The 72,089-nt window shown below is 48.1% G+C and overlaps 1 protein-coding gene across 1 annotated transcript; it reads left to right on the forward strand.

Moving 5' to 3' along the window:
- Positions 1–31,450: 31,450 nt before the first annotated feature.
- Positions 31,451–48,963, forward strand: LOC144163064 (uncharacterized). Its single transcript, XM_077693863.1, has 5 exons — positions 31,451–31,691; positions 34,046–34,107; positions 36,899–36,991; positions 43,481–43,507; positions 48,382–48,963. The coding sequence occupies exons 1-5, from the start codon at positions 31,613–31,615 to the stop codon at positions 48,511–48,513; spliced, it is 393 nt and encodes a 130-aa protein (XP_077549989.1). The 5' UTR covers positions 31,451–31,612; the 3' UTR covers positions 48,514–48,963.
- Positions 48,964–72,089: the final 23,126 nt, after the last annotated feature.

Raw genomic sequence — 72,089 nt, forward strand, 5'->3', positions numbered from 1 at the left:
ACTCGTTCAAGATACTGGTGGTTGGACTGCCAGGTTCAATTCCAAACGACAGATGAGTATTCTAATTGGGGAAGGCAAACTGATGAGTAAAGCTTTAAAAAATGAACAGGAGAAGGGAAGTCTTTTGTAAACCTGCACAGCGCACCCAGAGAGCGGAGGGCCCGCCCGACTATCTGTCGTATATGGGGAGTGAAACTGAGGGAACTGTCGAACAGCACTCCAAGGTCTCTAACCTCGGAAACTTTTGACAGACGAGCATGATTAAGCGTTGTAAGAGAATTGGAAGGGATGTGTTGTCAGACTGTAAGGGATAACTTTGATTTTATTAGAGTTAAGAATTAATCCCCGCTCAGCCCACCAGCGCGCGAAAGATGAGATGTCATGTTGAAGGGCGAGGCAGTCCTCTGTGGAATTAATTATTTTGTAAACCTTTATATCGTCAGCATACAAATTGAAAAACGAGCTGTTAATAGAGGTAGATACGTCGTTAATGAAAACAGAGAAGAGAAGAGGGCCCAACACGGACCCCTGAGGTACGCCGCTGGTAGGAATGTAGTCGACAAATCTTTGGCCAATTATACTGACATAACAGCGTCTGTTAAGAAGATAGCTGCCCAGTAAGCCAACTAAAGGAGTATTGACGCCACAGAGCAACAGTTTTTTGAGCAACAGTGGATGAGCAACAAGATCAAAAGCCTTACTAAGATCACAGTAGACTGCGTCAATCTGGCCTCGGCCTGTGACTGCTTTGGATGCATGCGTCATAAAGCAGGTAAGATTCGTTGTCGTTGACCGCCCAGTTATCAAGCGATGCTGATCGGGTAACAACGCATTTTTTACGCACGAAGACAAAACTGTCTGTAACGAGGACTCAAAAAGTTTGGACGTGGCACAGAGGATTGGCAGAGGCTGGTAGTTCGTTGGATCTGTGCGGTTGCCTGCCTTAAAGATAGGATATATTCTAGAAAGTTTCCATGTACTGGAAATATCTTTAAAAGCTTTAAGTATGGCCGCAGGAATGCCATCATGGCCAGGCGACAAATAAGGTTTCATGAGCTTGAGGCTTTCAAATACAAGCTTCTGATCAAGAAGAACTGAACTTGCTCCACGCACGCTGTTGATAAATCGAGGTGTCTCATTGTCTCTGGGAGATGCGAAAGTGCTACCAAAAAGACTCGTGAAGGAATTGGCTACATCAGTTACCTCAGCCCCGGAAGAATCAACTAAACGATTGCGATCATCCGCGTTATTTGAATGGGAACGAATGAACTGCCAGAATTTTGAAGGGTCACGCGTTGCACTAATCTCCACGAACTCAAGGGAGGAACTATAGTCTTTTTTATAGAGCTTTTTACACGTTGAACGGTGAATTCGAAACTCTTCCTTCCACTTATCGAGGCCAGAGTCACGTGCCTTTCTATGTGCGCGATCTTTCAGCTTAAGGGGAGCTCGGAGTTCATTCTGTGCGAGTTTTTGCTCTTTGGGATAAACTGGTCCATACCATTATTTACAATTTCAGTGAAGCAGTCGACTTGCGCGTCAACATCGGAGTGGATCAAGACAGTGGACCAATCGGCAGAGGAAAGATATTGCTTGCTTTAAACCTACATAGTCACCCCGCCTAAAACAATAACGGCGAGGGGTAGAGTATGAGGATGGAGCTATGTCAGGCTGTAGGGATAGAGATGCGGAAATGAGAAGTGGAGGGTGAAATTTATCATGACGGACAACGCCAGTGTCCGAATGAAAAACTTGCGCATGTGAGATGTCAGTAAAACAAAGGTCTAAAATGCTACCACTTCAGTTCTTAGTACGATTTAACTTCTGCAAAGAAGTAAATGCGGAGAAATCAAGAATCATGCTTCACTTTCGTTCATTGTTGTAATTGTAGTGAGAAAAGGGGTGGTTATCCCATTCAACGCCTGGTGTGTTGAAGTCGTCCAAGACAAGCAGCTTGTGATTGCTGTTAAGTGTAGATGCTTGCAATATAGAAGAAAAAATACTATTGAACACCAAAGGGGTGGTATCAGGGAGAACATAGAACGCCCCAATAAGGAGCTTCTTGCCTTCGAGGAGGCGCACATCAAGCCAGACAAATTCCCCTTGTGTTTCAAGCTACGCACGTCGAACGCATAGCAGCGATCTCTCTACCGCTACAAGAACACCTCCGCTTTTTTTCTTAGAACCTGCCGAATTTCTGTCAGCACGATAAACTTGATAGTTAGAAGGAAAATACGGAGCGGAGGAAATGTCGTTTGAAAGCCAAGTTTCTGTGATAACAATGATTGGGTATGTAGAGGACAGAACATTCACGAAAAACTCAGATTTATAATGAAGCCCGCGGGCATTTTGACACAATATTTCGAAGCTAGCGTTACTTTTTGTCATCGAGTGGAACGGAGTTGGAGTTGGTGGAAAGAATCATGTCCGAATGAAGTCTACCTCGAAAGGGCTTGAAAAAACAGTCCGAGGGCCAGGTACAGGGGTCACATAAACGCTGAAAGTACATGTCATCGGCACCGACACAGAACGATGCATACGTTTCATACTTGGTCCTAAGACGGTTGCAGAATAGCGGTTCAACATTCACTTAAAGGGACACTGAAGTGAATTTTTCAAGCTCCCGTTTTTGCTTGCACTGCGTAGACTGGCTCAAATTAGCACACTTTTCATCGTTTATCCGGTTGACTAATCGATAATTATTTTACAAAACGCGAAAGAAGAAAAACTACCATGCGCGGTTTGCGGCGGCCGCACCAACTAAGCTGTGACGTTGGGAGGAGGGGGCACCGTGATTGGACGATGCCCAAGGTTAGCAATCAAACAAGTTTCGGTTTCGGTTTCGGTTCTGTAAAACAACATGTTTGACATCCGATGGCATCGTTGGATGGGCATTCTCAATATCACAGTAATCGTAGTACCGCGCTTCTGCCATGTTGTCGACTGTAAAATGCATAAGAGAAGCCTCCCAGGACGGCTTGGAATCGTAGCATTCATTGGCTGAGCCCTACGCAGTGCATGAACGCCCTCCGCGTCCCCGCAGACGCTCAAATGCATGCGCTTTTCCCCCATATTTGGAGCTTGCCTCACTCATGCCTGTATCGTAAAAAGCGTGTTCGCACCAGTCCAAGGGTCTGTTGATTCTGGCCTGGGCCCACTGCCTGCATGCAGTCGGTGCATATGGCAACAGCACGCCAACGAGAACTCGCTAGCGCGCCAGTTCCAGCCTGCGCGAGTTCTGTGGACTAGTTCGTGGAGCAATGAACGTTGCGGCCCCAAAAAAGGTGAGCCCAGTATAGAAAACATCGGCGAAAAACGAAAAAGTGAACTTATAAAAAAAAAGCATCTACACGCGGGGATTCGAACTTGTGACTGGAAGAACAACAGGGGTGACATACCTATCGCTCCAGACCAATAGACTACGGGAGGGGCGATGCCGATGATGGAAATATAAGCTGTATAATGTATAACCAGTTTACACTTCTATTTATTTTTAGTATTTGAAGCAGCTTAGGGGACTATTTGTTGTATTGCGCTCGTGCAGTAAGCGTCCCCCGAGTTTCCATAATAGCTCACGTCTAGCAATTGCATTTCGTAGACGGAAAAGCGTTCGCAGATGCGTAGTCGTGCTGCTGACCGCTGTGCTTGTTCGCCCAGAGCAAAAAAAGTGCTTCCCGCACCCTAGTTTTACGCTGTACGATAAAAATATCAGTTGATTTTATTTCCTTAGTACCTATATTGACTTCGCTGACTCTTGACCCCCTTCAAGAGGCCTTATATTTTCCTACTGGCGTACCAGTCAGCGAAGCGTCGCATGTGCGCTTGTGCAGCGCTTGTGTGAAGCGACCTTGATTTGGAGGTAGATACAGTGTACAAACTAACGAAGTAAAGAAAAGCACATTCCTCCATTCCCAAACGTGTTGTGGCGTAGTTTCAACTGATCGAGTGAATTGCGACGACCCGTCGGCGTCCGACGGACTAAACGCTGGGCCGACTGACTCGGTCGCGGAAGGTCGGTGAGCCGTGCAGTAGCGCAGCCAATTGCCAGCTCCTCTCCCGCTGACGTCACACGAAAACTCCACAGAAAATGGGCGAGCGTAAAGAGAGACGGACAGCATTTTCGAATTGATTTTTCTACTAAATAAATTCGCGTAAACGCGCTCAGAGTGGTCAAAACAGGGGCTATGGGACTCCGGACTACAATTTACGCTCGTAATCCCGCATTGTTTACAAATCACTTCAGTGTCCCTTTAAGAAAGGTGAGCTTGGAGCTGCGCCGCCGTCGTACTTGGACTTAGTTTCGACACGAAAACAAGCTTGGGGCGCTTCGGTGGATTTACAACAACCAAGGCAGTCGAGTCGGACGATCCAAGTAAGGTTGGTTCCTTTCTCTAATAATAATCAATCAACCAATCAATCAATCAATCAATCATTTATTTAACGTGCCCAGGAACAACCGAGAGGTCTTAATGCTGGCGCACAAAAAAAAAGAAACAAAAAAAACTAAGAATAACACAATAAAACAAGATGACTGTTCAGAAGAAAACTATCAGAGACACAATGCGCACAGAAATATTAGGACGATAGGACAAAAGCTTTGTATCCTCTTGAGGGTTGAGTGCTGAGAGAGGCGGGTAGTTACAAGAAACGGCCTGCTCTCTCTTGTTTGCTTCCGCGGAATCCGAAAATTAATACTATTGAGCAGTATAGGACAGGATATAGTACCTTGAACGAGCTTGAAAAGAAAGAAGAGATCGGTGCGATTTCGCCGGCAGTGAAGTGAAGGCAGTGACAATAGTTCAACGGTGTTAGAACACGAGCCAGAGTCATTTTTAACGAAGCGATGGTTGTAAACGCTTATAAATTTTTTCTGTAATAATCAATCAATCAATCAATCAATCAATCAATCAATCAATTAATCAATCAATCAATCAATCAATCAATCAATCATGTTTATAATATAAAAATAATAATATTATTTAATAATCACCAAAGAAAAGCTACAGCGAAACGGACCCATCTAAGCCAATAGCGGCTTGTGTGATGTGGCCTTTCATCGTAAGGAAGACATGCGGTCTCTTTGTAAATGTATAATATTCAACATTGAAACAGAAAAGTAATTAGTACAAATTGAATATATTTACAGGGAAACGGAGTAAAGTAGCAGCACACTCCATACGGAGCAGTAAAACTTCAGAATACAAAAAATACGAGAATTACTTATTTACATGCGACTCTAGAAGTAGAAATAATAAACACTTCAACTTTGGAAGAGAAAAGTGACGAGAAAAAAATTTACACCATCTTCCCGCGAGGGGAACCATGGGGTAGATGTGACGCATCGGGGGTTGCCGTTGCGTTTCTGTTGTTTTAGCGACGTCAGCGTGTGGATTGCTGTTGTTGTGTATCCTATTTACGCAGCATGTTCACCCCCGATGCGTCGCATCTACCCCATGGTTCCCCTCGCGGGAAGATGGTGTACATTTTTAACCGAGCGCAAGCTGCGCGCTAACGCACAGCTGACACGGCGACGGGAGCGAGCGCAGCCGAGCGCAAGCTGCGCGCTGACGGTGCTGACGCACAGGTGGCGCTGCGGTGAGAGCGGCGGAGCGCGCAGCTGCCGCGGCGAGGAGAATGGGGGAGGGATGCGGACTACGCCGCGACAACGACGCAGGACAAGGTGAGCTAAAGAGATGCGTTGCATCTAATAGAACTTACATTCACAGTGAATCGAAGCAGAGCAATCGTATACTCTAAACAGTAGTGAAAGCAGACCACCATGCAATAAAACGAGAATATATACGTACATTTTACTCTTGGGACAGAAGCAATAAGAATTTCAATTCAGAAAGCGATTTCACAGAAAAAGTATCATCGTGCAAGTTGTTAAATATCTTTGTGATGTATACACATTGTCTCGCTGCTCCATATCTAGTTGAGAGGCGCGGAACAACAAAGCGTGTTTTTTTGCGCAGCTGACGCGGGGCGATATGAGGGACCTTAAATTCATCCGCCCAGTAATGGCGCAGTACTACAGTAGAAGTGGATAAAGATTTAAATGAATGAAAACCAAGTTCGGAAAAAAATGTCTTTGCCCAAAGATGCAGTTCGATTGTAAGCCACACTCTTTAATATATTTTTTAACAGGTTATCAATTCGGTCTTGCCAAACTTCGGAGCAGAAACCGAAAACCGTTATTCCATATCTTAAAACACTTTTTCGGTTGTCTTTATGACTGTGTGTTTTCTTTTGTCGCGATGCTGCTGTTGGGCAAAAAGGGGGCTGCGGCCTCGTCAAGCTGTCGATGACAGCTTTTTTCCGCGGTTCTTTTTTCTGTATATGTGTTTATGTACCTGTATCTGTGATTATGTAACAGAAATAAAGTTTCATTATTATTATTATTATGTTTTGGGGACATTTTTACAAGGCCTTTTCGATGAATGAACATACCATATTACATGCACAGTTAAGCACCCACACGTTCCAGTGCAAGGCGATTTCGGTACAAACAGGTGCATGATTCAGGAATCGATGATAGGAAAAAAACATAGTGAACAGTTGCAATCAATTACCGATTTTTTACGTTATTAATATTGTCTTTATCCCAGCATAATCATAGGTGCACTCAATTTCTTCGAAACGATTCCTCCACTAATTGTATATTAAAGACGGTTCCTCAAACACGTTGTATTGATTTGTGTTTGGGGAGTATCTCAAGAACATATTTTCCTTGAAACGGTGTCTGTTCTCTTATTGTAATATTTACGCGTAATTATGAATCCGGATATTTTTTAATGATTGAAATTGTAGTTATTTATTAAGTATCGTTCCTCAATCCTCTTTCATTTATTTACCTTTCTTGTAAATGTTCTTTGAATGGTAGCGCTAACGACTGAAACAAATTACTGAAACTGCGAATTTATGATGACTTAGTTATGCCCTCCGTTTATTTTTTTTAATTGCGAAATGTATGCATACACGGCTCAGACCTAATTGTAGCCTGTGCAAAATCAATACCACTTCAATGGTGAAAAATATTGCAGTCAATTCGTTGTTGCTTTCACACTTAGGCATTTAAAGAGCGCAAGTAGTTCATGAACCGATTATTCATGGATTCTAGTAACCAAAAGCAAACCGATAAACACAACGACCACCCAATCCCAAGAAATACAAGCACGCGCGGTTCCTCTCTTTGGATGTAATGGCTCATTGGATCTAGGGACTCGGATGGATCTCTTGACTCGTTGGATCTATTGGCGCGTTGGATCTAGTGACTCGGTTGTACCTCATGACTCGTTGGATTTTCTGACTCGCTCATCACGTGACCTAGTGGATCTCCCGACTCGTTGGATCTAGTGACCATAAGCGGTTGAGAGCCGGACGTCGATGAGTGAAGTCGTCCGGCGTTTGGGACGGAGAACCGGCACGTGGCCGGAAGCGTTGTAAGTGAGGTGTGCAACTTTTGCTGTGTGTTGTAGCCAAAGCCAGTGTGGTTTGAGAATAAACAGCGAAACAGCCTTCCATCCTGCAACGAGTCCCAGTGTCCCCTTAGGGGTTGTCAAGAACCCGAAGAAAAACGTGACTAGCTGTATCACAACAAGGATGAACCGGGTCATGTAACCGCTTCATTGAAGACACTGTGAATAAAAAGAAACCTGACCATGACTAATTTTATATCTCCCTCAAAACGCTCCCTCAAACAAAACACATGTCAGCCGCCTGGAAGCTCTCGGTCGCGGAGAGAAAGCTTTCACGTGTTCTCCCTTTGGTTCGCTTATCCCCACGAAGAAGAGGGCTTCACTCGGCCGGCAAAAAATGTTCGGTACAGGGCACTGTATACATAGAGCACAGGGCGCATCAGCCTACGCGGAGTTTCGGATCGGGTGTACACCCTCGGGCTTTGGAAGATGTGTCAAAATGCCAGGTGGTCCGACTTTTGAAGAAGTTATCTGCTTGCCACTGCGTACCACTTTCGGACGGCTAAACGCGCTGCGTTTTTTGTTCGCTTGTTTGAAGGCCGGCAGGCTATGCTAGAAGTTGGAGCAGCTGGTTGTCTCTCCGCACGGATTTCGTTTCTTTATACCTGCACACACACACCAACACACACAGACGAACACAAAAAAATGGGAGGAGGGGGGGGCAGAATGGAAGCTCGCTTTTTTCTTTTTTCCGCGCCGTCCCTTCTCATTACTTCGATACAGTCGCGACACACTCACTGGCTCTAATGGTGGAAGAAATCGAGTTGTCATAAGTCGACAGGTGCTGGCACAAACGTTACATTTGGTCGTTAATTAGGCGGGAAAATTTAATTAACCCAGGGTGAATGCCTTCAAGCTAACGGCGCTTGTTTGTTTGTTTCTGGTATCATCGGATGTCTTTTTCCAGGACCTTTCCGTGTACAACTTGTCGGTGCGAAGATATCAATGAGCGGCAGTCACTGGAAATTCGGTTTATGCTTTTGCTATCAGAGTCCTTCAATGCTTTACTGGTCACGAAACTGCTCCGTAACTCATTGGGAGAGCTTCATATGCTGCATTTGGCCGCCGCACGGTGGCGACACCATCTCACTGAGGTCACTCCTCGGGCGGCGTTGCGCTGGCTCGAACGGCGGAGACGCGGCGAGTTGTGTTTGCTTTGTGCGGAAAAAAAATCTAACCTGCATCTCGCGGTGTTGTGGTGCGACTTTAACACGTGTTGCGTCCCGGGATATCGTCCCTTGTACAAAGATACAACAGAAAATGTTTCCTTGTTCTGTTTACCGAGCGACGGGGAGCTGCGTGAGAAATGGAGGCGCGCCATTTCAAGGCAGGCAACGGGAGATTTCAGCTTCGAGTAAAAATGTGTGACAGTGTGTGGAAATGCACTGTATGTGAGAATGAATCCTTTTGAGAGCATCCTGGACCTAGAGTTGTACAAGACTAACTTAAAGCCAGATTTTTGTCAGATCAGTCAGGTAGTAGCGGTGCTTCATTACCCGTTTACAAACTTGTATTACCTTGCGCTCAGGCTCGCGTGTAAAAAAAGCTTTGCGATGTCCTGGTGGTTTTACTTTTCATATTTCCGCGAATTATCCCTTGGGGTTCGTTTTTTTTTTTTGTAACCACACGTGGCCGCTTCCGGTTTTTCTTATCTGGCAGCGCCCGTTTGCTCTTTTTGTCGTACGTTGCGTCAGGCAATATTGTTTGATATTGAAATGGTGTCACCTTGTCACTAACTTGATTTTTTGGTTCGATAATGTTCTCGATCCTGTTTCCATAGATCTGAATTTAATAACGTTCCGGGAATGATGCATGCATAGCAAACGCCACACAACTCACTTTATCGACGTTTATCTGTGCACGTCACGCTGCGGAGTGCTTCTTCGGCGTTTGTGTTTCATTCTAGTCTTTTGTAGAGCAGGAGGCCGCTTTAATAAACTTCATTGAGAAAATCTTTGCGTCGTTCTTGGCTACGTGGCAATATTGTGTTTCCTCCGGTGTGCTGCACATCTCAGCGCGAAAAAATAATTTTTTTTAACGCTGGACCACGCTCTTTCGTCTCCCTTCGTAATATTAAAATTTTTTTGTTTCGTGTGATAAAGTCAGTTTTATTGTTTTTTTTCGCGTCCTTTTTTGCAAGGATTGCCAAGCGTGGAAGCGGAAAGACACATGGTGCAACATATATCTTTTCGTGTTTTGATCCTTCGCGTTTCTGCAGCGTTTTTAGAGGTTCTCAAGTATGTACCCACTCATCGAAACGACAATACTATTGGGCTATCTTTTTTAGCGTTCTGTGCATTCCAGAGCAATCAAAGGATTCATTAAGCGTAGTCTGAACGACGCGTACTTGGTTTCTTTCAGTTTTTTTATTGTATTATCGATAGGCCCGCAGCAGTCCGTGACTACGGAGCTACCATATGTATGGTATTTACAGCTTTACAGCTTTTACAGCTTTACAGCTATTTACAGCTTTACAGGAAGCAATAGAGATTTAAAGATCCGTAAACACGACGGCGCAGCGCTTGTGCCAGAGGACGCAGAAGCCGTTGCCGTTCGCGGTAATTTACTTCGAAAAATAAAACACCATTGAAGGCAAGTGATATACACAATGGCGGGACTATTCATCGCTAACTACTACGAAAAGAAGCACACTTAATCATCGCGCAGACACCAAAAGCAGCGAGAGCTTGCACGCCAAGAGCTGGCCAATATGCCGCACGCGCTGCGGCTGGATGCCCTTCGTGCGGCGGTGGCGCCTGTAGTGGCGCCCGCGTTACCTATATGAAACGAGCGCCGATGTTTCGTGACCAGTAAAGCATTGAAGGACTCTGGTACTATGTATTCTTTGCCCCACCAACGGCAGGGCTTGCTACTTTAGATGGATATGAATATGGCGAGACGAAAAAGGAAAACAAAGGAGTAAAAAAAAAGAACGAAAACAGGCAATACTTTCGAAGCCTTGGTGATAAACTGCGGATAAATCTAGGAAACACCCACAGTAGCTATTGTATAAATGCGCGCGAAGATTGATTGACAATAATATTGACAATCGACCTTTTTCCTGTAGCGATCTGCGCATGCGCGCCATGCCGGTCCCGTCTTCTCAGCAGTCACCCCGGGCAATACAAACAAAAGAGCACTGGAAAGAGTCGACTGCTTTCTAGAACAACTAGGGCTGCACCTTTCTATCCCTGCTTTTAAGTGCGAATGCACTTTATAAGCGACCCCAAACCTTCCACCGGCGGCGGCGGCGGCGGCGGCGGCGGCGTCGGCGGCGGCGTCCGCAGTCCTCCTCTCTATATATAAAAAAAAACAGCACCCGGCGCCAGGTTGCGCTCCGAGGACTTTGCGGCCGCAGCGCGACGCTCTACCGACTAAGCCACGGACGCGACGCTGATATCAGTGTTAGTAACGCGCCTTATATCTTTAACGCAGTCCTCCTCTCTATATAAAAAAAAACAGCATCCGGCGCCAAGTTTCGATCCGAGGACTTTGCGGCCGCAGCGCGACGCTCTACCGACAAAGCCACGGACGCGACGCTGATATCAGTGTTAGTAACGCGCCTTATATCTTTAACGCATTCAAACTACGTCGTCAGCGGCGTGCGTTGGCGACTCAGCGGCGTTATAGCGGCTTGATAACTGCGTGGTGTACACGTGATACTACAAACCCGATGGAAGAGATGGAAGAGAAGGCGGCGAGGCGGTGGGCTGCGGGGGCCGAGCGCAAGCGCCGCAAGCGGGCCGACAACCGTGCATTCGCACTTTGACATTCTCCCCCTCGGGGAAATGCGGGGGAATTTTTTCGACAGCAGCAGATTAGTCTCGCGTGGGGGGATTAGTCTGGGGGAGGGGGGGGGGGGGGCACTTTTTCGGTCGCCTTCTTGTGAAAGGAACGGGCGAAGGGTGGGTTTGGGAGAACGAGCGAGTCGCGGCAGCGAAGTCACTGCAACCAAACCACCCCATTAACGCATCCACCCGTGTACTACAGCGAAGAAAATCGGTTTGCAATGGTTCAGGGACAGCCACAACCCCCCCCCCCCCCCCGGGCATCGGAGGTCAAAGAGAGGGCACCTAGCCTTTTTTTTTTTTTTCTCGCAAAACCCACCCCGGTCCCGGTCGCTTTCTCAGTCGTGGGTCAATGGCGTAGCCTGGTGGCAAAATTTGAACTACATTCAAGATGGCGGGTGTGGAACCGCCACCTTAATTTCGTGCGCGCCGGAGCGCAGGACCCTGTTCACTCAGACAAACGCCATGCAAATATCTGTACATAAAGTTTCTTTCTTCGACCTACTCGGCCCCAATGCTTGCCCCAACTCCGGTTAAACAACCGCCATCACCGGTCACGCTACCAGATCCGCAACAGAAGCGAGACACAATAAATGTAGCCATCAAAATGAAATGTAGCGACCATCAAAATGAAATGTAGCGACCATCAAAATAAAATGTTTCACGAATGGTATTGCGAGAAAAATGAAAAAAAAAAAGAGCAATGTATGGACAAAATTTATGCGAAGGGATAATACTGTACCCAAGCTAAACTGATGCTCATTGCTTAGTTGCGCCAAAAACGAAAAATTCAGTTAATACATGCATACATACATACATACATACATATGGTATGTAATTCTTATTGTTTCTACAGATTTTATACAGAAAAAAGTCAGCAGAAAAGCAAAAAAAAAAGAAGCACTACAAACAAGAAATAAGTGATTAGTGAGACAACAAGGAACCCACTTTTGGGTTCCTTGTTCCGGGTTCCGGGTAATTAATATAGAATCAGGGTGGTTTTTTGATGTGCATAGCCCTCAAAGTTTTGCGCAGCGATTGCATTGATTAATAATAATAATAATAATAATAATCAATCAATCAATCAATCAATCATGTTTATTTACGTGCCCAGGAACAGCCATAGGCCTGAGTGCTGGCGCACGGGTAGTTACATGAAAAACAAAATACAAGAAACATATAGCAAGAAACAAACAAGCGACAAGACACACACAAATTGAAGTAGTGAAAATGACAGAAATAAAGCACAGGCGGAGCCTGGGTACAGGTAAAAAAATAAAAAAAGAAGATGCCTATGTTGCTCTGCCCGTCGTAAAGGCCACACGACAGGCAGAGCAACAAAGTTTGACAGTAATACAACAAAAACAACGGCAAGAGTGTAGAGACAAATTAAGAAACGAACAAATGACAGTAAATAGTTTCAAACATAGGCAACTATCAGTTGGATAGACACAACCGCAGAGAAATCAAATTCCAGAAAAAAAAGAACGACAGACATATCATAGGTGTTTAACATACTGTATTCAACAGCGTTGTACGGTAAACTGTAAAGGATTTTTGAAAGATGTCAAGGCGTTCAAAGAAGCGGTTGTAACAATTCTGTATTCTGCGCACAGGAGAATGATTGGAGTTGCGCGCAGCGGTCAAGAACGGGCGATGCGACCTGGTGGGCCTTTGTGGTACACTAAACTCTAAACAGTTAAGCAGGTCTGCGCAAGAAAGGTCACCATGAACAATTTTGTGAAGAAATGTAAGGTCTGCACGCATACGTCTGCAGTTCAAGGAAGGGATGGAAGGGACTATGGATAAGTCAGAATCAGGATGAAAACTGTGATTGTGATGACGGTGCTTAAATATGGATAAAAACTTCTTCTGCACACGTTCTATTAATTCACTACTAGATTTGGAGATGCCGTTCCAGGCAACAGAAGCATATTCTAACTGTGGTATACATATTGCATTGTATAGCATTAGAAATGGATCTGGAGAAGAGAATTCCTTTGTAATCCGACACACATTTCCAAGGCTTCGGAGTGCTCGCCGGGTGATGAGCCTAATATGAGGAGAAAAAGAGAGGGTACTGTCGAAAAGCACCCCTAGGTCCCTAATCTCCTCAACCCTTTGCAGAGGAGCTCCCTCAATACTGTAGGAAAACAGCAGACGGTGGGTTTTCCGGCTGTAGGTGACAACCTTTGTTTTAGTGGGGTTTAAAATTAGGAAGTTTTTCCTGCACCAGACCGATAATTCCGACACATCCCTCTGCAAGGCACAGCAGTCCTGAACACCGCTAATGTGCCTAAATAGTTTGACATCATCAGCATAGAGAAGAAAAGAAGAGTTTGTTAACACTGTTGAAACATCATTGATAAAGACAGAAAACAATAATGGACCCAGCACGGAACCCTGGGGTACACCACTTGTTGCAGGGTAAACACTAGACTTTTTGTAGTTAACATCTACATAAAAGGCCCGGTCAAGGAGATAGTTGGACAACAAGGCAACAAGGCTTGCGTCTACACCGGACTTAGCAAGCTTGTTAATTAATAACTGATGGTTCACCACATCAAACGCCTTACTGAGGTCAAAATAAATAACGTCCAACTGGCCGTTTTCACAAACTGCAGCCGAAGCGTGTGTCATAAAGCTTGCAAGATTTGTGACCGTCGATCGACCCGAGAAAAAGCCGTGCTGATTTGGTAGCACAACGTTCTTGACGCAGGCAGCAAGACCTTTGTGCAGAGCTGACTCAAAGAGTTTTGAGGCGACACAAAGGAGTGAGATCGGGCGATAGTTAGAAACGGCTGACTTATCACCAGACTTAAATATTGGAAAAATTCGAGCGATCTTCCATGCACGAGGAAATTTACCTAAAAGTAAGCAGTTATTATAAATGGAAGTTAAGACAGGCACAAAAATGTTCCCGTAAGCCTTCATGAGGGCTGCTGGAATTCCATCTGCACCACAGGAAAATGATGGTTTCATCCGTTGAAGGCTGTCATTGACAATTTTTTCATCGAACCTAAGTGTGTTAAAATTAGAGTTATTAAACGATAGGCGTTCGTCGTTGCCATCTGGCAGTTGAAAGACAGAATGAAAGTACTGAGCAAAACTGGTGGCAACATCCTCGACCTCTTCACCATCGGAATTAAGCAGGCTAACATGTTCTTTAGACGCCTTAGAACGGCCGCGTACATACCTCCAGAATTCAGCCGGTTTCTGAGACGCAGCAGCCTCTAACGATTCTATATAGAGCTGGTGGTCACGCCGGTAGAGGATTTTACAAAGTGAGCGATACCGACTAAACTCCGCTTTCCACTTGTCAAGCCCAGAACGCTTGGCCTTTTTGTGGGCGCTATCCTTAAGTTTAAGCGAACTTCGAAGTTCTTTAGAAAACCAGTGGGGAAATTTGGAAGGAACAGGCTTATAACAAGGGATATACTTTTCCATGCCACTTCTGACTATTTCGGTAAAACGTCGAACCTGTTCGTCAACCTCATTGACATCCAAAACACTAGACCATTCAGCAGATGAATAAAAGTGATACAGCCCAGCATAATCTCCACGCTTGAAAGCATATCGCGGGACTGAACAATTGTCAACACCGCCAGAGCGATGCTGGGTCGCGACCGAGACAGAGACAATAAGAGGGGGGTGAAACTTGTCGGGGTGCACAAGGGATATTTGGGATGCACAGACTTGTACGTTTTGTAAGTTTGAGAAGCACACATCTAGAACATTACCACAAGAGTTTTCTATGCGGCAAAACTGCTGCATGGAGGTGAACGACTGAAAATCTAATAGCATGCTGCATTTCTGCGCTGCATAATGGTTTTTGTGCTCAAAGGAAAGACTGTTCCAGCGAATACCTGGGGTGTTGAAGTCTCCAAGTATGATGAGCTTATGGTTGGAGTGTGCATTTGAGACATTTTCTATGGATGTGAGTGTTCGATTAAATTCAGAAGGTAATACATCCGGGGATATATAGAATGCACCGATGAGTAGCTTCTCGCCCTTCGTGAGGCCTACCTCAAGCCAGACTGATTCGTCTAGGGTCTCGAGGTCAGCACGCCGCATGCACTGCACTGAATGATCAACGGCAACGAGAACCCCGCCACCTTTTTGTTTAGGTCCAGTTAATTTTCTGTCGCTTCTAAAGATTTGGTAGTTAGAAGGGAAATAGTCGGAAGACGAGATATCATCGGAAAGCCAGGTTTCAGTAATGACAACAGCAGAAAATTTAGAGCATACAATATTTCTAATAAATTCAGAGGACTTAGTTCGTAGACCTCTAGTGTTTTGATAGTATATGTCGAAACTCTCGTACTTACTGATCATTTTCAGTTATTTCAGAGCTGTAATAATAATAATAATAATAATAATAATAATAATAATAATAATAATAATAATAATAATAATAATAATAATAATAATAATAATAATAATAATAATAATAATAATAATAACAATAATAATAATCAATCAATCAATCAATCATTTATTTGCGTGCCCAGGAACAGCCGGGGGGGGGGGGGGGCTTTGTGCTGGCGCACGGAAACAGAAACACACGAAACATAATGTACACATCTCTCAAATACAAAATAAAATACAAAATACAAAAAAAAAGTTACGGAATGAAAGTAATTTAAGTGCATGAACTCAAAGATAAAAGACAAATGCAGAATAAGAGAAGTTGGCAGTTACGCCAATACAAACTCACAGACATGTTTGCGAAACAGAGTAGGGCAATCATTAAATATATCAAGGTAATCCGAGTACCGATTGTACGTGCATTGCAGTCGGAACACAGGGCACAAGACACGCAGACAATTGGGGTTGCAAAAGGTATCATGTTTCCTGGTCCACTTTTGCGGCACATAAAGACGAACATGTTGTAGCAGCTCACCACAAGACACTATGCCGTGCATAATTTTAAAGAGGAAGAGAATATCAGCCTTGTTCCGCCTGGAAGTTAAGCATGATAGCGTCAATGAAGAGGGCGATCCAGGGTTATAATTACTACTATCGCCAAAGCGATGGTTGAAGATAGATATGAACTTATTTTGGACCCTTTCTACTAGCTTACGGTTTGTTTTGCTCGTGCTGTTCCAGACAACAGATGCATATTCAAGCTGAGGACGACATATAGTTGTGTAGAGCTTGAGAAGAGAAATCGGCTCCTTGAACTCCTTGGACACGCGACAGACAACGCCAAGCGATCGAAGAGCTCTACGAGTAATTACCTGAATATGTGGAGAGAAGCTCAGTTTACTGTCGAAAGTGACGCCTAGGTCATTAACCTCTACCACACGTGGGAGTAATTCACCGTTGATGTTATAGGGAAACAAGATGTTGTCAGTCTTTCTTGTGTATGTCATTACCTTAGTTTTAGATGTAATAATGAGGAGTTTGTTGCATGAGCACCAATGCGAGAAGGACGAGATTGCTCTCTGGAGAGCGGAACAGCTGGCAGAGTTGGAAACAGATTTAAATATTTTTACATCATCGGCATATAAAAGAAAATTACAATCATTAAATATTGTCGCGACATCATTTATAAAGATTGAGAAGAGAAGTGGCCCGAGAACTGAGCCCTGAGGGACACCACTGTTGACCTCATAGGAAAGAGAAGACTGTCCATTTACATGCACGAAACATGACCTATCACATAGATAATTGCATATAAGAGATATCAGGGATGGTTGTATATCAAGCTCAGATAGTTTTTTGGCTAAGAGCTCGTGGCAGACGACATCAAAAGCCTTGCTTAAATCAAAGTAGACTACATCAAGTTGACCTCTCTCTTGCACAGCTTCCGAAGCATGCAGCATGAAGTTGACGAGATTGGTAGTGGTCGATCGGCCCGCGAAAAAACCATGCTGTTCAGGTATTAATGTAATTAAGGTAATTAAGGTAATTAAGGTAATAATAATAATAATAATGAAGTGACCCGCCGCGGTGGCTCAGCGGCTAAGGCGTTATGCTCCAGAGTCCGAGGTCGCGGGTTCGAATCCCGGCCGTGGCGGCCGCTTTTCTGATGGAGGCGAAAAGCAAAAACACCCGTGTGTATGTGGTTTCGGTGCACGTAAAGTCCCCAGGTGGTCAAAATTAATTCGGAGCCCTCCAATACGGCGCGCGCCTCATCGCCTGGGTTGCGTCGGCACGTTAAACACCACAATCCAATAATACTGACCCACATGGTTTGGGCCTGCCATCTCAAACCCCAGTCCGCCAACCCCGGATTCCACATCAGTAATTCCGAGCAGTGGGAGGCCGCGCTGCTCAGCTGCATTCCCGAAGTACAAGCTGCGGTCATCCAGCTGGCGGAAGACGCCGCCAGGGTCCATGGGCTGCTGGCCGCCGTCTGACGAAGCGCCCACCCGGAACCTCCCTCTCGGGTGGTTACGCTCAGCAAAGATGACAAATAAAGTTTTATCTCTCTCTCTCTCTCATTCACTCACTCACAAATACACGCGCACGCACGCACGCACGCGCGCACGCGCGCTATGTTAGATCGCGCACAACTGCTCTCGTGTCCTGCTTTAGCTTATAATCATGCGCGCACCAAATGCAGAGTGTATGCCTTGATACCGAAGCAACATAATGCATGTATTGGTGTATTAATAAGGCGGAATAATGCATGTATTGGTGTATTAATTGCATAAAACACGTGTGCTTTCATGTCGACCCTTGCCCTTAGTTTCATTTGTTAATCGGCTGCAAATAATTCTGATATCATCACAGTTGCCTTATATCTTTACAGATTCGCAAAATAATAAGCAACTGCTAATTTTTAGTTCATCCTACAGCGCCCGCACATGCTAAGCACTTTCCCCCTGGAAATACCAGACGTTTATGCGCGTCGACCAGATCGGCTGTGCCGGATTAATTCATGTGCCAATTTTTCAACAGATCCATCCACACAGATGCAGTAGGGCGGTTATTCGTTATGTGGACAAAACGAAAACGTTGCATTTCAGCAAGAAGTTTATTGCATTCGCCCAAGTGCTTGCATGATTTTATGCCAGTCTTACTAATGTGGTTTGCAAGGAGGCATATGTCAAGGCAAGCTGCAAATAAAAATGCGACAAAATAGACAAACCGTGGTTCTGACGCCGGGTGAAACTATATCGGCCTAGGTTGAGGGTCCTACTCTTAGTGACACGCGAGGATATTATTTTCTGGGGTTGGGGAGGCGATAGGGGGTTCAAAAGGGTGAATCCTACACTCTGTGAGGTTGTGTGGGGGTTGTTCCACGGCTGTTTGCAACTTGCTCATTCATCAACAACACGCTCGACATATGGACAGCGGCAACGTTAGCTTTTCTATCGACGCCAGAACACACCCCTCACAAAAATAATAGAAAGATTGAAACACACGAGACCATCAACTAAAGCCATTTTTACGTTTGTTTGGCCTGCTTGCACTATATAGTAGTCCCTTTAGTCGGACGGCAGAAGCCTAACGCATTACCGGTGACAGTGAACAGAATTTTTTTCTTTTCAAACGTGGTTATAATTAAAACTACCATAAGCTCCTGTTTCGAGTCAGTGCTCGTCCTTGTTGCGTTTTTTCTTAGCTCGTACATGGTCAACCACAGTTGGGGGGTGCGTTGAAACGTAGGAATGCTACTATTTATAGTTCTTTTTATGTAAATAATTCGCATACTTGCAAATGCTTTAACATATTCGTGTTTGGCTTGCAGAGCAAATTCCTTATAATGGAAATTCATAAATTGAAAAAAAAATTGAAAATTACCCAAATGTAGGGTCTTTTTTCTCGGAATCTGAACAAGCTAGCAAGTTGAAATTTTTTAGTGTTCTTCGTCTATCTTTGTTCAATCCTCTAGGAAATTCGAGTTTATGTGGTGAATGTGGTTCAAGTTGGCGAAAGCACCCTACTGCAGGTAACGCATTTTGTTATATTTTGAATGCCAATTAAACAACAGGCCGTCTTCAAAAATTTTCAAACTTTCGCAAGTTAAAGCCAAGAATTATCTCGATCACCCACAGCAAAGACGTTGCATTAGTTTTGTTGTTTTGCAGCTGGAAAGCGCCAGATATGGCCTTGTTAAAAGTACTGTGGAGACATTCCAGTGGTTTGGAACAAGCTTATGACCGCAGTGCAGGGCGAGAAATGGCCGTTACAAAGAGAAAACCATTGAATAAACATTTCGCTGAGCATGCTTCGTTGAAATTGGACGGGGATAGAGCACATTACACCTAAACCTCATGTGGAACCTCCGGCTTCCGAGCCCATGTTTGGCCGTGTGCAAAATTATCTCAAGCGCGCAATTCCAGACCGGGCCTTTATAAAACCACTGGGCTTTAAATGGTTGCCGTAATGTTTTGCATGTAACAAAACTAAGCCATGGAGTGAAACAAAAATGTCTTTAATGAACGAAGGTTGCAAATCATCCTTACGTTTGAACTACATGCATTTCAGTTGTCTGATCTGGTACTCACGCTCTCTTCAAACTTCAGGAATAGCACCCGTGTTCAATTGTCGGCTCACTGAAAATTTGAGTATACGTGAACAGGTTCCCGAAGATCTCTGTGGCAGCACATGCTACTGCCGAGCACTTAGCACCAAGGAGGCCGTACGGCTTCACTGTGGTTCGTTTGAGCATGAAGCAGGAGGGCAGTGAGGCTGATTCAAGTGGTCAATAGCGGATTAGCGGCAATCAAAGCGTTTTAGATGCCTAGAGTCTCAGGGTGGCAGCCGCCTGTCTAGTGACCTTACATAGAGGCCAGGGTGTACGTGCTCGTTTGTAGGCTGAACGGGATCTTTGTTCCAGTGTCCAGATCTTTAATTCACGCTGCGGAAGTTTTTGCTTAAGACCATGTTTTTATTCCCTCTTGAATAAGCGGCACCAAGTACGCGCTCCTCCCAACACTTAAGGCTATTGAGCCTCCTGGGGCTCGGTGGTATGTGTGAACCGCCGCAGGCGATGATCATGCAGAAACTGTTAGCGGAGCGGCTTTTTTAAAGGAGCCATGAAGAGAAAACACAAGTTTGGTTGATTCAAAAGATTGCCTCGTTAGAATCATACTGACACCAATTTTAACGTAAACTTCGCTCAAATAAGCTACATAATTAGGAAAAAAGGGAATGGCCATGCGACCCACTAGCTCATTTCCCGCAACATAACCTATGATATCATACCAGACAGCTCTGCGATTGGCGGAGGGCGGGAAAAGCAAACGCAAATTAGGCAGAGCTTGCAAGCCTGCCGAACGAGCTATTTGCGCTCAAATTTAGGGTACATTGTTTTTAAAGCCCTAAGAATGGTGGGTCAAACAGTGGAAGTTACGAAAGCACACGTAAACATAGAAGTACCGATGCGTACTGCTGTTGGTACTGCGCGCACTATGCTTGGTTTAGCTGCACAGGACTGCGGGGCTTTGGGGTTGTTTCAGACGACACTGGCCGATTGACGCAAGCGACGATGTCTTACGTGACGGTATTTGTCAAGCGAGCACCATGTTTCACGTTCTACTCCTCTCCGTCGAAACCGCGCGAGGTCGAGCGGCGATAGCGCTGGATTCAGTTGGTCCGACCGGCGAGGCAAGCAATCGGACTTCTCGTTGCAGCGAATCTTGACGTTGCGAACTTTTGCGCGGCTAAGCGCGGAGAACAATGAGTTTACGAATATTTATTAAATCCACAGCCCAGACTGCCCACCATGGCAGCCCACATTGAAATGCAGTGCGCTTTTGGAGGGTAAAGGGGTGACCGGTAAAGGTGTGACCGCAACGGGTAAACGGGTGTAACCGAACGGGTAAAGGGGTGACCGCATGCAGCGGCGAGCGACGTAAAAACCCTAACTCGTCGGGTACAGCTAGCAGATAGTGTGCGCGACAGCGACAGGCTAAAAAATTATACACGGGCCCCCGGGGTCGACGACAGCGGCAGGCGACGGGCCGTCGCTGTCGCTCGTTTTGTGCCGATCAGCAGCGGCCCACAAGCGAGCGGCAGTGACGAGCGATGACGACGGAGAGCATTGGCGGCAGTTTATTAACTTTTTTTCGTTTGTCACTTTCGCCCACGCTGTTTGTTGTACACATTGAGTTACGCACGTTTTTCATGTCGCTTGTCATCGTAGCTGTATGTAGTTACCTTTCAAAAACATGCACCGTCAGGCATACGTTCCATTCTTTTCCTCATCGGCGTACCACTGTGTAAAGCCTTATGATGCTTGATCGTCGGTGGAGCAATTCGAGAGGTCAGCCCTTAGTGCGCTGAACGAAGTCGTTGTGTTAGTAATCTGCACGCCCTTTTTAGTGTACCACTGCTGTGCGAAACCCCCTCCTCTTTTTTTTTTCCGGATCGCCCCGTCGTGACTACAAAGTGTGGTGAGTGGCCGAACGATGGCGCTACCTGCGCGGAAGAATCAAAACAGGCCACGACAGCTGCCTTAGTCACCGATCGCCTCAAAAAGCAGTTATTGCGAAAATAAAGCTCCACATGCGGGAAAGGGGATTATAATGCGGTAAAAAGTTGTGTTAGGGTTTGTCATTCGCAATTGTAGATAGCGGCGATCAAATATCCGCCACGATGCTATGCCTAAGCTTCCCAACACCCGAGACGACCGGAGCAACGCAGGCTGGTGCGGGTTGGTGGGGAAGCCCCTCTAAAACTCGCCGCGCGCAAGTCCGGTGCGTTTGGGTTTTTTGCATTTGAAGGAGCTTCTTTCTGTCTACTTGCAGAGGTGGGCAACACGAACTCGGAACTGCGCAAGCCCAGCGCAGCTCCACGTCGTACACGTAGCTTGCTGTACACAGCTCCTGCCCTTCATCCGCCAGACGTTCTCGTAGAAAGTCAAGGTCATGGTAACAATTCGCAGATCCATACCGCGAAACGACCGGCGGTATTCTCCCCTGGAAAAACACGACACAAAATATGTTAAAACAGCACATGCACAACCTGCGCGCAGGCCGATACACGTACGGACACGGGCGGATTGTCTGCTTCCGTACTACTAAAAGTTTCTGCGCCGCTCCCCTACGCTGCGCTCAGTGTACGATGTTCGGAGCGCCCCCTACCCAGCGCAGGTTCCGTAGTAAGTTCGTCACTCAAACTCCACGCGCACTCAAAACACAAAAGAAACGTCAAAACTGTGCGTACAGGCTCAGGCATAGAAGAGGTTGGTATACAGCGCCGACAACGGCGGATCGTCACAGGAAATGCGAGAAATAAGCTGCGAAGCTCACCAGCGACAGCCAATAGGCAACCATGGCCTCAATGATGTGAGGGGTGCATAGTGAGAAAAATTGAAGGGAGCGCAGTTGGTTTTTCCACGTCTTTCACAGCGATTTGCGCGCTCATCGCTTCACGTGTCCGTGTAGTGTAATATTTGGCTCAGGTATTCCTGGCAGTGTAATCTAAACGTCGCGCAGGTTTACTTGCACTGCTCAAAGAGTGTTTCAGGGTCCCTTTAGCTGTCTCACCCATTGCTGGACACCTGAGCTGCTCCCCCTTCCCATTGCGCCCCTCCCTCACAACACAGACTTAATCTGTACAGTTAGCCCCTCCGCACCAACTTTCATTTCATGTTTGACACTTTCATTTCGTTTTAATTCTTCGTCCCCGCTTTCTCAAGATTTAATCTTCCCAACATTTTGTTTTTCAAGTCCTTTTCACCTTGGTTTCCTTCTGAAAATATGACAAGCAGATCGGGGTACACGGCTCCGACGCGCCACCGCAAAGGCGCCAAAAAGGCTAAATATTCACCCTGAAGTAACAAAGAAAGCTGGGCTAGTTGGTAAGGGTTCATGGTGAAACGAAGCGTGGAGAAACAACGACAAACAGGAGGAACGAATACCAATACAGAGGAAGAAATCAGCGCTCCGTCCCGTTGTACAGGGTGGTGCGACGATAATTGGAACACTCAAAATGTTTCCTGAGCGAAACGCCGCTCTGTTCGCGCTCAAACTTCACATGAAGGCAGCATTTTGTGGTCTATTAGATGCGAACGCATCTCATTCACTCGCCTTGTCCCTGCATCCATCCAGGCGTTGTCGGCGTCCACCCATCCCCCATTCTCCTCGCCGCGTCAGCTGCGCTCTCCGCCGCTCACCCCCTCGCCTCTCCGATAGCGAACACTCTCGCGAGGGGCATTGGATTGGATTAGATTGAATTGGCTTGGCTTGGCTTAGATTGGATTGGCTTGGCTTGGTTTGGCTTGGGTTGGATTGGATTGGATTGGATTTGGATTGGATTGGATTAAAGTGGATTGTGTTGGATTGTGTTGCGTCATAGCCGCGGCAGACGCACTGGCGCCGGCGCGTCCGCTCACCGTTATGCGCGCTATAAAACGGGGTGCCTGCGCCGCTCCGCTCCATCGGTCCAGCGCCGTTCCTCCGCTGTCCAACGCTGCAACGTGAACCCCCTATGCATCGCATCTACACAGGGGCTCCCGCGAGGGGAGGTGGGAGATTTTTGGTATGACACCAGGAACAACGATGGTACTTACCTGTTTATTCTGAAAATAAATAAAAACAATTTTCGCCTATGGGAAAATTTCGGCTGATGTGGACGTGCGAGCCAGCGAAAGTTGATCTTGGAACGACGGCGCCACCTGGGGTATTCAGAGCGAAACGCTCATTTGGGATTCACGGTAGGAAGGAGCCAAATGGTGTAGCAGAGGATCAGAAAATGTAAAAGCGAGCTCATTTCACTCCTTCCTAGGTGCTCCTTCTTGGTGTTGTCGTTGTTTCTTCGCGCTTCGTTTCACCGTGTACCATGCGCCCGTACACATCATCTCATATGCGCGCAAAAAACAAAAAACAAAACAAAAAGAAAGCCACATGGAAAGTCGCCGAGGACACATGACCAGAGTTTCGTTGGCCGTGATGCCTCCCCCCGTACTCTTCTTGTATGCCGCCCTAACAGTGGTCCTGGACGTGATGAAGGGGCTCTGCTAGCCCCACTGTCGCCCCATTAAAAAACCAGCTCGCTCGCTACACCCCTTCTGGAATCGCAGTCATACTGACGGCACCCCCTCTGGAGGAGTCGTTCCTTGTTCGCGTCCGCTCGCATCCTCGACCACCGCGATATGGTCCCGCGACATTCCTGGATGCCGAAATTCTCCTCGCTTTCTTCCATTATACCGGGAAGCAAATCTGAATAGGCTGGTGGGGACGTGAATTGGACAGGCCAAAGCTGTGGTTTTGTTACCGTCGTGTTCCAGTTTTCGACGTCCGCATTACACATTAGAGGGGCACAAGTGGCACCCCCCTCCCTTTACCGAGGGGCTGGTACCCGGGGCCCAGGGCCCTCGCGACCCCCCCGCCACCCCCCCCCCCCCCCCCCCCTTAGCGACGCCACTGGTGCAGCGCTGCAGAAACAGCAGAGCTGGCGGAAGCCGGGCCACCCTTCGTGCAACAGCTTGGCCACCCTTCGTGCAACAGCCGGGCCACCCTTCGTCGGAGGCCCGGCTGTTGCACCTCAAATGAACTACCGAACTTGACGCTTGAACTTCTCTATGCCTGGCAGGCCAGGATCGTTTTGTCCGCAGGCTTTATCATATCTGCCCCAAAGTGGACCGCGCCTGCACGGACTAGAACAGGCGGCTTTGTGAGCTCGGCGTCTGTAGCGCGAGATGTTCTGTGCGTCACACTTCAGGCGCGAACGCACGTGAACTGGGGAGGAGAAGAGCACGTGAAAGATTATTCCACGAACGCTGGGCAGAATGTTCTCGAAGGTTGAGTGGTGCCGGCGCGCGCTAGGCGAGGCTTGGCTTCTCCTACTCGGCTACACGAAGGTCGCGCCTCTCACGCCGGAGTTTTTAAAGCGAAGCTTTAGTGTTCTCACTGAGGCTCTTGTACGCCAATACACCCTGCCCTGCAGAAAAGTCAACTTTCTATGACGATGATGATAATGATCGTAAGTGAAGTGAAAGAAAAACACGCTCCGCGTGGCTGGAACATGTTTCCCTCGCGTTATGAAGCCGGCACCTATCCGATTGCTCCATTTTGACATGGTCGAAGCAAGCGCCAAGCAGCAGGTTCCGATTCGTGCCGTACACCCCAAACCCAAACGTTAGGCCAGTGTTGTACGAAACTGCGAACCAAGGAAGGGCGTTCCTGGAACTAGTTTCTTTTGAGAGGAACGTAGGAACGCCACCGTTCGGTTAAGGTCGGTGGAACTGTAACGGTAACTCGTTAGGTTTACGAAGGAACGGAACGGGCAACGGCGGTCCTTCTGTAAACGTTCCATCGCTAGGATTCGCCTGTTTTGATGCACAGCCTTTAGGGCGCTGAAGCTAGTACAAAAACACATAGAGCGGTACTGTGTTTCTCTTTCTAAGCTGCCCAATTTGTCTGCCCCGTCCGCGGAACGTGCTTCCGCAAAGGTCAAAGGCACAAGAATAACCACGCAGAGGGCCGCAGCCTGTCACGAACAGGATGAGATGTTGCAGTACCTGCTGGCTGCTGTTGACTCCGATGTGGCAGATAAAGAAGGTCGAGGGATTGAATCAACTTTTCCTCATGTACAACACGGCAGTACCCTCAAGCGCTTCGGTGGAATAGCTCTTCGACATTTCCAACAAAGTGTTGAAAAAACGGGTTCTTCTGTCCGACTTCAATATCGCGATGCAACTCTTGCTTATAGTTCAAAGGAGGGACACTACTAAGTTGCAAATATGTATTCTGGACATTTGTTTCCCACTCATACTGTAATATTGAACCTGCATTCATTAAACGCATATGTATTCTTCCTTTCGTTGCAATTTCTTGCATGTTCAAGAAATTTAGTTATGTCCTTGCACGTGAGTAACTTTCTGTCTGCGCATGTGAAGACAGGTATCCTGACTGCACATTTGAAGACCGAAGCGGGAAGTGCCGTATGTGTTTCACTTGTGTCAAACAAGTCCGAAAGTTGCAGTTAGACAAGTCTGGAAATTTGTCTAGGAGTGTTTTTTATGCTTTTTTATTTCCAGACTATCTGCTGCAGGCGGTATTTATATTCGGATAATATACGCAGCTCGATGTGAGTTTTAAATTGCTCACTTTATTTCGCCTCAGGATTATCCGAAAGTATATCTTAATTTTAAAAAATCCAATGTAACGTTTATGTAACGACACGTTTCGTGTTCGAAGTGTAACTGTAACGCGTTCCTTTAAAGGAACTTGTAACGGGAGCTCCTTTTAAAATTGGGAATTAACGAGGAACGAGCTTTCGTTGCTGTTTTACAGGAACGTGTAGAACACTGTGTTAGGCCTACGGAGTGCACCCCCGAGAATTGCTGTGGGTATTCTTGAAAAGTGGTCGTACCTCCAGAGTAGCACATACTCCCAGTGTGGGATTGGCCAACCAAAGAATCCATCACGAGAAAGCTTCGCGTTCAACGATTGTTGTCGTTACACGGAAGGGTGAAAGATTTATTTCTTGGTATTTTTTTTTTGCGAACACCAACGGATCAAGCTCAAGCTTAAACAGCTCTGCTGTTAAATATTTAGCGCTGTCCGTCGTTCGATAATTGTGTAACTCGATGTACCGCGCACCGTCCTGCAACATCTGCAACTTAAAAAAAGACTGAGGACATCTGCGCTTGTGTGGCCTAAAGTGTCGGCGCAAAAGCATGCGTCATCAGGGTGTTGCTGAGTTTGAGTGAGAATGCGACAGTTTAAGGGTTTCGAAGTGTATATACGCTGAGCATCATAAGGTACCGGCGCCTGGCTGTGCGGCGACATCCCTCGTTTGGAAAACCGGTCTTGCGGTAGTGACCGAGCCTGGAAAGATTAAAAAAAAAAAAGAAAAAAAAGGCGCAGCTTGCACTAGTGATGGTTCAAGGCTGCAGAAACATCAGAGCTAGCGGCTCCTCTCCTTCATAGGAGACCCGGCTGTTGCGCCTCACATGAATTTCTGAACTTGCCGCTGAATGTTCTCCATGACTGGCAGGCCCGGACTGCTTTGTCTGCAAGCTTTCAGATCGCTCCCGAAAGTGTACCGCGTTAGCACGCGCTCAAACCAGCGGTAACCGGCTTCGCGATCTTTGCGTCTGTAGCGTGACCTTTTGGGTGCTGCCCACGTGAGACGCGAACGCACGTGAACTGGCGAGAAGAAGCGCATGTGAGATATCACTCCACGAACGCCTGGCAGAGTGCTCTCGAAGATCGAGCTGGGCGACACCGGGCCCTCTTCACGAGGCGCACGCTCACGTGCACTCGGTATTTTTTCTCGGTATTTTTTGCGAGCTCCTCACGTGGCACAAGCCCACACGCGAGCGTGGACGACGCTGGCGTTCTTCACGAGGCGCACGCTGACGCGCGGTCACTATTTTTTCCTGTAATTTTTTTTTTGCGAACGCCGTCGGACGAAGCTCAAGCAGCGCTGCTGGGAAAAGTCATTCGCAAATTCCTCGAACAGACGCTACTTTTCGGGTATAATATCTAATTATCGGACGTATTTATTTAGTTTCTGTTTAAACTCTATTGCTTTTGAGTAGTGCCGAGTTAGTTTTTCCCCATTTTTAGTTAGATAACGCAGTTAGATAACTGACACCGATAAGGCCGGTGTCAGTTCAGGGGATGATGTGTTTTCGCGTAAACTTGTCAGCAGAATGCAGACGCCTTGCACACAGCGGAAATGGCTCCATGATCATAGTAACGCCCGGCGTTAAACTTACGCACCCCATCACCATGATGTGTAAAACGGCCCCGCTCATCCTCTGGCGGCAAATATCAGTGCTACGTGCCTGTCCCCCACTGCACACGAAAATATTGGCTCATTGGCAAGAACACCGACAAGGGGTGACAGAACTCCACTGTGCAAGCACCGCACTTTCTGAAATAACGTAACCTTTCGTTCTTCTCCGCCGTAGCTTCATGATCGGTGAGCGTATACCGGTACACTTCCTACTTTACTCCAGTCGTTGTTGCGCCCGATACCAGCTCCAGGCGGGCGCTCGCTTCTGGCTGCCGCCGCCGTCCTTTCGCTTTGAAAATGACGTTTTTCGCGCACGCTTCAGGAGCACGGCTGATAAACATGGCAGCTGCAGACGGCTAGCGCCCACGCGAAATCGCTCAATCAGTCTTCTAACGCTCTCGCTTTAAAATGAAACAGAAAATGAACGCGAGCCCCTAGTGGCTTCATAGCGCGCCAGGGCAAGCCGTCAGTCAGTCTGGATTTCGTCGGAGCTGTTGGAGTGAGTCACACCGTGTCTTGTGATGTGCCGCCATCTTTTGCGTCGGCAAATCATGTTACATTACTCAGTACGCCAAGAAGGACGAAGCGTAGTATGCGTTCAAGGCATTGAATAGAGAAAAACGACACGAATTGTGCCATTCCAAAGGCGTCGTTGTCTCCCAACTCGCGCACGCAAACACGGTGTAGCAGTGCGCAAGTTGTCGCGACTACAACGCCTCCGGTAAAGGAAAATAACTGTATTTAGATGAGGTCACACACAGAAAATGCCCGATCGCCGCCATCGTTCCTCGTCGGCGATCCACTCACATGTGCGATCACTCCTTCCACTCACATGTGCGATCACTTCTTCGTCTTCGGGGGAAAAAGTTCCAACAACCTCCCCCCCCCGCGGCAAAAAAAGTGATGCGTAGGGGATAGTCCTAGTCTTTGCGTCTGTACTTTCCAGGTATGCCGAACAGCAGGAGAAGCCTTCATTTGGTTGCCGTTTCCCTTCTCCTTGCTTCGAGAGTGGAAGCTCTCATGGTCGTGGCGATGACACCGATCTCTGCCAAGCACACCATGAGCAAGAGCAATAATTTGTTCCACGTTCGTGTATTCGTGCAGAGAGAGATTATAAATAAATCTTGCGATGGAGCAAATGTCGTTTTTCTGTCTTGTCGGGTCGTTTGCTATTTGCTTCATCCACATTTCGTTAGTTACGGCTTCCTTGGACGCGTATACCTTTATGTCAGGTGGGCGCCACAACTTTCTTGGAGACACGTAGTCAGAAAAGATGGCTCCAATTCTGGCTCGGTTTTGTCTCGTTGACGAATCTTGATTAAACCACTGATTTATTTCCACGGCGGCCACTTTATCATTGTTGCTGTCAGGAAGGCAAGAACTTAACTTGGATGTTGACTCCTTCCACTCACGCTTGCTACTGGCTGTTTCACCGTAGGTCGGTCTCAGGATGTCCCGCACAACATTAGGACGTGGACCCTTCTCCGCACGCATGACCGACTCTTCCTGTTCAGCTTTGAGTGTAGCTGTCGGAGTAACTTCATGGACTTCGGTATCGTGGCTTGGGTTTTCAGTAGCATTCAGTGGGGAAGTCACAAATATTGTTGAAGTTTTAAGACGCGGGTCGTCCCGAGTAGCGTCACAGTGCCCACTGACGTTTTGTTGATCGGTTGTAGGGATGTCAATTTCAAATGGAGTTCATACTTGAGACAAAGGTCGTGGAGATATCTTCGGGGGAACTCAGTTGCTTGCCTAAGATGGATTGCCAAGTAACAATGAAGTCACGGAAATCAAAAGTGTCCATAAACTCTTGTTCAGCGTACTTGCCAGTCACAAAGGGTTCGATGTCATGGTCGGTGTTCCGTAGTTGTCCGGACACGTAGTCAATGCCGTTTGGCTTATGGCGCGAATTTCTTCATCGGTTGTGTCCGCTTTGAAAATGGCAGCCTTCGCTTGGGAGATCAGACTCGTTATAGTAGAGCGTTGGACATTTCGTGTTCGATATAGCTGATCTCTAGTAGGCTTCGTTTGTGATTCGGTCATGATGAGAGCGGTTTCAGTTCTTCTGAGGCATTGGTCGCAACCGTTGAGGTACATACCATCGTTCGTTGATCCCGCGGGATTCCGGCACCACTTTGTCACGACTACAACGCCTTCGGTAAGGGGACAAGAACTGTATTTACATTTGAATACACACAGAAAATGCCCGATCGCCGCCATCGTTCCTCGTCGTCCTCTTCCACTCACACGTGCGATCACTTCTTCGTCTTCGGGGGAAAAAAGTTCCAACACAAGTCATTTACAAGTCGTAATGCTTTCGCATTCAGGTCACGTAAGCCCACTTTGGTGCCCCGCAGAACTTTTTTCTATACCTGTACAGGCGGCTAAAACGATCAAATGATAATCTCGTGCTCGTCCTATAGCAGACCAAGTCAGTTTAGTATGGCAGTCATGATAAAAAATTCGGTCAGTAATTATATAAACAACAGTTATAATAATAATAAGCAGTTAAAGAGTGGAATAAGTTTATTGGAGTGCAGTAAACAGGTATCACACAAGTACAAACTTCACAAGCAAGGATCCTAAAGTGGATGATTGTACCGGGTACATTCTAATAATAATTAGTTAATTAAAAGTAATAGCATAATTAGAGCACACATTATAAGTAAACGAACTGTTCCCGAAATCCCGCCGGCATGGCATTCTGCCGGCATCGGAAGTCGGATCTAATTTTATGGGGGCTAAAACACTGGATTTATCGCGTTAACATAGCTTCAGCTAGAACAAACAAAAACAGCGCGTTGTCCTCACGGCTCCTTGACGGGCAAAAAAAAGAGCAAAAAAGTCTACCATGAAGGGAAACCGAGAAAACGTGCTGTTGATACGGGGAAAGCGTTTACAACAGTTATGGCAGACAAGGGTAAGTACATTCTGCGCCAGAGATTAGGCCTATATGTACAGTGGGCTTATGAATACAGCACTGCTGCACGAACCAAGGCATGTAAAGGTAACCTATGTTTCCGAACGGAAGATTCTGGGGTATAACACAAGCGACGGGAAACTAATGTTGCCGATTCCCTTCAAATATGCCAAATACACTTTTAGTTCCATATGCACCTTGTTGTGTATAATGCCAGGTGGGAGAAGTTTCGTTCAACTAAATTTTTCCTTTGGTTGCGTGAGGTGCATTCAAGTAAGTTTGCGTCATGCGGCGCCTACACTAGCACACGCACTTGCAGGAGTATACCGGTTGGAACCAGTATAACTGGTAGCAGGCGCGCACGATTGGCAAACAGATTTGGTTCCCGTGTTTGTTTTCGGTATAGGGTCAGTGGCCCGAGGCGCATAAACACTGGAGCGCGTGTTCACTGGTCTTATCGGTGAGAGCGGGGTCGACTTTTCTTTCGCGGGATCCCAGCAACCGCGTGACAGCTGACGAGGAATAGGCGAAACCTCATCAGCATCTTTACCGTCAGCGGAATGGGAGCGCGTTTGGCAATTCAACCCCGCAGCTTCGACCCACTCGCCACCCCCCGTGCCCCACGTTCTGTTGACAACGCGGTTCACCCCTTCTTCAGCCGGTCAACTGGAGCCTCATCCATAGTGCAAGCGAACGTTCCGATTGACACTGGCTTCCCCCAGTGCTGCTTCATTGACCAAAGAGTTCAATAGCTTTGGAGCCCTGAAATCTCTAAAATGAGGGCTGTTACCTTTTCCGTCGCCTTTGCAGTGTCTGTGACGCTCGTAGTATCTTCGAGCCCACTTGACATTTGCGGTAAGTATTATTTGTTTGATTCGGATCAAGTCAGTAGGTGAATCTTGTATTTTATCGTACTCGCTCTAAAAGGCGCATTATATGGACAACGAAACCCTATTACAGTCGGCAAAGGCTAGGCGAAGTGAACTAACAAATGCTCATGCGAGCATTCCATTTCACTCAAAATTAGGGCATACATAGTGAGGAAACCTGTGAATTCGAGCACACCCGAACTGAGCGCAAAGCAATACAAGGACTTTGTTTTGCTTTTGCTTTGTTGTTCAACTAGCCTTAATGCCTCGAATAGCTTACAACGTTTTTTTTTTGTCAAGATGATGGACTGTGGGCTTAAAAGTTTTAGGCCTTAGTTTTAAACGTTTTAAGAAACTAGAAATGTCATTGTAGTTTTTTTCTGTTTACACCCCTACAATTAACTGCTTGCCCTTGAGCGCAAGGGCACTTTTTTTTACATGAAAGTCGGTTTCATTGGAAGTTTACGCTGAAAATGCATGTCGTTTCGGGCGTTTATTTCTCATCAAGGCTTATTAATTTTTGCAGAATTTAGAGGTTGTACCTCGACATAACTGTAAGCGCACGAGAGTCGCCTAGGATGGATAAATACTTTGGTCTATAAGTATGAAAAAGTAAAATTATTTGTATTGTATGTACACAATAATTACAGCCTATAAAGTGCATGCTGAGGGGTAGAGGAGTAACAAACATGTTACCGCCTTGAGCTGACAAATTATATGGTGTACCAAAATTCAAGCCGTAGGAAAAACTTCCAAGGTCATCATGCTGTTCTCTTAAGCATGAAGAATTTCACAGAACGTCCGAATAACTAATCTTAACTTCCGACAAAGAACAAGAAACGAAGCCACAGGGTTTCTAGTTATATAGTTGAGACGCACCAGACAGACTGACTGCGTCGGACTAAGTCTCGGAAAGGTTCTGTGGCCTCTTGGGTCATGTGCATGTAAATGAACATACTTTTTGCAACGTATTACCGGTTACAAAGTGAGTCCCAGTTATGACGGAGCCACTTTGCTCGACAGGTAAGACGCTAGGATTTGTCTGATGTGGATGGTCACCAACGACGAATTTTAATGCGGAAGCATTATTTGCCGAATGAGTCGAGAAAGAAATGTGGTATCTTTGCCAACCATGTCCAGCGGATAGTACCAGAAATTGCCCACAGCGCAGATATTATAACCCGCAAGAAAAGCTTTTCGTGGAACCAGTGTTGTGAAGGTTGCTTGCCAGCTTGCCGTAACTAATGTGCGCTGTGTCTTCTCACGAAAAGTGTTTCTACCTCGAATGTACCACCAGTTTCTGTGCAAATACGTCCATAAGACCGAAGCATAAGGTGTGAAGAATGCAGTGAGGGCAGCCAAACGACGAAGAAATAAACTGGGAGAGACGCAAACACGATGCAGAATAAAGAAGCCGTTGATGAGTTTGCGCAGGAGAAGCCTTAGGCTAAAGCTTCCGCATTCAAACACGTCAGCCAACTTATGTGCCCTGAGGAATTTTTTTAGACTCATGACGCGGGTAAATTATTTTACCTTAAAATGTGCAAAATCGCAACCCAAGACAACTCGAACCGACACCGGTTCGATGAATCGGGGTAAATGCTTTCTAAACGAAGCTACTGCTTGTGCAGGCGCATACTGGTGCGGCTTTGCCGCTGTTGCGGTAAGTTCTTCACAACTCTGTGGTAGCGTAATGGTTGCATATTGCATTTCGGGCATAAGGTTTGTACGCTTGCAGGTCAGAATTTGAGCTCCCGAAATGTCGTCATCAAGCTCGTAACAGTCATCAAATTTCCTGGTTAGCGTTTTGCTAAATGGAAGCTAGCTGTGACTTGCGCTGAGTGGGAAAGTCGTATTTACTAAAATATAAATAGGCACAAAGTAAGGTCAACTTCTTGACTTTAGAGTCACCTTATTATTAGGAATTGCACTTCGAAATAAATCGGCGAGAATAGGCAGAGTGCCTGCGTCCCGATGTCGAGAATCTTATTATGGGCTGCGTCTATACAAGCCCTATATTTCAGGTGTCCTCTCGCTTTGGACAGCTACAGCTAAAAAAAGTACTTATCCTACATTAGAAATTATGACAAATTACCTTTTCTTTCGCACAACCTATGCTCAATAAATGCTAAGCAGACAATTAGACAGATGTTCAATGTCGCGCGTGTCTTTTCAGCCGTCATTAAAACTCGCAGTCTACGAAAGCTTCATAACATGTAATTTTTTTATTGTGTCCGCATAGTGTGTGCTTCTTTATCGCACAAACTTTTATCGCACAATTTATCGCACAAACCTTTTATCGCACAATTTATCGCACAAACTTTATTTTTGTTTGTACAGACAAGAGTGGTACGGCAATTCACTCCCTCCTTACCTGCATTCGCCTGAAAACGTCTCCGGAAGTAAGAAATATCTTTCTATTTCTCCTGTGCTTTGAAATCATTCTGTGTCTTCCTTTTGACGTCTCTGTCAGACATAGGTGTCCTCTAGATTCGGAGTGGCTTTTGCATTCGTAATGTTTCCAGGAACCACAACCTGTAATAGCTGCAAGCAGGAACCGTATCGAACTTAAAAATACAATGCCGGCGTATCATCCAAGTGCTGTTTGACATATCAGGGAGCAGAAGTTGTCCCGCCTAGCGTGCTGTTGCTCCTGGAATACTTGTGTGGGCACATTTCGGGGGGGGGGGGGGGGGTAACAAAGTGCACCGAATTACAGAGGACGTAGAAGAGGGTCATAATTAAAGTGGTATTTGTCCCAAACAAACAAATCTTGTGAATTTAGGATTTTCTAGTCTATTCGATTGAGTTTGTTCGTGTTTACTAATGCAAAAAGGAGGTAGAACATTCAGTAATTCTCGCAATCAGCGAGGGTAGGTAGACAATGTAAATCCAGATGGGACACAGCAGGAAGGAAATCGCCTACTGACAGATAATGCAAGCATATGCAACTTAATTTTTAACACGAAGGTATTGAAGTTGGGAAACGATTAAAAATAAGACAACTTTCACTATCGCCAAAATCAGAGTCTTGTTCCCCAATTATCTAAACAGTCACTCAGTTCGACCTACGGCCGTGATTTCAGCTATCGACTTCGCAGTTTGGTTGATGCCTCTTTGAATCCAATAAATAACATTGTACCGACAAGCTTCCATGAAAGTTTCTACGATATACACAGAAGCTGCCCCCTGATTGAAAGGTTCAAATTCCGCTGGCTTGTGCAATAGAGAGCAGTATGAGATAAAAATCACTCCCGAAATCGAAAACGGGTACATCTAAGTAAGACTGGCCCGGGTTTCTAGCCCGAGTAAGTAAGCCCGGGTTTCTGGTCTCGCGTGTTTTGAAAATATGATTACAAATAAAACTACTTGACAACCGAAATTTATTTTTCACAGAAATTACAATAGCGTACACACTCATTTCATTTGATGTTTGCGATATATACTGGTAAAACCAAAACCAAATTCCTAGCCACCGTTGTTGCCGTTTCAAGAATGTATAGTGCGCACTATTTCGTCGTCGTTAGGTAATCTCCGCCCATTGTTTCCAACGGCGGAGAGTGCATTTTTCAAAGTTCCAAGCAAGTCCATCGTGACTGGTGGACGGCAGGCGCGGCTGCTGATTCACGTTGTTTCGTATCTCTGATCATGCCCGATGGGATTGACTCTCCATATATCTCCCATTTCGATTCGAAATAAGCAACCGAGACATTTGCGCAGATATTAAAGATGCCCCCCAGACTGTCTTAACCGCTCGTACAGAAAATGTGCAAAATAACGTTCGGGAAATACCTCCTATTTGGCCCGATAGTATAAGCTGTGACTTGCGTAGATTTTATGTCACCTTAGCTAACAGAAAGGTAGCAGGATAGAGAGTTGGGCCAGTTGGTAAAGCGACATGGTTGGTTGGAAACAGCGCGTTAAAACAGGACCACGAAGAAAAGAACGGGACAGGACGAGCGCTCGTCCAGTCCGGTTCTTTTCTTAGTGGTCCTGTTTTAACGCGCTGTTTCCAACCAACCATGAAGGGTTGAGATAAATAAATAAAACAGGAAAATAACCGTCTTTTTATCACTTTTCGCGCAAGCCTGCCCTGAAACTGATCTGCGTGCAACTGATTTCAAGGGTAGGTTTTTTTGCTAAAAAGGGTGAATTTTCGCCAGATCAATTCAACTCTACTAGAAAGCCCACTCACAACGCGGGTTGCTTCAGCAAGACGAAAAAATATGACTCCACAAGTGTGATGGGCATTTACGCGTTGGCGGCCATTATGATGGCTTACTATGATTGTTTATTCCAATTAGTTGAATCGTTGTTTTATGAATTGTTGAGATAGCTGAGGATTCTTTTATTTATTGAAGAGACCATGCGACACTTTTTTTGGACTTTTTTTCTGAAACCTAAATGCTATCAGAACAGACTCAACAAACAAATCCAGTCCTTAGAAAATCAGCTCAAAAAACTACCTCTGCCAAAAATTGCTGAGCCGAAAAATGCCCATCAGATAACTTAGAAATGTTTTACTCTTTCCCGGTCATGGCGTTCTTCGAGCGTTCGAACGACGCCATGAGAGCGTCGTAGCGACTATTGGCCGACTTCATTTCAGTTGTAGCAATGAACGCAATCGTCAGCCACTTAAAACAATGCTACAATAGCAAAGCTGTAACGGAAGGCGGATCTGCTGCGGCGAGCAAATCACGCAGTGCCGCTCCGCGCTGACGATAACTAAAGCTTTCACAGTGCCCCAGACGCGAAGGAAAGAGTGAAAGCGTTTATCGAAAGTGTTGCAGAGTCCCTTTAATTTCTCGGAATTCATGTACTAAAATAATCTGTTTGAAAAACTAGTTCACCAAGCCATGCGTGCTCAATCGTCCCTGCGGGTATATGCTGCCCTTTGGGAATGTTTCACGAGACGCGCACCAGGGCTGCGAATTTAGGCTTCAACTGAATGTGTTGTTGATTGAAATTGTTAATTGATTGAAATTGTTGATTCGTGTCGGTTTATTGATTGAAATGATTTAATTAGCCATTTTTAAAGCTTGGCCAGTTCTTTGTTAATTTGGGCTTGTCTGTCGGTATGCGTACGTGGGTACGGACATCAACTCTGCCATAAATCACGAGCGGAGCGATAGCGGGGCGATAGCGGCGCTGACAGCAGGTGCTTTAAAATGTATTATTTTTTCTCCGCAACAGTTTCGCCGACTGCTTACAAAGTTGGCGGCCAAGAAGCAGTGCCACAGTGACATATGCCTAGTCCGTGCATGGTGTCGCAACGTCGGTTCATTCGTAAGTCGTATATTCATTATTATATCCCGGCAGCCACGGGAGATAACTAGCACCTGAGCACTGTTGCTACAAAGTCACTGCGGGGCCCTTTCGTTGTGGCAGAATTCCGGTGGCCGGCTAGCATGGCCTATAAACGAGGTGGGAGGTCGTAGAATAGTGAAGTTATTGCGAACGGTGCCTACAAATAAATAAAAAAATCCACACCCCATACATAGACTTTAAACAGACGAATTGAAGGCACATATTGTGTTCCACTGCTAATGAATAGTACCCCATTACGGGGTTGAGTTACAAGCGGTGCTTGAAGCGTCATTTCAATTCATGTACTGTCATTTAATCACTTGATCGACCGGGTGTATGATTTTTGTTGTTGAATGATCGGTTATGTCATTTTATTATTAGCAAAGTAGTCTTGTGAGCGTAGAAAAACTGCGTTATCGTCTGTTTTAGAGCTCTGGGATATATGAAGTCATAGCTCCGGTAGTATATATATATGTTGGTGGATTTTGTTTGCAGACACTTAAAAAAGTCTATATGTACCAGAGTTCGTTTTATTAGGCATGTACGCGTATAGATGAAAGGGTTCAGCTGCCATTTTATGACGTCGAAAATCGTGTAATTGATTTGAGTGATTGGGGGATTTAAAACACCGACGCTACAGAAGTGATGAGGCACCCCGTAATGGAGGCCTCCGGATTAATTTTGTCCTCCTATGTATCTTTACGTGCCCGAAATATTAAATCTCGCCTCCGTTTGAAAAGCAGCCTCCACGGTCGAAAATCAAACCCACGTTCTTTGCATCACCAGCACAACGACTAGCCACCGCGGCGGCTTCTAATACATAAACGGGTGACAGTCGTTATGGCGGAATGTGAAATCCGTCAGTCAAGGTATTTTTTTTATTTTAAATCCAAGCATCCAACTTCAATGTATTTAATTTACCTGTTATACCTTGGTGGAATGGGAAGGGTCTCTGTGCACGAGGTCGTTTAATAAAGTCAAGGTCACTGAGCGAAAGAATGCCGCGCGAGCATGAAAGAACACGGCTCAGGGTCGGCAAGCATGCTAGGCACGGGGGCTACTGTATGTGCCAGAGGAGAGCGCGGTAGCTGCGCATGATGCACAGCGGATGACACAACGGGGACGAGGTTAGCCTGATTAGAACTGGGTTCAGGTTTATGTTGTGTTATCTCCAATGTTTTTGCAGTGTACCTTCTCCATTGACTATATCGTCTCGCAATATTTAGTTTCGAAAAATGGGCGGACAAGTTTTTCGACTGACATCGATGTTCAGTTTCGCGCTCGTCGAGTAGAACAACAGCGCAAATGAAGTCAAGCTGATTGTGCATCCATTAATTCCCAATGGCCAGCTTTTATAATTAACATTATTAATGAATTAACTCATTAACAAAAAGGAACGAGAACAAGGCAACCAACACTAACCAAGGGCGCTCCCACTTCTGGATGGCTACCCTAGCATTCAGCTTGGACAAACGACTTTCAGATTTTTTTTCTCCCGCGTTTACTGCCGCCTGAGAGTACGTACACTTGTAAACAGCGCTGCATATTTCATTAAGTGTGGTAATATTAAAACAAATATTTTCTGTTCAATACGATAGTTGAAGCCAATATCTTTAAAATGCTCATAATCGATTCGTTTCAAAAAGTTTGCATTGGCGGGGAGCGCCAACTGACACGGGGACAAGAGAAGAAAACAAAAACATAAACATAAACGAGACGAAGTGCTCTGTTTAGTTTATGTTTTTGTTTTCTTCTCTTGTCCCCATGTCAGTTTGCGCTCACCGCCAATGCATTGTATTACCAACTCCCCCAAGCTTCCGCTCTCGAAAAGTTTATTTTTCGAATGCTCCTAGCGACAATCCTCCTAGTACAGATAATAGGAATGGTTACGATATTGAACAAAGAAACCTTTTACTGAGGTAAATCTTGTTTTAATCAAATAAATATTTTTTATCACCATCAGAGCAGTTTGCGTGATTCTGCCCTGCACCTCCACTGCACTGCACGCAAACTCTGCTGTCAATGCACCCTTACAGGGTGTTACGACGATAAATTGGCGTCTTGGTTTAAGATCTTCCTTGGGGGAAGAACTATGTTCGCACATGGGAGATCTAGAGGCCATCTTTGACGCGATGATTACCTTAATATTGCCACGCCACCTGGAGTATCCAGAACACGTGAACCCCCTCAAACATCATTGCGTGTTTTTGTTATCAATACTCCAGAAGCACCACGCTTCCATCGGTGTTATGACGTCAAAGGAGGGACACTAGCTCTCCCGTACGCGAAGAGAGAGAGAGGGAAAGAGAGAGAGAGAGAGAGAGAGATAGAGAGAGAGAGAGAGAGAGAGAGAGAGAGAGAGAGAGAGAGAGAGAGAGAGAGAGAGAGAGAGAGAGAGAGAGAGAGAGAGAGAGAGAGAGAGAGAGAGAGAGAGAGAGAGAGAGAGAGAGAGAGGCTTTAATCAGAGTAAAAGTGAGCATATTTGTGGTTGGGGTCTTCAGTCCAAGACTGCGCTGGTACGGCCGGCCGTTTTTTGCCTTTTCCGCTAGCAAAAGCTGCGTTTCAGGACAGGAGATGGCCAGCGTATACTCTCCAACTTCTCGCTTGAGTGGTCGGGATGGGAGGAGATTAGAGTTTAGCTGACATTCCCAGACAATAGGGCATAGTGTGCGTGTGCCTGGGGCTTGGCAGTGTATACATAAGGGATCATAACGAGTAGGATTGATGGTGGAGAGTCCTGTTGGGTGTGTGTGGGTATATTAGTCTGAAGAGGAAAGTGTATGACAGCTGCATCTTCCCGGTACTCACCAACGGGGCAGAAACTTGGGGGCTCACTAGACGGGTTCAACTTAAATTGAGGATGGCTCAGCTAGCAATGGAACGGAAGATGATAGGTGTAACGTTACGGGAAAAGAGGAGAGCGGTGTGGGTCAAGGCACAAACACGTGTTAAGGACACATTAGTAAAAAATTAAGAGAGAAGAAATGGGCGTGGGCAGGGCATGTAATGCCAAGGCAAGATAACCGTTTGGTCATTAAGGGTAACAGAGTGGATCCTAGAGAAGGCAAGCGTGGCAGGGGGCGGCAGAAAGTTAGATGGACAGATGAGATCAAGGAGTATTGGCGGGTATAAATTGGTCGCAGTTAGCACAGGACCGGGATAATTGGAGATTCATAGGAGAGGCCTTTGCCTCGCAGTGGGCGTACACAGGCTGATGATGATGATGATGATCTCAGGATGACTTTCTGGTTTTTCGTGGTCTGATAGGTGCCTGGTGAATACAGCTGTCTCGCTAGTCGGCAAGTAGAGTTATGTCAGCGTATGGGAGAAGTGGTTGCCTGGTCTCCAGTCCATCTCCTGGGCGGTGCCCAGGGATCGAGTTCTCGGTCCAGGACGTGTGCCGTCCGGGTTACCGGCGAAAAAGAGAGTGGGCAGGTCCATGTGATATGACTTGCTTCGGGGGGGGGGGGGGGGGGGGGAGGGCGGGGAGGGGGGTCGTTGGAGGAGATGGCGCGTCGCAGCCTGGGTATCCTGGAACGGGGATTCCCTCGAGCAGGTGAGTGTCCAGATATAAGCACTTACGCTCTCCAATAAACGTTTAACATCTCTCTCTCTTCCCCAGGTAGGATTTCAAGACGGGCGAAGAGTGAGAGATTAAACGTTTATTGATGAGCGTAAGTGCTGATATCTGGACACTCACCCTGCTCGAGGGGAATCCCCAATCCAGGATACCCAGGCTGCGACTTTCCGTCCAGGCTCTCTTTAACAAGTCCTGCTGATGCGCAAAGTCCGGATCGGCCAGGACGGGCCACCCATTGGTTATGAGAGGGGGGCAATGACCTTTGTTTGTTTTCAAAATAAGTGGGATAATCCGCAAGTGTTATTGGGTTTAAACAAAATAGTTCACGAAATTCGACCTTTGTGTAAAATTTTAGCTCGGGCGGAAAAGCGGTTTGCTCGGGGAAAATTTTTTTAAATACGCTCCTTTATCGTCTAGCCCGCTGTATTAAGTCTCCAAGCTGATAGTGGGTGTAGCATCCTGTATGTCAAGTGCGTTCTTTTGTAACAAGATTCACAGTAAAACACACTTCAGAGTAAAACATACTGGCCTCGCCATCGCCGTAACTGAACGAAGGAATGCGTGCGAGAAGGAAAGCGGAGGCAGGTACAGCGGAAGCTAGATGATGAAAACGGAAGGCGAGGGTGTAGCGAAAGAATGAGGATGACAAGCAAGGGCCTTACGAGACGTCCCTCTACAAAGGCGACTGGGCATGTCGTCCGTTACGCCCTGAGCGCGTCGCTTATACTGCTCAGCTGCTCTTCACAAGAGGAAATCGTATGTCTGAGATCCTGTCAAGTTGCCCTCGCCGACACAGCAATGGGTTATCCAAGCGCATTGCGGAAAAGCAGAGCCGCTGTATATTTACAGCCTAGTTTTAATCGCAGCCCTTAATATCAGCCAAACTTTAAGCCAAATTTTCAAAAAATTTGAAGTGTACAAAAAGGATTCGAAGTTACCGCAACCTCTAAATATAGAGACATCTTATCTTGTAAACACGCGCGAAGTACCCATAAGGCGAAGTTTTCTATAAAGAATTATTGAGAAATTGTCTTGCCGTGTGAATTTTCAAGGCACCGATTACTGTACTCAAGGCTCTCATGCAGTTGAAGGAAGAAAATCAGCCCGAGATACGAAAAAAGTATGCCCAAACCAATCTATTTTTCACACTTCTTGCAAGAATTTCACTGGCTCATAGTTCTGTTCGAAGCCAAAATTCTGTTAAAAGTTTTTCTCCCGATACACATTTTAGCAGATTTATATTGAAGCCATATGCTACAAACACAAGCATTTTAAATAAAAAACGAAGTAGGTTGATAATTGCGGCAGCGATGCTTCAAATATACCTGTCACTAGGAAGAGTTGGGGTCTCAACTTTATTAATGCTATTTCTAGCAATGCCGAAGAATCACGGGAGACGTTTTGACAAACTTTTTAATGCAGAAATCTAGCTCGTCTCAATGCCGTTGTTTTCCTCACTTTCCCTCCTATCGCCCCCATTTTCCTTCCGTTGTTCTTCTTACTGTCCTCGTTCCTTCGTTTAAAGGAGCCATGCAAACAAAATACAAGTTTGTTTTATTCGAAATATTTCGTGTTTTATAGTGCTCCAGAACTTGTTCGGAAGCAAACGATGCTTTATTCACAGAAGAATTCAACAATTTAAGTTAAAATTTTTATTCCCCAGCCAAAGCGCGTGTTTCCATGACGTCTGCAATGACATCACGAGAAAAGATCTTCAAGCTAAATCTAGTGTGCTATAGAGCTTTGTTTACCGTTAGTCAACCTAGATGGCACCACCATACCTCCGGGGTGGCGGGCTGGCTTTGCTTTGTTTTTGACCGTATTTGTACCTGGCTTGTTTTCGTTAAGGTAGAAAATAATCGTTTCGGTAAACATGGTGTTCGCTCGACAAATATGGTCATGTAAGACACCGTTGCTTACACCAATGGGCCAGTGCCATCTGAGACAATCCCAGAGCGCCGCAATGCTGTACAGCTAAAACAAGCATAGTGCGCGAAGTACCAAGAGCAGCTCATCGGTACTTTATGTTTACGTGTACTTTCGTATTTACACTGTTCACCTCAACTCATCGCGGTGGCTCAGTGGCTAAGCCGTTCCGCTGCTGAGCATGAGGACACGGGTTCGATTACCGGCCGCGGCGGCCGCTTTTCTGATGGAGGCGAAAAGCAAAAACGCCCGTGTGTACGAGATTTTGGCCCACATTAAAGATCCCCAGGTGGTAAAAATCGATCCGGAGCCCTCCACTACAGGGCGCCTCATCGCCTGCTAGTTAAACCCTACAATCAATCAATCACGCTGTTTACCTCATCGTTCTTACTGCTATAAAAAGAATTTGCCCTAAATTTAAGCGCAAACAGCTCGCCCGGCAAGCTTATATGCCCTACCTAATTTGCGTTTGCTTTTGGCAACCTGAGCTAATTGCACAGCTAGCACATTTGACGTCATATGTTCTAGTGCGGAAAATGAACTAGTGGGCATGGCCATTCCCCTTTTTCTCTAACTACATAGCTTATTTGTACGAATTTTGTGTTAAAAGTGTAGCAGTATGATTCTAAACAGACAATCTTTCGAATGAACCAAACTTGGGTTTTGTCAGTGTGGCGCCTTTAATGTTAAGCACTGTCCCGCTTCAGCTATGCATCGCCAAATAGCCCCAACTCAAGTCCTTTTAACCTTTCCCATCTCTTATGAGTCTAGTATGGTTGCGTAGTCCATAGTGGTATAACATCATATCATTTATTTACCACGGCATGAAGATTATGTATTTAAACACGCACGACGTTTAAACACTTCATGATTTAGTTCGCGGGCTGCTGGTGTGGATTATTTAGCTGATTACATTGCATTTTCTGCGTTAACAAAGTTCCTTTCCTATTTGATTTTTACAGGAAAAAGCGGCTTTTAGATACATGGAGGTAAGTCCTGATATTTTTAAATTGACAAGTGTTTAGACATTAAGGCATCTGTAGATTTAACATTCAGATATAAAATTGTCAATCTCAACCGCATCAGTCTTTTAACGAACAGATCAGGGGTCTTCGCCTTTTTTTTCTTACAGTGCCCCTCTGAGTATACGTCGCGCGTTATAGAGCATTTGATAATACCCGGTAGTATATTTGCTCCGCATTAATTCCTCAACCATTTAAAAGGCTTCAACTGGCGGCCATGCTGGTTTTACACTCCACAGCGGGACCTCGGGAAGGCAACAAATGAATTAAATGAGCCATTCTTACTGCTGGGCCTACATCCCCCGACATCCTCTTTAAAATCATGACTTCAAACACACACTTCACACACTCACACACGCACGCACGCACGCACACACCCACACCCGCATCCCACCCCCACCCACCCACGCCCACAAACACACATACGCATGTCCGCACACTCACATGCACACTCACACGCAACACACGCACGCGCACCCACATACACGCAAACACGCACGCACTCACCCACACGCGCACGCCCACACAAGCACGCAAACGACCCACCCACACACGCACGCACGCACGCACACACACGTACACAAACACACGAACACGCACGGGCACGCACGCGCACACGCACGCACACACACAAGCACGCACGCGCACGCGCACACACACGCACACCCACGCATGCACACACGCACATACACACACGCACGCACAGGCACGCACGCACGCACACACCCACACACACATACATAGACACGCATGCACACACACCCGTGCCAAGGCACCGCCACACACACGCACACACCCATCCACACACAACCGCACGCACCGAAATCGGCCCCACCCACCCACCCACCCACCCACACACACACACGCACCCACACCCGGACCCACCAACCGACGCACACACACACACGCACCCACACACACACCCGAACAGACAAGCACGCATGCACACATACACGCACGCACTTATCGCACACGCACGCACGCACACACGCACCCGCACACGAACACACACACGCACACACACACCCACACCAGCACCCCAACAATCCCGCCAACCCCACATCCACACACACGCACAAACGCACACACACCCACACCCACACGCCCACGCACGCACTCACACACCCACATACACACACGCACACACACACACTCACGCTCCCACCACCGCACCCACCCGGACACACACGCACGCACTCAAGAAAACACACCAGTACACGCACGCTCGCACATGCACACACACGCGCACACGCACACACCCACACCCCACCCCACGCCCACAAACACACATACGCACGTCCGCACACTCACACGCAACGCACTCACATACACGCACACACGCACGCACGCACACGCACGCTCGGAAACACACCCACCCAACTACACACGCACCCACACCCGCTCCTACCGACCGACCCACCCACACACACACACGCCCGCATGCAAGCACACACAGGCACGAGCGCCCGCACACCCACCCACCCACACACATACACGTATGTACGCAAACACACGCACGCACACGTACACGAGCGCACACACATGCACGCACGCACACATCCACACCCACACGCCCACACCAAGGCACCCACACATGCACGCACGCACTTATCGCACACGCACGCACGAACACACGCACCCGCACACGAACACACACACGCACACACACACCCACACCAGCACCCCAACAATCCCGCCAACCCCACATCCACACACACGCACAAACGCACACACACCCACACCCACACGCCCACGCACGCACTCACACACCCACATACACACACGCACACACACACACTCACGCTCCCACCACCGCACCCACCCGGACACACACGCACGCACTCAAGAAAACACACCAGTACACGCACGCTCGCACATGCACACACACGCGCACACGCACACACCCACACCCCACCCCACGCCCACAAACACACATACGCACGTCCGCACACTCACACGCAACGCACTCACATACACGCACACACGCACGCACGCACACGCACGCTCGGAAACACACCCACCCAACTACACACGCACCCACACCCGCTCCTACCGACCGACCCACCCACACACACACACGCCCGCATGCAAGCACACACAGGCACGAGCGCCCGCACACCCACCCACCCACACACATACACGTATGTACGCAAACACACGCACGCACACGTACACGAGCGCACACACATGCACGCACGCACACATCCACACCCACACGCCCACACCAAGGCACCCACACATGCACGCACACACACATTCACAGACACCCGCGTGCACCGAAATCCGCACCCACCCACACACACGTACGCACACACACGCACGCACCCACACCCGTACCCACCAACCGACGCACGCACACACGCATGCACGCACGCACACCCACGCACGAACACACAAGCACGCACACACACACGCACAAACACATACACATGCACCCCCACACACGCACGCACGCACACCCGCACACACAAACACACACCCGAAACACACGCACGCATGCACGCGTGCTCACCCACACACGCACGCGCCCCACACCCTCTCAAACGGACGCACGCACACATACACATACGCACACACACCCTCACAAGCAGACAAGCGCAGACACACACGCACACCCACCCTCGCACGCATGCTCGCGCACACACGCAAGCACGCACGCACACGCACATTTACGCACACACACCCAAGCACACGCAACACGCACGCACGCCCCAAACTCACTCACACATGCACGCCCACACACAAACGCACGCGCACACACACGCTCACACACACGTGCGCACACACACCCACACCCACGCGCCCACACACGCACGCACACAACCACACACGCACGCATGCACGCATAATACCAAAGAGCCCACCCACACACACGTACGCACACATACGCACACACACCACACACACACGCACACATGCACGAAGACACACATACGAGCGCCCGCACATCACACACATGCACACGCACGCACGCACCCACCTACCCACATACACGCACGCACACACACACACGAACACGCACGCATGCGCACACACACACGCACGCACACACACACACGCACACGCACGAACACACACAAACACACGCACACACGCACGCACGGATGCGCGTACTAATACCCCCCTCACGCCACACGAGCATGCACACACCCACACACACACGTACACACACGCAACGCATACACACCTGCCCCCACCCACCCACCAACACACGCACCCACGCACGCCCGCCCACACACGCACACAAACACACGTACACACACGCACACGCACGCTCCCACGCACGCATGCACACACACGCACGCACACACACACGCACGCACACACCCACACACACAAGCACACAAACACGCACACACCCACACCAGCACCCACCCACCAAGCCACACACACGCGCGCACCCAGACGCACAAACGCACACGCACGCACCCACGCGATCACACACGCGCACATGCACGCACACACACGCCCGCCCGCCTGCCAGCCCTCACACACCCACACCCACACGCATACGCACACATACTCGCACGCTCCCACACCCGTACCTGCCCACACAATCACACGCACGCACGCGCCGCAGCCTCACACCCACACACGCACGCACAGACCCACCCCCACACACATGCACACACGGATGCGTCCATACCCACTCTCCCCAAACATACACACACGCACGCACGCACGCACACACGCACACGCATGCACACACACACAAACGCGCACCGACGCACCCACGCCCGCCGCCACCCACGCACCCACACCGCACTTGCGCGCGCACACACATGCACAGGCATGCACACACGAACACATACATGCACGTACGCACAGACACGCGGACACACGCACGCACGTACACACCCACCTACACACTCACGCACCCACATCCCCACGCCCTCACACGCACACACAAAATCACACTCATACGCATACACACTCGAACGCACGCGCCCACACTCGTACCCACCCAAACACACACGCACACACGCACAACACCCACGCACCAACACACGCACGCACACACCCAGCCGCACACACCCGCGCGCACCCACAGCCGCACTCACCACCACCCACCCCCACACACGCACGCACGCACAAAAACACACACGCATGCACATACACCCACACCCACATGCCCGCACATGCACGCACACCTCACACACGCGCGCATCAATACCCGCTCCCACCCACACACACATACACGCACGCACACACGCACGCAGCCACACACATACACGCACACAGGCCCACCCACACTCACACCCACGTACCCACACATATGCACACACACACACACACCCGCGCACGCAAATCCGCCCGCACCCCCCACACAGGCACTTCCGCACGCACACACACAAACACATGCACACGCACATGCACAGGCACGCACACAAACTCATGCACACACAGACGCACGCACGCCGACACACGCCCGCACACGCACACACGCACGCACCCCCACCCTCACGCCCACATGCGCACGCACACACCCACACACCCACCCACGCGCACACACGCCCGCAGCCACACGCACACACACGCACACGCACGTACATGTACACACGCACACGCACGCGCACACACACACCCAAACACACACGCACGCACACACACGCACAGGCACGAACGCGCACACGCACGCACACACCCACATACACACACTCACGCACGCACGCAGGCACACGCACACACACGCGCACGCATGCCTGCCACTTCCAGAACCCGCCAAAACAGATCCGCACCCCACATCGCCAGCCCTACGTATAGTCGCGCAAACCTGTCTGTGCTGTTGAATGAGTACACCCACATTATTTCGCTGACACCTCTTCTTGCGAATGTCGCAGTACAAGTATTTCCTGGAACTGAGCAGTGCGGCGAAGACTTGCCAGGCCCGCAGAACTTCGGCGCTGAAGGACGCCAGAAACAGCAGGTTCTGGAACATCATGGTCAGGTTGATCGGCGCCGCCGTCGCCTGAGCAGCACCTGATGATGGGCTTGCCTGTTGGGTGCAAATAAGGCATATAAGCGTACTTGTGGCGTTACTTTCATCCGGAAAATCACATGTTTTTACATGCTTGAGAATTACAAAGAGCACCAAAGTGTACACATATGAATTTCTTTGTGTTGCAGAAGTGCAAAAGCAAAATGTCTTTTTTTGGTACGCAAACGTTGGATAAAAAAATAAACCATATAACCATAAATGGGTAACTGACGTTTTCTGAACGCTTGCTAAGGCCGAAGATTCAAAGCGGGCAACGCTAGCGGAGCTGTTTTCGTAACCAGACAAATGTGAGTGAATTTATAAACGTGACGTATCATTCTTTACACAAATAAAATTCAATTAGGAAATAACTTTGAAGTGTAGTTTGTAAAAATATCCCGAAGAATGAAAAATCCCTGCTCTGGTAATAAAAAAATGCTGAGTAGACTGTGTTTGGGGGAAAAGCATAAGTGCAACTTCCTTCGTTTCGTGTGTTTTTCCTACACAAAACTTACCCTTCCGCTTATGCCTCGTCCTTATTTGTTTTGTGTTAACCAAATCCTTATGTTTCGAACAAAATTAGAAATTCTTCCAGAAGGAATGACTGGACGGTCTGTTGCCAGGACTTGCATGTGCGGACCCGTTTTTGGTGTTTTGCTCAGGTATCTTGGTTGCTTATGACGCCTCCGTTAAGAGGCACTCCTCTCTGAATGGCATGATTCGTTTTACGCCCTTCGCTAAACGACCAGGCACGAGGAATGCGCCGCCCACGCGCGACATGCGACGTCAGCCTTCTACTCCTAGGCTCCGGAACTCGCGCGACGGCGCTCCGTCGCTGACGCTGCGAACCCTGACTACGGAAGAGTCTTCAGGGTCGTTCCCTCATAGCGACAAACTTACACGACTGGTTTAAAATTCTTTTTGCTACGCTTCGCATCAAAAATAACAGACGCTATGGCTGGGCCAACAACGGCATATCGTTCGAAATTCCGACTTATCAAGCATCGTCCAATACACTGCCCCTACCCTGAGTATTCACTACGCCATAGGGGGACGGTGCCAAAGGTAGCTCAAGAGGGTTCAACGCTGATCGACCACTCTCGACGTGTCGTAGACACTCGAGTCACGGCCCGGGGGTTAAAAAGAAGGTCCCCTTCACCCCGAGTAGTACGAGTGGCACTGGCTACCACCCCCAAGTGCAGGAACCGAGAAAGTGGTGAGGAAACAGCCCCGCCGGTAGCGTAGTGGTTATCGCACCAGACCGGTATTCTTGAGGTCGTGGGTTCGGATCCCACCCAGCGGGCATTTTTTAACCACTTTCTTTCTGACTCAAAAAATTATTCATATCTTTCTATGACCTAACGCATTCCCCCTTTGCTTTCCGAGGTTTTCTTGAATGCGAACCCTTATTCTGTCTTAATTCCCTGAGCCCCTCATTTCCCATTTCTGATTCGCTATATACATAGCGAGGGCCTCTGTCCTAGCAGTCTTGGTGCTAAAGGTAGCTTATGAGGGTTCAACGCTGGTCGACCATTCTCGACATGTCGTAGACACTCGAGTCACGTCCCGGGGGTTAAAAAGAAGTTCCCCTTCATCCCGAGTAGTCCAATTGGCGCTGGCTACCACCCCCAAGTGCAGGAAACAAAAATTACCTTCACATAAATACCCGAGAAAGTGGTGGGCAAAGAGCCCCGCCGGTAGCGTAGTGGTTATCGCACCAGACCGGTATTCTGGAGGTCGTGGGTTCGGATCGAACCCGGTGGGCATTTCTTCAGCCCTTTCTTTCTGGCTCAAAAAAATCAGCATATCTTTTTATGACCTAACGCATTCTCCCCTTTGCTTTCCGATGTTTTCTTGACTGCCAACCCTTATTCTGTCTTAATTCACTGAGCCTCTCATTTCCCATTTCTGATTCGCTTATATATATATATATATATATATATATATATATATATATATATATATATATATATATATATATATATATATATATATATATACATAGTTGAGAAAATGGTTGACTCACGATTAAAAACAACAGTGCTTTAGCGACGTTTCGACTAGAGGACCAGTCTTCATCTGAGTAACTCAGATGTTAAACTCTGAGTAACTCAAATCTGGGTTACTCAGATGAAGACTGGTCCTCCAGCCGAAACGTCAGTAAATCACTGTCTTTGTTTTTAATCATGAGTCAACCATTATCTCAACTATTTCTTCTGGCTCCTCGAGAAGTTTCTTGTATATATATATATATATATATATATATATATATATATAGCGAAAAGTAGGAGGGGCACTCAGAAGTGGCAAACGGATCGGTGGTCCAGCCGGCAGAATTTCTCGCACACTCCTCGAGCTTCACGCCGATGACGATGCCGCTGCGGTGGCTCACCTTGTTGCCCCGTCGTCATCTGTACAATCCGAGTGGTCAATCCCCTTGAGTGGGGTTACGCCAATCACAAGGACAATGCTGACTGTTGTTGTTGCCGCGTACCTTATCCGTTGTTCGTTAGTGCTCGCATGGTGGCGGCGTGCCACTTGCTCGTCTTTCGCACTACAATTATCCCCCACCGCCAAGGGAGCCACCCTGGCGTCCTAAGCGCACGTCACGACGGAAGGGTCTTAGTACGGCTTGAGGTGATGCACGCGTACTGTTTCGCGGCCGCGGCAGCGCAGGTCAGGCGACGGGGTGAGCGGTTCCACAACGTAATTAACGGGGTAGGTTCGTTTGAGTACGCGGTGCGGTCCATGGAACTTGGAAAGGAGCTTGCTAGAAAGTCTAGGGGTAGTGGCTGGTACCCAAAGCCATACGAGAGAGCTGGGAGAAAAAATTACACCATCTTCCCGTAGGGGAACCCTGAGTATTATGCAAAGCAGCCATGGGGTCGATTCAAGTGCCCATTAGTTTTCAGTTCGTCGTTTCCATTAGGTTGAGGTACGTAGCTACCGTTATACTTACAGTTTCGTTTCCATGGTAACTACCACACTTTTCACTTACCGGAACTACGAAATGGGAAATTGCGTTGAGGTCAGGGCTGTTTCGCCTACTACTCAGGGTTCCCCTACGGGAAGATGGTGTAGTTTTATAATTAGATGCGATGGACTATGTCCCTCCCTTGTCGTTGTTGCGCCGTCCACACCCCCACTGCGCATGCTCAGCTTTCTGAACGCCCGGTGGTGTTTTACCCTTTAATGGCTCCTGAAGTGACAGTGTTACCGGTGTCTTCCTGGGCTGGCCCGAGATGAGCCGAACATGCGCAGTGGGGGTGTGGACGGCGCCACAACAAGGGAGGGACATAGCCCCGACCATGAGATGCTGGAGCGACAGTGTTGCCCGTGTGTTCCTGGGCCGGCGGATGGATGGACGACGGACGACGGACGACGGAGCTGAGAGCAAGAGATGCTTTGCACCTAAATGTCACTTTTGGGTTGCCACCATCACGCCGATGTTTTAAATGCAGAGCATTTCAGTAACTCACGATGTCACCCGCGTTGTCCCGTCGTAGTCCGCACCGTCGTTGTCCGCACCCCTCCCCCTACACTATATAAAAGAAAATACTATCCGCCGCCAGGTTTCGATCCCTCGACCCTGCGGGCGGAACGCAATGTACATGGTGCTCTACCCACTGCGCCACAAAGCCGACACAGAACGGGACGCTACGAACGCGCCTTATATCGTTGACTCATTCAAATTACTGCTGACGAGCGCTCTCTCGTCAGCAGTTAACGTAACGCAACATTAACGTAACGCAAATTACTTAATGTCGTGCGCCCCCGGAAATGCTCTGCATTTGATCGTGCCCCTCGCGAGGGGGATGTTTCACTGCGTCTTCCTACTGGCCAGTACACTCGTCGCCATCTGTCGGATGTTGTGCGAACCCTTTTTGGTTGAATTGGTCTTCGTCGGTAAAATTTGAGCAAGCTGACGACAGTCCTCCGCGTGGCTGCAGAGCTGAGAAACAGGCGTGTATTCGTAAGCGTCGGGTCGATAGGGTAGAATGGTGTCGAGAGGGCAGGATGCTTCCGGCCATAGAGGAGGAAGTACGGCGAGAACACTGTAGTAGTCTGTGTCGCAGTGTTGTACGCGTAAGTCACAAACGGGAGAATCGCATCCCAATCGGAGTGGTCAGAAGACATGCACTTGGCGAGCATGTCGCCATGGGTGCGGTAAAATCTCTCCGTCAACCGATTAGTCTGGGGATGGTAGGCTGTAGTGCTGCGGTGGGTGACGGTGCATTCTTTGAGGAGAGCCTAGACCACTTCTGACAAAAAGACACGGCCCCGGTCGCATATTCCCAAACCATACCCCGTAGGTGCCCAGGCCGACCACAACCCCCAAAGCAGCGACGCAGCCCCATGACGTCACTTCCTCTATGTGCGCGACTTCAGACTTATGCGACGTGGATTTTTTCTCTCCCTCCCTCTCGTTTCGGCTGCTTTGAGGGCGGTCGATGGTTTTGCTCAGTGCGCGGGGCTGGCCTGCGGCGGTGGGGAAGCTGACGCACGTGTGATAGAAGTTCACCTTTTGTACCTGATCCCCTGAGCTCTCCGCGCTCTTCTTGCGCGCCTGGAAGTTGACGCTGACCTCCCCTCGTGTTCCTAGATAAGCGCTCGGCTCGGTTCTCTAAGTGCACGCGCTTGGATGGACGCTTTCACGTACGTGTGGCTATTATATACCTTCCGGAAAGCAAACACTCTCATACACACACACACACACACACACACACACACACACACACACACACACACACACACACACGCACACACCACACACACACGCACACACACACACACACACACACACACACACACACACACACACACACACACACACACACACACACACACACACACACACACACACACACACACACACGCACACACCACACACACACGCACACACGCACGCACACACACACACACACACACACACACACACACACACACACACACACACACACACACACACACACACACACACACACACACACACACACACACACACACACACACACACACACACACACATATATATACATACACACCTCAAAACACGATTCGGTGCTGCAGGTAAGGATTACAAGGAAGGCAGCCAATTAACCATGACTACATTTACAAACTGTCCTGCCCTTGCGAAATATTACAGCTGCATGAGCTGCTACATTTTGGCTTTTCCATAAGCACTATTACAGCGAATTTCGTTAACATTAACTTCGTTGCCTAAATTCTTTATCAGAACAGTGACATTAAGAAAAACATTGACATTTTGATAATTGAAGATGTGAATCATTCTTTCAAGGGTGATACGTTGATAAGAAAGACACTAGCTCAAACGTACATGTTTTACACTCGGTCATGAATGCTGCATAATTTGCACTGCTGCTCATAACAATTTAGGAAAACAATATCGAGAATTTAGACAAACCAAGGGCTAAGTAATAGTTGGATTATACCGCTTCTGAAGCACTCGAGGAATTTGGTATATGTCTTCTGTACCGGGCTATTGACCACAGTCTTTGTACTGAAGTCATCAGGGCGTAGTTTGATATCACTAATCATGCATGCTACCACTCACACTGTTGCCATTGTCGATTAGTTATTTTTATCAATTTGTGCTTCATGCACACACAGGTTTTGCAGCATAAGATACGTATATTATTTTCGATGAGACTAATGAGTAGCTGCGCGTGAGCTTGGGGTCACGGTAGTCGCAGAAGAGATAAAACTAAGAAAAAAAAAACAGTTACCTTCATGGGCGGACGGTTTTTGGGATAGTGATCTGGGACAAAAAATAGCTGCAAAAATGTCACTTTTCGAACTCCACTAATGGGGATGGATGACCAGTTTGTGTCCGTTTCCTGCGACGCATTTTTCAGCTACCACATATAGATTTCTGTGGTGCCTGGCCTTGTGGTGCCTGGCATTGCGTCACAGTTTGCGCCTCAACTGTAAGCGACACACACACAAAAAGTATACAAATGTATAAACAAGAAATAGAAAGAATAAAAATATAAATAGTGCAACACAAGTTGCAAAACGCCGCTTTACATACTACAACGTTTCACATCGAAAAACATACCTTTCGCCCCGTTTCTGGGACTTTTGGACAATCCAGGTAGTGTTGGTGCACCTGCTGTACGTGTCCATGAAGGCGTTGACTGCTACTTCCTCAGGCAGGTTCGCGCGGAACACACATTCATGATCTATTGACGCGAGGTGATCTCTGACGACCTCGAGCGGCTGCTCGTACTCATTCATGAAGCAGAAGTTATAAGCTGCGCTACAATCGCGTGAATGCGCGGGGGACGCGCGTAGCGCACGCAAGTATCAGAACGTACATTGTGATGGGCCATTCTGCGCGAGTGCGAGGCACAGACGAGTATGGCAAATAATACGCTCGCTGATGTTCGCAGCAGACGAGGCTTTCCGGAACGTAAACAATAACTACACGTACGTGCAAAAACATCCATCCGCGGGACAACTCGAACAGGCCACTGACAGCCCTGACATAATGGTCCGCCCTTCATCAAATGCTTCGTTCCTCTTTGTTCGGCTACCTGCTGCTGTATATAAATCGTACGGGCAGTACACCGGACAGTTGGTAGCATCCACTTTTCGTCTCAAAACTTACCCAAAATTCCACTGATAAAAATAGCAAACAAAACAAGAAGATTTATCGCAAACAGAAATACGTGAGAGTGAAAGTAAAATGGCGAATTCCATTGAGAGAACAGGAGCAGTGGCGTCGTGCAGTGAGGGGTAGGGGAGAGAGCACTTGGGAGCACGCGGGAGCAGGACCACTGCACCTGCCATTGCATTGCAGCACGCACCCGGAGAGCTGGTGGGAGAGGAAAAAACGGCGAGGGGAAGCGCGGTCCCGACACGACTGTCGTGGCCTGCCGATATGGGCATGCACGTTAGCATTTATCAGGTTTAATAAGGGCGATCCGGCTACATTACTTGCAGTAGTAGCAATATGAGGCCCGTCTGCAAGATCGGCGAGTGAGGAACAGGCGCGCATTATCGAGGGCATCTCAAATACGACGAAAACAAGTATTTTGCACATATGCGCCATCTATCGGCGTGGAGTAGAGGTTAAAATGCCGGCTTGTTTTTGGAGTCGCTGGTTCGAATCTCCCCGGCGCCGTTCGTTTTTCTTTTCTTTTTTTTCCTTCTGTCTCTAGCGTTTTTGAGAACTGAGAACGAATATTCCAGTGGAAGAACGCGCCCCCACACGCAGAATCGTTAAATGACGTACAACCCAAGTGCGAAGCTCCTTCATGTTTACTGAACGGCACCGTTGATTCTGGGCATGGAGGTCACTGAGAGCAACCCAGCGGCGACGCGGCGGCGCGCGCCGTGTCGTCGCTCCATGTGGCTCAGCCCGAAGAACATACGGCGTCCTGCCGCGGGAGATTTCCCGCCGCGCGAACTTCGTCGTGAAAGTTCGCTCCACGTAAGCAATCGCTGCGGAAAAGCATGTGTGAGCAAAGTCGGGCAAAGCACGTGTGGCGGTAGGAAGCACTCGCATGCCCGTAGGGCTCGCTGCCCATTTCGCAAAGTTGCAAATGCACGATAGATACCGCCGCGCTCTCCGGCCCGCGCTCGCTGAGCCGCGACAATTCACAAGAAAAAAAAAAACAGAAACATAAAAAAGGGGAATATGACGTTAAAGGTCATGCGACTTCCTTCGTACTGTGCTTGCTCCGCTTTTCAAGCAGGAGCAGATCGGACTGCTCCCGACTGCTCTCGGAGCAGCGAAAGTGACCTCGCTCTACCACTGGATGACAGTGCTCCTACTCCTGTTCGACCACTGGAACACGCCTGCTGAGGAGAGAGCACTTTCAGAGTGCCTTTGAGTGCCCCTGCTCTCCCAATGGAATTCGCCATTAGAGAAACGCGCCGAGCGCTAGCTTAACTAGGAACAGCATGGAAGACGAGCGTCTGCAGGCGCGCATGAGAGCGCGAAGAGCGAGAAGCAAGAACAGTATGCAAAGGTTTACTGCGTGCTTCAGCTTCCCAGCCTGTACGCCAAGCTCGCGCACGGAGCGAAACCATCGGCCGCCGCGAAGCAGCGAGACCCAAAAAGACCAAAACAAATTTTTGTCTTCACTTTAATCAGAGTGTTTGCTTTCCGGAACGTATAATAGCCACATGTACGTGAAAGCGTCCATCCAAGCGTGCGCACTTAGAGCAGCGAGCCAAGTCACTTGCAGGCGCGTCAACTTGCAGGCGCGAAAGAGCGCGGAGAGCTCATGGGCTCAGGTACAAAACGTTAACTTCTAGAACATGCAGTCGTTCCGGTGTCCACCCCTAGGTGTGACAATTTACGCCTGCTGGTGGTCTTTCCTTTCCTTTTTCTTGACAATAAATTCATTCATTCAACATGTGCGTCAGCTTTCCCAGCGCCGCAGGCCAGCAGCGAAACTATCGGCCGCCCTCAAAGCAGCCGAAACGGGAGGGGGGGGGGGGGGGGGGGAATATCCACGTCGCATGAAGTCGCTCACATAGAGGAAGTGCCGTCACGGTGCTGCGTCGCTGCTTGGGGGTGTGTGGTCGGCCTGTGCCCCTACGCGATATAATTTGGTAATACTGTCGCGAAATTCATGTCCCTCCTTGACGGGTTTTCTTGCCGCTCGCCATTTTCGGGCCGAGAGGAGCCGTACCGCGTAGCGGAGGAATGTTCTCGCCGCCATTGCCGCACCCGGGTCGGCTGGCCATGTGTTTCGGGGAGAGAGGTGGGCGAGAGTGCCGCGGCCTACTGAAGGCTGCGCCCCGGGAATTCTCGGAAGACGCGCGGCCCGGTGGACTGTGTGCGTGGTGCAGCGCGGGGTTTCTGGGGAGAATGGGCTGAGAACTGGTGGTGGCCGGACGTACGGCCGGGACGCGGCGTCGGCCTTGAGGGCTGTGCTGGGGAGGCCGAGCGACGACGGCGGTGAACTTCGGGCCCCCGAAGATTCCTCAAGGAGGCGACAGTGCGCGGCCGGAGTTCACCCAAATTGCGTCGCTGATCAGCGGCGCCCCACCACAGACGACCGACAGCCTCCGTCACCCCGGCGAGACCATCAGCCGGACCGCAGCTAAGATGTTCTCCCCTTCTCCACCTTTCCTCGGACTCTTGCTTTTCATCTTCTGTGTTGTATTTCCCTATGCGGACTGCACGGGCTTCTTATCCGCCTCCTTCAGTGCACCACGCGGTATGTGTTTCTAGCGGGCCTATTGTTAGTAGTTGGGGGAAGCCTCCAACCCCGCCTATTGTATACTCTACTGTCCCCTTCATTTACTGTCGTCTTCTCCTCGGGCTCGTAACGGCGTGTACCTTTTCTTTCATTGTGATTAATGTACTTCGTGTCGGTGTCTTGGCAGCTCTGACCCCAACGGGGTGTCAACTGCAGTGTGTATTAACTCGTCAACCCTCCTGTCTGTCTGTTTTGAATTTCCCGTGAATGTTAAGTAAATGCCCGTTGTTTTGAAACTGTTTTCCCGTGCCCCGTCTCGTGCCTCACGCCAGCGGCCAATCAGGCGTGGACCTATCGCCGGTTAGCAGGTCCGAACCACATTCTCGAATTCGCACGTAAGGGGGGAGTTGTTTGTCGCTCCTCCCGTCCGAGCCATCGGCCACTAAATTATTACTTCGCTCAATTCTGTGACAAATACGCACCCCGGTCACTCGAAGACGCAGGATGAAATGGTGCAAAATGAAGGTAGCAACTTCGCGTGCTGTGGCAGCCGGTAGCGCGGTGGTCTAAGCGTATCGCGTAAGGAAATCGACGGCGACGATAACCCAATGGTTGCCGGCAGCAGTGAGGGGCAGAGGCCGTATAAGTCTATCCCGACCCGGTCAAAAGGGCGGGCGGGGCAGGCCAAAGGCTGTAACGGGGCGGTTTGTGACTGCGGCCGAGACTTGCGACGTTTGCATTCTCGGCATTATTTGATAAACGTCGTTACAAAGGAATACATTCCTTGCCAAAAGTAGCGCAGCCGCAACCGCTGGTAGGTCTTAAAGACTCCTGCAGCGGCGAATTGCGCATTCGTGTGGAAATTAGCACAGATTGTAGAGCGCAGGTGACGAGGGATGTCATTGCTGTGACGAGGTGATGCGGGACCTCGTTTTTCTCGTTGCTGAAGCTGGCTGTGTGCAGTAATCGTCGGGCCTAATTTAGTCGTCATATTTAAAGGGACACTGAAGTGAATTTGTCAAGCTCCCGTTTTTGCTTGCACTGCGTAGACTGGCTCAAATTAGCACACTTTTCATCGTTTATCCGGTTGACAAGTCGGTAATTATTTTACAAAGCGCGAAAGAAGAAAAACTACCATGCGCGGTTTGCGGTGGCCGCACCAACTAAAGGCTGTGACGACGGGAGAAGACGCACCGTGGTTGGTTAGCATTCAAACAAGTTTCGGTTTCGGTTCTGTAAAACAACATGCTTGACATCCGACGGCATCGTTGGATGGACATTCTCGATATCTTAGTAATCGTTGTACCGAGCTTCTGCCATGTTGTCGGCTGTAAAATGCTTAAAATAAGCCTCCCAGGACGGCTTGGAATCGTAGCAATCACTAGCCGAAGCCTACGCAGTGGATGAACGCCCTCCGCGTCACCGCAGACGCTCAAATGCCATGCACTTTTCCGCCATATTTGGAGCTTGCCTCACTCATGCCTGTATCGTAAAACGCGTGTTCGCACCAGGGAAAGGGTCTGTTGATTCTGGCCTGTGCCACTGCCCGCAAGCAGTCGGTGCTTATGGCAACAGCACGCCAACGAGAACTCGCTAGCGCGTCAGTGTCAGCCTGCGCGCGTTCTGTGAACTAGTTCGTGGAGCAGTGAACGTTACGGCCAAAAAATGGTGAACTCGGTATAGAAAACAACGGTCGAAAACGAAAAAGTCGACTTAAAAAAAAAATCAACTTGTGACTTGCATGATAACATACCTAGCGCTCCAGACCACTCGGCCACGGGGCAGCGTTGCCAGCGTTGGAAATGTAAGGTACATAATGTATAACCAATTTACACTTCTATTTAGTTTTAGCATTTCAAACAGCTTAAGTTACTATTTGTTGTATAGCGCTCGTGCAGTAAGCGTCCCCCAAATGGACACAATATCTCACGCCTAGGAATTGCATTTCTTAGACGGAAAAGCGTTCGCAGATGCGTAGTCGTGCTGCTGACCGCTGTGCTTGTTTGTCCAGCGCAAAAAAGTGCTTCCTGCACCCTAGTTTTACGCTGTACGGTAAAAGTATCAGTTGATTTTATTTCCTTAGTACCTATATTGACTTCGCTGACTCTTCTACCGCCTCCAAGTGGCCTTAGATTTTCCTACTAGCGTACCGGTCAGCGAAGCGTCGCATGTGCGCTTGTGCAGCGCTTGTGTGGAGCTACCTTGACTTGGAGCTAGACACAGTGTACAAACTAACAAAGTAAAGAAAGGCACATTTTTTCATTCACAAACGTGTCGTGGCTTCGTTTCAACTGAGCGAACGAATTGCGACGACCCGTCGGCGGCCGGTGGACTAAGCGCTAAGCCGACTGACTGCTGGAAGGTCGGGAGCCGTGCAGTAGCTCAGTCAAGCCAAGTCATCAGAAAATGGGCGAGAAGGCAGAGAGGAGGACAACATTCTCTAATTAATTTTTCTACTAAATAAATTCGCGTAAACGCGCTCAGAATCTTGAAACATGGCCTATGAACTTCGGACTACAATTTGCGCTAGTAATCCCACAATGTTTACAAATCATTTCAGTGTCCCTTTAAGAAGGGACATACCAAGGACCTCAAGAATTACAGACCCATTAGCCTACTCTCAGTTGTTTACAAGCTGTTTACCGAGGTTATAGGCTATGCTGTTTACCGCATAGGTGATAACTTGGATTCCCAACAACCAAGAAAGCAGGCTGGGTTTAGGAAAGGGTACTCAACCTTGGATCACATCCACGTCGTCAATCAAGTGATAAAACAATTCGCAGAGTACACGAAACCCGCCCTTTACATGGCATTTATAGATCATGAGAAAGCGTTTGATTCACTACCCACCGCAGCCCTGTTAGATGCACTAAAATACGAGGGAATAGAGCCCTACATTAAAGTTTTAGAAGGTAAAAGCACGGCCGTGCGGCGAAAAATAGATATGAATGAATTGATTCTGGCCTGTGCCTACTGCCCCCGCAAGCAGTCGGTGCTTATGGCAACAGCACGCCAACGAGAACTCGCTAGCGCGTCAGTGTCAGCGTGCGCGTGTTCTGTAAACTAGTCCGTGGAGCAGTGAACGTTACGGCCCAAAAATGGCGAACTCAGTATAAGCTGAAAAAGTCAATAAACGAATATATACGTAAGCAAGTAAATAAATAAATAACTTATATGGCCAACCACAAGAAATATGCGCGTGCACCCTGAAGCCTAGCTCAGACTTTGAATTTTATTATTTATTTATTTATTTATTTATTTATTTATTTATTTATTTTCAAGGCCCGATGTATTAAAGAGGGGAGGTAGTAAATGTACTTCACACAGCGAAAAATACAGCACCAGAAAATTTGCAATCAGGTAATGTCGCCTCATACAGGGTATAAGTTAAGGGCTACTTACAAATAAAATTATTGGCCGTCATTTTAAAGAAACAGCATCACGTTGTGCGATATAAGGGGGGTTTCTCGGGGACCTAGCCAGCACTCTGGGGTACGCCCCCATGCTAGCTCCCGGCGTGTCAACCACGCGGGCTCCCATGCCTACGGCAGCAAAGCGAGGTTCGCAGAGTAGACAGTAGTGCCGAAGCACAGCCGTTTATTTGGGGAATACCAAAGCATGCGAGCACAAGGCTCGACGGCGTTCACGAATCACGCCGTCCGGGTCGTGACCGCGAACGGGAGGCAGGCGCTCACGGCACGCGACAAACAAAGTTCCCCCCTGAGATACACGTGTCCATCACCGCCGCGATGTTCCGCCGAACCAGCCCCGACCGGGTCTCGGACGAGACTCTCCCGTCTCCCGCGCGCACACGTTCGCGCCGCCCTCGCCCACCTAGGCTGCCCGCACTAAGGTCCCTAAAATTACTCAGGTAGCGCCAACTGCTCCCTCCTTCTCCGCTGCCCTCCGCTGCTCTCATGCAAAAAGCTGCCCTTATTTGCCCCTGTCAAGACATGTGAACAGTCCCGGGCATGCATTTGAACATCTTAAAGCAACGATTTTAGAATCCGCCTTCAAAACGCACCACGACCACGAGGTTCGGGAATCTTATCTCATTTATAAGTTTGGGTCAGCCACACTTGGAATTAATAAAAGTTACGGAAAACTAACGTGCTTATCCCTCGATTAAAATTAGCGGCTTCATAATTTTTATAACTATGTTCATTATTCCTACCCTCGAGTTTGCCATCAGAATTTGCAGAAACTCTCCTAATACAGCAGATTTATTAGCCTAATACGGCTCAACAATGCCATTTGTCCTGGGGAAGGAGGCCTCGTTCCCACCACCACTTAAGAATGTTTAACTCTTTGTGATCTATTCATGTTTAACCTTTTGTGACCCTACCTATTTCCTGTTCAATTGCTAGCATCTGTGAAATGCTCTTTTTCTCTTTCTATCTATTTATCTATTCTCTTCATCCGCGGGGGGCACACCCATCTTCGCTTTCCCCCGAACCAGTCTCCCCAGCCACTGAATACCTTACTGTATACTCTTCCCTTTCTTTTTAAGCCGCGGTTGTCCAGTTTCTCCAATTGTCTGAACTTGCAGCCAGCGCGGCATACGTTGACCCGTCATGATGCAACCTTGAACGCTGCATTGTTAACACGACCCCTTTTTCTCTCTCTCGCTCCCCCCCCCCCCTTTTTTTTTGTTGATGTTGTAACATAGGCGTAGCCTGACTGTACGTCCACTCTCCTTTTCCGAAACATTTTCCGCTCCTTCTCACAGTTTTATGCAAACCTATATAAGAAATGTGTTCAAAATGTTTGCGACAGCAAAATCATATAACTTTACTCTGATGAAGGCAAGTCCCGTTGCCGCTACGTAAGTAAACATTGTTTGTTATTGTTCTTGCTGTGTATCCGACTCTTTACTTATACTATATATACATATAAATATATATATATATATATATATATATATATATATATATATATATATATATATATATATATATATATATATATATATATATATATACATACATATATATATATATCAGTTTGTTGAGGTTACGGTTCTGGTGCAGGTGAAATCATTTCGTTCCGGTTCGCTGTCCGGTTGGACGAGTTGAATTATCACTGTAATTAGAAAAAAAATATTTAGTAGTTTAAAACGACAGCCAAATCAAAATACCAACAAACATTCAAAATGCTGGCCGTCCTAATGATGCTTCGACAAGTGAAAATGTAAAATTCAGAGTATTTCACGCGGAAAACAAACCCAAGGGCAGTGGCACAATTGCAAAGCAAACTTTAAACAATTACGAGGCATCAGAAAAACACATGAAGTGGCGACGAATTACAACCAACTTTCTCGCCCAGACTTTATGTCGTCCTAGCGACTATTCATAAACCCACCGCCAAGAGATATGACGGTAGGATATATTTTCTGTTCTTTCCTTTTTTGTTGAAATCGCACTCGTCGCTATGGAATCGCCCATTACGCTAACCTTGAAGCTATAAATTTAGGCCTGCGCACTGGCGCATCCAAATACCAGCGCCTAATAACAATGGCGCACATTTTTTATATTTGTAACAAAACAGAAAAATCCTACAACCGGCACATAAATACTACCAATGAATTAGATTATTTGGTCACCCTTAATAATTTGTTAGCTGTCACCTTATGGAATGTTTTAGCCACACTTTTGTTAAAAGTAAGCTTTAGTTAACGCTCAGTCACTGCATTTTTGCTCTGACCACTGCTATTCCTTTTGCGATAGCTATACCGGATGTGCGCATTACAATCAATATGTCATAGTAGCGCCTGACCCCCGGCCATCGTTCTGTGTGCTACATTGCGGAATCTTATAACAGATTATGCTGTTGCAAAATGAAAGGGAAATTTGACGCGCGCAGCATGAGATGGGACTTGTTTGGGGAGACGCTCTTTAATTCGTCCACAGCAGTATTCCCCTCCGGAACGAGTAGCAGTAGAAGTAATGTAGCGAGTTCGGCAGTCAGTACAACTGCACCTTCAAAAATAAGCAGATCTGAAAGAGGCAAAACTGCAAAACAAGCAGAATAGATGATCCCTGGGCGAATGGGACAGTGTGAGGTACCGGCCTGCCTTCCTGCACGTGTCATCTGCTTTATTACTGTTTCTGCTTCCAAGATAAGGTCGAGAGCTGCACTTTTTTCCAAGGGATTAAAGGGAAGCTGAAGCGCTTTCCAAAAAATTTGAGTTAGATTAACAGTTATATAGTTTCTTGCGCGCTGTTTCCGAATATCACATTGAAATTTATCGTACATGAGTCCAAGTGGCATTTATCTTGCAAAAAGCGCGGCCCCGTTTGAAAGACGCGCGCTTTTCGTCTTTCGAGGCCCCTGATTGGTTGCGCCCGTCATGACGTCAAAGGAGGACACCCTTCGGCCGCGCGGGTTGTCGGAAGCATTGCGAACGATCGCACGGTTGCCTTTGCGGCAATTTAGCTTGCAGTTTAATTTTCGCACATGACTGGAAGTTTGTTTTATAATTTCCTGTGCTGTTGGTTCAATTATCTTGGAGCTTAAATTTGCTTTACACGACAGAGAACCCAAAAGCAGCGACTGTGACGTCGACTAGTGGGTTCCATCAAAATATTTTTGAATTACGCAACCAGCATAGGGGGATTTTATACCTTATGTTAATATTAGGTACTGCCTTAACTGTTTCTTATTATACACGAAACCATTTATGCCGAAGATTAGTGGGCGTTTTATAAACAATCTACCAGCGAAAAGCATGCGGCGAAAAAATAGCGTTCATGCGCTGTAAACGTATATGCGAGACACATCTTGCCGGTACACGCATAAACCAACAAGTAGACTCTGCTTCCGCATTTCCTTTGTTCGTTGTCGCCCACCCCAGCCCCGTTACTCATCCCCGTACACAGACCCACACGCGCGCGCCATTTCGGCAGCCGCGCTACGGCGCCTCCGCGATTGCTAGCTGCACTTCGATGAGTGGCGTCTTACTGCTTCACATGCATTTATTCTGAAAACACTGCAGCATACTAGTGCCTGCTCAGCATTATTGGCTGTAGTAGGGCTTGATTTTCGCTTGTGCGTTGCGCATTCTGCTACAATATTACGGCCACCTCGTTATAATTAACAGACCAGTCGGACAAGGCAGTTACGTTGTAGTTACGTTACTTTAGGTAACAATCACGAAACGTTTGTGATAATGAATCGTTGGCCTGTTTCAGCATTTCTAGATTTAAGCATTTACCGCGCTAGTCGGACAGAGGCCGTATATTTACTCTTCGCTCCTAATTTTTTTTAGTATCATCATTATATATATCACCGACTATCACTGGAGCACACTTGAGGTTCAGTAACAACAAGTGCTTGCAGGTTATAATATGCAGCCACACGGAATCTTGGGCAAAAAATTAGGCCCCCGCAGTCAACACAAATTATGGCACGGTGGTGGTTCGGAGTGGTGTTTTTTTTTAATTCCAGACAAACATCACCTTATCGTGACATGCATATACTTGCAAAATAAGTAATCTGGTTGGCTTGGTTCTTTTACTTTGTAGGAATACTGTTTACCTCTTAGCCGCGAGAGAACTTCTATCAGGATTGGCCCCGTGTTTTAGTTTCGCCAAAAAATTGTTTTTTTTAACACTGTCCTGAGCCCATAGGGAAAGATAACCGACGCGTTTAACGAAACAAGCATTTCCTGAACAAATGTGACTTGGTTTCTGGAATGGAACGAAACATCCCCGGCCAAAGTACAGCAGTATTCCCCATCCTTCCTAAATCTAGAATCTAATGTGAACATTCACGTCCGTCGCATCAAAAAGAAAAAAAAACCGCATTGGAGCGGTTTACACAGTATTTAACGTAGTGTAGTATATTCTCTGTCATCAAGCACAGCCACCTCGGCTGTCGCTTGCGTATGTTATCAAGCATCCCGGCGTGGCATTATTCTGCTTAGGAATACGGCATGATAACGTATGCCTCGTTTGGCGTTCGTGCATACTTTTTGAACACGAAAATTGTACATATGAGTGCTATCAACCACAACAACAAGTATCATTCCCAAGGAAACACGGCGAAAATAGCATGGCCGAGGCGGCCGATCCGGCCGGAAGTCCAGGTATGACGTTTTTCAGCCGGTTTTCGCCCGCGCTCGTCGGTCTTCCGGCATCGCGCGGCGAGATGGGGGCGGGGCATCGGGCCACTTTTGTTTGCTCATTGCGCCGCTTCTATTGCATGTATTGCGAAAATATTTCGTACACATGAACTATTCAATGTGTAGTTGCTGCTAGTAAACTTTTCTTTTAATTCTAAAACCGCTTCACCTTCCCTTTAAGTGCGCACCTTAACAGTTTTCCCTGACATATCTGTTGTTATTTGTATCTCTACAAAACGGAACTTGTCCACTGTACTGTCCTCAAAAAGGGTTGATTGATTGATTGTAAGGTTTAACGCGCCGACGCAACGCAGGCGATGCACACGCGCCGTAGTGGAGGGCTCCGGATTACTTTTGACCACCTGGGGATCTTTATCGTGCGCCGAAATCTCGTACACACGGGCGTTTTTGCTTTTCGCCTCCATCAGAAAAGCGACCGCCGCGGCCGGGAATCAAACCCGCGACCTCGTGCTCAGCAGCGCAACGCCTTAGCCACTGAGCCACCGCGGCGGGTGTCCTCAAAAAGGGACCACGGAACTCACTTCCTTCGCATTGATGACACGTTTGGTTGTGAAAGGCAGGGAAATGAAAAAAATAGAGCCATATCCATGTTCTGGTGCGTTTTTTATTTCGGTTTTACTTACTTTTTGCGTAATATTGTAAAACAACGTGATTCGCCTTTTCTTTTTTGTTGTTTTCCGTGTAAACACACACACACACACACACACACACACACACGCACACGCACACGCACACACGCACACGCACACACGCACACGCACACGCACACACGCACACACGCACACGCACACGCACACACGCACACACGCACACGCACACACGCACACGCACACGCACACGCACACGCACACACAGGGCATTTGATGCCCCGTGCTGTATCTCTGCTCCGAGGAGCAGCTTATGTTGCAGGCCAGCAAACTTATTTCAACCAGCTGGTTGATTTGATTGATTTATAGGGTTTAACGCGCCGACGCAACGCAGGCGAGGAGGCGCGCCGTAGATGAGGGCTCCGGATTAATTTTGACCACCTGGGGATCTTTAACGTGCGCCGAAATCTCGTACACACGGGAGTTCTTGCTTTTCGCCTCCATCAGAAAAGCGGCCGCCGCTGCCGGGAATCGAACCGGCGACCTCGTGCCCAGCAGCGCAACGCCTTAGCCACTGAGCCACCGCGGCGGGTTTAACCACCTGGTGATATTAAACGTGGATCAAAATCTCGATACACGGACGTTCTCGATTTCCATCTACTTCAGAAAAACGGTTGTAGGGAAGGGAGATCGAGGCCACTTGTGGTCAACAGCGAACGGCTTAGCCACTGAGCAGCTCTTGCGGTCGCACTTGTCAAGTATTAACAATTTGCAGGTGTCGGACCTTTTAAAAAAATTTTGAAATGCCAAAAGCCTGCACACATCGGGTGTGGGCTGCCGCTGTTGCGCAGTGGAGCACTCTTGCAGCCTGAGTGCTCCAATAAAGTCGCAGCTAGGGAAGGGCAAAGTCGTTTTATATCCCTGCAAGCTTCCGAGAATGACATTTCGTTTGGTCAGATTCCACTACGCTCGCCATTGCTACATTGGTGCTCATTCATTTCCCCTCTTGTTACATAGAGCGTGATCGTGTTCAGTTGTCTGAAGGGGAAAGTGCGCGAGCGGGTACGAAGTTGATGGTACGTGAAAGAAAAAAAAAGGCCTGAATTGCAGTGACAGTGCAACATCACCAACGGAGGGTCGAACCATTTCGGCATGAACGGGTCACCGTTATTTCTTTTTTCGGTTCGGCTCAGTTCCGGTCGGACACCCGTATATATACATATATATATATATATATATATATATATATATATATATATATATATATATATATATATATATATATATATATATATATATATATATATATATATATATATATATATATATATATATATATATATATATATATATATATATATATATATATATATACCAATCTGTCCGTTGCGCTATTGCCCACTTAAAGGAGACATGGATAAGGGCCCTTGTACTGTCGTGGCCAATTCATCGTATACTTCGTCTGCTTCCCAGGACAATTATCATCATCATGCCATACCTCATCTATTCTTCATACCCATCCTCATCATCATTCCTGGGGCTGAAGTTCTGGGTTGCCGCTCAGAATAAACGCGCTGTTCCACTGCCTCTGCGACGTGTCTTCTGGGTGACGGCTGCCCTTGACGTCTCCCTCAAGTGGTGGAGGTGCACCTCGGTCCCGCCCTCTGTCTTTCCCAGTCGCACACCTGGAGCTCCGTTCCGGTAGGCGCTTGCCTCTGATGATGCAGCACGAGAGCGGGAACAGCCCCCCCGGATCGTCAGCTGCTGTGCCTGCTGCGTTTACAATCAGCAGCCACCAACGCGATCCGCCAAGTTTTTTTGGCCGTCGAGGTGAGGATGTCGACGACTGGCTGGATAGCTATAATCGGGTCAGCAGCTTCAATCGGTGGGATGACGCATTCAAGCTTCGAATTGTCTCCTTCTCCCTACACGAGGCGGCCAAGACGTGGTTCCGTAACAACGAACACCCGATCACCGACTGGACCAACTTTACTCAGGAGCTACGAAAAAATTTCGGCACGCCGTCCATTCGCGCCGATGTAGCCAGACAAACGCTTGCCGCTCGCATTCAGCGCCCTGATGAGACATTCGCCTACTACATTGAGGACGTCGTCGCTCTTTGTCGCAGTGTGGATGAAACCATGCCGGAGGCTGACAAGGTGCGTCATGTATTGAAGGGTATCGCTCCGTTTGCCTTTAACGCTCTGGCTGTGGAAAATCCTGCAAGCGTCAGTGATGTACGCAAGACTTGTCAACGGCTGGACCAACTGCAGTCTATTGGCCTTCGCCAGGAGGCTTGCGCCTCTCATCAATACGGGGACTCGGATCTGCGCAGCCTCATTCGCGCGATTATCCGCGAAGAACTGCAGCAACATGACTCGCCCTGCACGTCGCGTGACCATTGTCACACTAACGCGCCGGAGCTTCGAGATATTGTCAGGGAGGAGCTAACATCCATGACGGGATATTCACCTGCACGTTCTCCTCTTGCCACCGTCTGCTCTCAGGCCTACTCGCCCACGACCCCTCCCTTGGCCACCGTCTACGCGCCGTCCTACTCTGCGATTGCGGCCAAACCACCCTTGCAGGTTCAGCCACTGTCGCCGCAAGCCCATGTGACAGCGATTGCCGCAGCCCCTGCTTCCCCGCATTATTACACCACCGTGCGACCGGGCCGTCAACGGTTTCCTGGAGATGGCCCAGTGTGCTACTATTGTGGGAGCAGAGGCCACATTTCTCGTTTCTGCCGTCGGCGTCAGCAAGACGAGCGAAGAGGCTACGCCCCGTTCGAACGTGACTATCCCCGGTTTCCCTACGGTTATCGGCGTACCGAACACGTTTCGCCTCCGCGCCGCCCTTTGTCGCCTCCAGGGCCACTCGAGCCTTCCAGTCATCGTTCTGCACGCCGGCGCTCGCCTTCACCCTACCGTCGTTCTTTGTCCCCCCTCCGTCCGGCCACCCACGCTACTAACACCCACCAGGAAAACTAGCTCCTGCAGTTTTTGGAGGGAAAACTGCACTAGTGGGAAAATCGACAATTCCCCCAGACAAACCCTCGAACACTGTAAGAGCCGATGTAGAAGGTGTTATTGTTGATGCGCTAGTGGACACAGGAGCCAGTATTTCAGTGGTTGATGAGAAGTTATGTTTGCAACTGCGAAAAGTGAAAACTCCGTACACTGGGCCCTCTTTATGTAACGCGAACCAAGGTGTCATCGAACCTACTGGGTATTGTACAGTGCGTGTTTTCATCGATGGAATTCGGCACCACATACAGTGCGTGGTACTGCCGCATTGCGCCCATCAGCTCATTTTAGGGTGGGACTTCCTCTCGTCGGCATCCGCTATTATATCCTGTGACCGCCAAGACATGGAACTGACGGAAACGGATGATTCAACTATTGATGACGCGCCGCAGCAGCGCATAGTAGCCAGCGCGCATTACGTCCTTGATCCTGGCAGTAAGGAAATCATCTCGGTTAGTTCCAATCACTTTTGCGATGGTGACGTTCTCATCACTCCCTCTCCTCGCTTCCTTCCCAAAGGGCTGGTGATCGCTCCGAGTCTCGTGAGCTTTTCAAAGGGAACTGCTGCTCTTATCGTAGTTAACACCAATCATGGGCCAATGGTCGTACCTCGGCGCACCACAATTGCTACTGTTGCTGCCTCTACTCCCGCCTGTATTTTCCCTCTCTGTGCGGTCTCATGTACTACTAATCTCAATTCCGACTCTCCTGATCCCGCTCTAACCGCCACAATGAGCTCTGACCTTTCCCCGGCTGAAACTGAGTCGTTACTGCAGCTTCTGAACAAACATAAATCTATATTCGACTCTAATTCTACCGTACTGGGTAAGACATCGGTGGCAGCGCATCGTATCGAAACCGACGGGTCTCGCATTGTTCACCGCCGTCCTTACCGTGTGTCTTCAGCAGAAAGGAAAGTTATCAGTGACAATGTCACCGAAATGCTTCAGCGGAACATTATTCGGCCTTCAACTAGTCCGTGGTCTTCCCCGGTAGTGCTAGTGCAGAAAAAAGACGGATCGGTGCGATTTTGCGTCGATTATCGCGCATTGAACAAAATTACCCGGAAGGACGTTTACCTGATGCCACGGATTGATGACGCCCTAGATTGCTTACAAGGCGCCGAATATTTCTCAAGCCTTTATCTGCGCTCGGGGTACTGGCAGATCCCCATGCATGAGGACGATAAAGAGAAGACCGCGTTCGCCACCCCCGACGGACTCTATGAATTTAACGTCCTGCCATTTGGGCTTTGCAATGCCCCTGCAACATTTGAACGAATGATCGACACTGTCCTCCGCGGTCTCAAGTGGAAAACGTGCTTTTGCTATCTCGATGACATCGTTATCTTTTCTTCAGGTTTCGCCGAGCACCTAAAGCGACTGGATGAAGTTCTCATCTGTCTTTCCAATGCGGGGCTTCAGCTCAACACTAAGAAGTGCCGCTTCGCTAGTCGAAGCATTAAAGTTTTGGGACACGTAGTAAGCAAGGATGGTATTAGGCCTGATCCTGAAAAAATTGCTGCTGCAATCAACTTTCCACGCCCGTTACAACAGAAGAATCTGCGCAGCTTCTTAGGTCTGGCCTCGTACTTCCGTCGCTTCGTCCGGAATTTTTCTGCTACTGCTTCTCCCCTCAACAAGCTGATGAACTCCGGAACACCCTTTGAGTGGTCTGATGCATGTGAACAGGCCTTCCAAGAGTTGAAACAAGCACTTACTTCCGGTCCAGTACTCTGTCATTTTGACGAGTCCCGACCGGTTGTTCTGCATACTGACGCCAGTGGACATGGCATTGGTGCTGTGCTTTTGCAGGCTGACGACCAACACATGGAAAGGGTTGTTTCTTACGCCAGCCGCTCTCTCAGTCCCACTGAGAAGAATTACACAATTACCGAGCAGGAGTGCCTCGCTGTTGTTTGGGCGGTTCAGAAATTCCGCCCATATCTATACGGCCGTTCATTTACAGTGGTGACAGACCACCATGCTCTCTGCTGGTTGCAGTCGCAGAAAAACCTAACTGGACGCCTCGGACGCTGGATTATTCGACTGCAAGAATATGACCTTACAGTCGTTTACAAATTCGGAAAGAAGCACCTTGATGCAGATGCTCTCTCACGATGTCCGCTGCAGTCATCCGAAGCTCCAGATGCGACCACGTCGCGTGGCACGACACTTACCATCGCCCCTGTCAGCCACATAGCGCCTGACAACGTGTCTGACTTGGCAGCACTTCAACAATCCGATCCCTACTGCCGTGATGCTCCTGCAAGTTCGAGATTTCACCCAAGCCACGCCGCGCCCTGAGCTAAGCCTAACGGGCCAACCAAGCGTGGCCCCGGGTTCCACGGGCACGCGCCGGCTCGTGGTTCCTATAGGTGCTCAAACTGCGCGCGCTCCGCGATAAGATATCGCCGCACAACTACCCAGGCCGCATGGAGCAGTCGTGCCCCGACGGCCAATGACATCGCTGATACCAGGCCATGGATCACACCCTCTAAAAGTAAGCCGAGCTGACCTCCACCTGAAACAATAATCTTCAAGCCCTTAGACGGCCTGAATCTCTCGGAAACGACGACTACTCAAGTAGGTCTCGCCATCACATCAGCCGCAGACCTCACAGCAGAAGAAAACTCC

The sequence above is a fragment of the Haemaphysalis longicornis genome, unplaced genomic scaffold (genome assembly GCF_048455015.1).
Source record: "Haemaphysalis longicornis isolate Haplotype H1 unplaced genomic scaffold, Haemaphysalis longicornis Haplotype H1 scaffold_1, whole genome shotgun sequence".
NCBI classification, from domain to species: domain Eukaryota; kingdom Metazoa; phylum Arthropoda; class Arachnida; order Ixodida; family Ixodidae; genus Haemaphysalis; species Haemaphysalis longicornis.

Coding starts and splice junctions, on each gene's coding strand:
- LOC144163064 (XM_077693863.1), top strand. CDS start 31,613: ATGAGGGCTGTTACCTTTTCCGTCGCCTTTGCAGTGTCTGTGACGCTC. Junction 34,108..36,898: donor GCCTGAAAACGTCTCCGGAA/GTAAGAAATATC, acceptor TCTCCGCAACAG/TTTCGCCGACTGCTTACAAA. Junction 36,992..43,480: donor GTCGCAACGTCGGTTCATTC/GTAAGTCGTATA, acceptor TGATTTTTACAG/GAAAAAGCGGCTTTTAGATA.